General features: G+C 38.0%; 2 protein-coding genes across 2 annotated transcripts; both read right to left on the bottom strand.

The window, feature by feature from the left end:
• Positions 1 to 5999: 5999 nt before the first annotated feature.
• LOC121632988 (Na(+)/H(+) exchange regulatory cofactor NHE-RF2) lies at positions 6000 to 35422 on the bottom strand. The gene is made up of 6 exons (XM_041974834.1): positions 34730 to 35422; positions 32757 to 33053; positions 14677 to 14952; positions 8557 to 8710; positions 8241 to 8359; positions 6000 to 8131 (listed from the first exon to the last, which is right to left on the bottom strand). The coding sequence occupies exons 1-6, from the start codon at positions 34934 to 34936 to the stop codon at positions 7967 to 7969; spliced, it is 1218 nt and encodes a 405-aa protein (XP_041830768.1). The 5' UTR covers positions 34937 to 35422; the 3' UTR covers positions 6000 to 7966.
• Positions 35423 to 41242: 5820 nt separating this feature from the next.
• On the bottom strand, positions 41243 to 52755 carry LOC121633732 (somatostatin receptor type 5-like). Its single transcript, XM_041975935.1, has 4 exons — positions 52448 to 52755; positions 47075 to 47791; positions 46628 to 46972; positions 41243 to 45914 (listed from the first exon to the last, which is right to left on the bottom strand). The coding sequence occupies exons 2-4, from the start codon at positions 47744 to 47746 to the stop codon at positions 45840 to 45842; spliced, it is 1092 nt and encodes a 363-aa protein (XP_041831869.1). The 5' UTR covers positions 47747 to 47791; positions 52448 to 52755; the 3' UTR covers positions 41243 to 45839.
• Positions 52756 to 58458: the final 5703 nt, after the last annotated feature.

Here is a 58458-nt window from a genome sequence, read left to right as displayed (position 1 = left end):
ACACATCCCTCCAGTTCTCCCTCTGTCTTTTTTACACATCCCAACTCTAAATATACTCCTCTGGAAAAACCCCTTGAGAAGATACCGCCCTCCTCCTCTCAACATGTTAAAAATATCCCGCCAAGACCACCTTTCCAACCCCTTTCTTCAATACCCCCATTTGCTGCCCCTCTCACTTGTTCACTTCATGCACTCAACACCAGTTCATTATCTTACATTATTTCCAGCTCTCTTGTGTGATGTTTAACTCCTCAATAGATTCCTTATTTACCCCCCCTGCTATCTGATAGTAGAGCCTCCCCAGATCACAAAAAGGCTGTTTGCTATTTCTGCTGACATAGAAAACTACTCATCCTGCTGTCTGCGCATCCTTTCAGACAGCTGAACAGACATCCAGCTTACCCGGCAGTTAAACTCACAGTCAGCCAGATGCATTTATTATGTTGGTGGTGAAACCTGATAAAGAGATGAATTTCCAGGAAAACAAAAACAGAGAGGAAAATGAGTTGGGTTTGCTCAAAGAAAATAAAAAGAAACATTCAAAGCTGCTTTATGCTTCACATTACATGGACATCTACACATGATTCATGTTTCTTATTAAAAACACGTAAATCAAATCTCAAAGGCAATTGTTTCATGACTAGGGGAACACTATGAAGTAAGTAAATAAGTCACATAAACATGCTGTTGTGCATATATTTAAACTTAAATAAACGTTTCAAATATTAAAATAATAGTTTATTGTAAATGTAACACACAAAAGAAAAGTTGTGTTTGATTGATTATTTCCCCCCTGTAATAATACCAGTTGGAGCTGCTTTATACACTGATGGAAACTCTGATTAGTCATCTTTACAATGAGGTATAACTTATAATGTTCTGGCTTCTACTGAATGAGCAACACAGCTCAATGTGTGAGTTGTGCCTTCTAAAAATATGTCAAAATCTCCTGCAATATTCTCCTGTTGGTATTCACTCTTGTCTGAAATAAATTTACTTACTTTTAGTAACTTTGCTTTACTTTACTCCTTTACATTTAACACTGTGCCCTATCTGGTTTAAGTGTTTAACAAAACTTAATAAGGAATTACAAAGGAGACAGTTCTGCAGACCAAGCAAGCTTACCTTCAGATTGTTACCTTACAAAACCATACTGTTGTCATACATGTAAAAAAGTCATAACACATTCAAAATATAAGGCTTGCTGAAATAAGGAAAAGCCTCCTTTGAAATAAACATGTTTGTTTTTAATGCATAGCTCAAAGATTACAAGAAACCTATGTTGCTTTTTAGCCTTGTCTGTAGTTTACAGAGAAAAAAAAATCTACTTCTCAGTTCATTGTTTTGTTTAGATTTCTGTCACACCATTTATCACACCAGTGCAAAGATAGAATTATAGTGCTCACAAGACCTTTATTCACAAAATTAAACAGACACCATTAAGAGACACTGAGGCATTAAAAGAGGAAGAAGAAACAGAAAAGGTAAAAATGACTAAGAATGTGCTAAAAATGTAAATCACTATTGTGCAAATTTTATTCTTTTTCTGGGTGAGCACTTGACAAACAAAGGCTTCCTACATTTATAAGGCTATGCATTTTGTTTGTGATGGTCAGCTAGGGAGGAAGCCTATCTGGAGCCACAGGGTGTTTCTGTTCCTCTCTTCAACGGCTGACATCATTTACAGTGACACACTGCACAGTGACTTCCTTCGTCTCATTAATCACTTGTGTGCTAACAGGCGCACACACTCCTCAATTCCTGTACCCTTTACAGCTCTGCACCACATTCCACCCTCCCTCGTTAGCTTCTCAGCCCCCAGCTTCAGCCTCTAATGCCTTTTACCAGCTGGCCTGCCCACTTAGCAGTCACCTCTGACCCGCCCCTCGTCCTGGCCATAAAACCTAAAAAAAAAAGCTTCCTACACCTGCTGCTCACCTGCTAAATGGAGAAACATACTACAGATAGAGAGGCTTGATTTTTTTAAACAAGATTAGAACAAGAAAATTGTTTGTTTTAACTAGAGCTTTGTTTAGAGATGAATACATGTACTTTGACTTTCCATCCTAAAAACAACCCATAGCCGTTAGTGGATAGATGATATTTCTAGTGTGTTATCGCTGCTCAGATAAACCTGACAAGAAGTATCATGAACAGGAGGCTCTGATTGGCTGCCTTGAGGTGAACTTCAGCCATTAGAGGTATAGAAACAGTGAAAAGTAGGGGAAAGTTGCAGATTTTGCAAGAGTTTATACAACCACATGATTTCATACTGCACATTATATGTAGGCCTATTCATAATTTGCCTCAGGGATTTATAAATGACTTTTATTCAATAGACTTTAATTACTAATAAAATGACAATTATTTACTGCATCAATGTCAAATTTTTGGCAACATATCTTGGACTGAAAATGAACCGAACTGAATCAAAAGTGCAAAAAGAAGAAAAAACTAATGATAGATGAAGCAATCAGCTTTATGAGGCGAAGACAGCTTGCAGCATGTTAACTTTTATGATACTGTAAAACACATGTGCACACGTGCTTACATGGAGAATCAGCATCTATATGGTGGTATATTTTCTGCCTCTTAGCGGGGGCTAACACTAGTCAAAACACACATTTTCTGTGGGATGAGCCATGGTCTGTAGCTGCATTTAAATCACAGTCTACACAAACATAAACCTGCAGACTCCTTTGTGTAAATAAAATTAGTCATCTCCACCGTGGTCTCTATTCCACTGAAACAACAGGCAACCAGCTGCGGGAATACAAGCTGGTCACAAGTGTCTCAGAGGATGGACATAAGAATAATCATCTCGTCCTTTCCTCAGATTGAGAGTGTTATGTGACCACTTGTAGTCTGATGAGTCAGCTTGCTAGGTTGTTAACCCAAAAAAGATTTCAAAACTTTATACTGGCAGGCATACAATGCAAAGTTTCTTATGCAAAACCAGGTGAAGGCGTCACACAATAAATGAGTGGTTTAGCGAGTTAAGCCAAGGTGTGAACAAACTGGGTGTGCATGTGTGTATGTGTGTGTGTGTGTGTGTGTGTGTGTGTGTGTGTGTGTGTGTTTCCTCTAGCCCCACCCATGTAAAAGGTGCTCCTGGGAGAGCGTATGTGCCCAGACTCGTGCCCTCTGGCTCCTTGGCTTCCCTTTATTTTATGAGTTCACTCTTCTTTCCCATCTCTTTGTCTTTTCTCTATTTCTTCATCTTGACTTGTCGCTTCTGTTGTTTTTGTTTCCTTCTTGTTTTTATTCTGGATTTAAACTAAATATTGAACTCATTTTAGTCTCTGTTCTTTTTTCCGCCTTCTCGCTAACCGCCTGTCCTTATTTGGCTTCTCTTTTAGAGAGTGGGAGAGCGAGTATGAATGTGACTGGTTGTGTTTCCTCCTGACTGTGACTCACTGCTTGTCTGACTCACAAGCGCTAACAAAAACACAGTTACCATGGGGACGCACCCCTCCACCCCAATCTCCCCCCCTGTCAGTCTCTGGTTTCTTACTCTCCTTGCAGGCATCCCAGGCAGCCCTGGCACTGGGAAATGGGTGCTACTTTTAAGTGCAATAGTGGCGCTGAGCTGTGTTTGGGATATTGAGCAGCATCAAAGGACAAAGAAATGATCAAGAGGTGAAAAACAAAATGGAAGTAAAACCGGAAAACCACAGGTGAAAACAGATGAAATGCAATGAAAACATAAATTGAAGTCCAGAAGGTTTTAGAAGAACATAAAACCTAGGGTACAAGACAAGCAATCATCTATCATCAGTAGGAAGTAGAAATGCATGCATTGGCTGAGACAGGGTAAACAGAAAGTGCCCACCTGTGGCTCTATTCTCTGCTTCTGTTCTCTTGCTTTTACTGCTCTGAAATTGCAGACTGCTTTGAACTGTGTCTATCCTTTGATGTGTTGGCGTCACTACTCGGCCCTGCCACAACCTCCAGGGAGCATGATAATGTGGCCACGTGTGAGTTTGCATTTTGACAAAACTCAGGCAGGGCACTGGATGTACACACACAGCCTCACGCTAAGGTTTGCTCCACTTCCCAGATGCCTAATTCTGGTGGAATGCTTCCTAGTGAGCTGCCAGTTTACTTTCTCTTTTTTATGTTTGCATATTTATCCTTGAATTAAATGAAAGCACTAAAATGTAATTAAAATCTTCAATCTGAATGAGCTACTGATTATGGACATATTTGAAAAAGTAATTATTAAAAGTTAAACTTCATAGTGTTTTTCTAAATATTATTCTTCTTATTTTAGTGATTATCTTTTGTAACTCCAGACGATTACAAAAAAGTATATGTGCTTTACAGAACATTAAGTAAATGTCTTTTAACATCAAGTTTTTCACCTCGTTAACATGTCAAAGAGATGTTTATATGTGTTACAGAACACATACCATGAACACAATTATTCACCAATGCTATGGCCAAAGATTTCTGGTCTGAGTCTGCAAGCACACTTCTAGATCAGATGTATATTCCACATAGAACATTGGATGAACCCATCCTGACTACTAAGGATGGGTTGTGTTGTGTGAAACTGATGATGATATTACAAATTGCAGCAAACTAGGAAAGAGGCTGAAGCAGTGGCTAACATTCAGAGCTGCCAGAGCAGTGAAAACACAAATGCACTAAACAGCAGATGATTCATGCAAATAGAAGAATCAGAGTGGTAAATTACCACTGTAATGCACTGTTTCCCAGACAGTTAGGAAAGCAAGCAGTTGTCAGACTACCCCACCCTAGCGGCTGATGCTTGTGTATACGAATTCCCTAATTGAGCCGACATATAAACAGTTGCCCTTTAGGCACAGGCCCTCTGCTAGAGACTCTGGAAGTCTCAGTGTTGTCCCTAGGTCTGTTATCTTATGAACAGAGATGTCTAGTGATTTTCCTGGGATCTATTGGAGCCAAGTATAGAGACCCAATTGCAAAGTCCCACTGGCACATCTGTTGCTTTCATTTTTGTCTACTTTTTGTCCACTTCCTTTGGTCCAGTTTCTCTTTTCTCAACCCTTGTTATTTTGCACGCTTCTCACCTTGTTTCTTATTGATTTTGTTCAACAACTTGTTACTACTTCTTTTTTTCTGCAGTTTATAGACCACCAAAATCTCTGATTGGTCAGCTGTCATTTGTTCTTCAGCTTAAATATGGAAGTCTGAAAGATTTAATTTGAATATTTAGATGATATAAATGTACAGTATATACTTAATGCTTGTATCAAGCACAAGTATAGAAAAAAAACAAAAAAAAAAAAACAAAAAAACTTCTGTAAACTTCTGTCTGGTAAGTATCTTCCTGAATGAGAACCACTGGATTTAAGTTCCCTGAAGCCAAAAATGAAATATTCCTCAAACAATGAGTCTCCAAACTAATAGAAATCTGTTATATGTATAATATATAACACAAAACAGACATATTTGGTCATTAAGGTGGACTTTGGCTTTTAAACTTTAAGCATTTTTTGGAAATGAAACATTCAAATGATCACATGAGCAGAAAAATAAAAGTTAAAACAACATATCATTTTCTGGCCCAGTGTCTAAGACTAAACACACATTTTCTAGAAAACATTAAATTAAATCATCTCAATGCTGACAATGGGGACCCACATAAAAGAACAGACAACTCATCTCCCTCCAACCCACTCCATACACTCTCATATGCATACAGAGACACTTCTGACCCCTGTTTAACCTTTGTGTGTCCTGAAAGCTCACAGCAGCTGGCTGGTAGAGAATTCTGAGAACAGGCTGAAACTGAAACTGTACGCCAACAGAATCCTCAACAAGAGGGGGCTGAAGGGGAAAGAGAGGAAACAGGAGCAAAGGAGGGATACTGTAACAAAAAGACCAATAAAGAGAAGGAAAGGAGGGCTAAGTAAGTCATAACAAAGCGCTGCAGTCCATTTGTGAGAGAACCGTGATGGAAAAACAGAAAACACGGGAACCAGCGAAAGTGTGAAAGATGAAGACAAAACTGCAATTGTCACACTTTATTGAAAAATGCAACCTGCAACATATACTATTTGATTTTACTGTATATACATCAGCAACAGTGACAGAGATTGCTTTGCTGTGACTGTGGGAGCATGCAGAGCGAACTCTGCTGCACAGACTGATGTTCACATATGAATGAAGGGTGGAAAACTGAGTGTGTGAATGAGTACAAAAAAAACAAAAAAAGACTACACATAACTCTGATCCACTTACTGTAATGCACTACATTAACATTGCTTGGATTACTGCATGTATACCTTCCTCAACACACAAACTTGTGTGAGCATGTGTATGACAGCTGTTCCTGTGTGCATAATAATCCCCAGTAATCTCCATGGCTCCCACAGTCTCTTTCACAAGATCCTCCAGAGCATCTCTGACCTCACTGTGAGCTTCTCCGACACTCTCTTCACCCCAAAACCTGCCGAAAACTCTGCTCACATTTTAGCCGATTCAATACCTAAACCCCCTTTGGGCTTTTGCCCTCCAATATCCTTTAAGCACAGATCCCGGCCTTTGTTTATTGAAAAGAACGGTTCAACATTATAGTATAAGCAAACTTTCTTCAGGAGTTACACTACCTTCTTCCAAGACAGCTTTACCACTGATGAAACTCATTTATCCTTTTTTTTTTCTCTTCTCATTCCACAAAGAAAGACTGTGCATTTCCTCGACTATCATATTCTGAGAAATTCCCTTAAAATCCTCATATTTCTTTCTATAAAAGAGAGAGAATACTTAATACTGACTTATTAACATAGGGTACTTGGCCTGCAATTACATTTTCCATCCACATGTTTTTACGCAGTCATAACAAACTTTCACTTTTGACAACTTGCGTTTAAATCAAACATTTTAAATAGCGACCACATAAAGCTTAATTCACATCCCTTTTAAATCACAGCCTCTGTTTGAGCCTTTCCTGATCTACCACTGGGAATATACTGAAACTTCAATGTGCCTTGGGTTTCTTGGACGTTATGAGTTGATGAATGACCTTTGGATCAACTTTTAATTTGTTTAACTAGCAGAAAGCCTCTCTATTTGTGATGTAGCTATGCCCCCTGCTGTACACAACATGCCTGCAAATGCATCCACCGACAGACTTGACTTCCTTTCATATGCCTGCACTCCTTTAATGTTAACAGTGCCTCCCTTTATTATCCATGTGGGAATTAGATTTTCTTTTTAACTAGTAGTGTTAAATAAGTGAGACATTCTTTTTGAGCATAAGCGGTGATCTGAGGTGGTTCAGCTTCTGCATATGGGCTTACACTGATGATGAGTTCATTAATTAATGGGAAGATACAAATACATGTAGGACACACAAGACAAAAGCATCCTTTGCCAAAAAAAGGAATGCATTGGATGAAGGTGGAAGATTTTGACCCTTTCACAGTGATCTTCTGCCAGCTTTGGGTATCTTCTGACCGATGGTTAAAAACTCCCAGAATATCCACAATCGTTGACGTCACAGTGTCCATAAACCTCTTCAAAAGGCAGTCCATCCTCATGGGATAGTCTTTATTTATAGCTGTTAATAGCTTTTAAATATAAAAATAGCTGTTGTAATGAGTCTCTAAACGAGAAGGGGGAAATGGGATTAATAAAGTAAAGAAAAAATGTTGAGGAACAGGGAAAATTTGCATTAGTCATGTCAGAAATGTCTCATCTGATAGCAGTCCATGTGTAAAGGTTTTCAAGATGATCTTTCTTCTGAGCACTGTGATTTGATCAAAATAAACACAGTTTTGCAGTTATTCAGCACTTTCATTGTGTCAATGGAAGAGTACAAGTCAAATAGGTTTTGATGTGGCTTCAAAATGTCACATTTATTCCAGTAATTTATGATTATCTGCTGTATTTGTCGTCTTGGTTCTCTGTGGCAACTTGAGGCTGCAGAGAGCTCCGTCCTTTGGTCTTTGTAATGTTGTTGAAGAGGAATGTTTTAGAAATTACTGAACAGCTCGTATTTCTTCATCCAGTCCATCTGTGGCGCTTTCTTCTTTTCCTTGGCATGGACCTTTATCTTTTCCTCTGCTGCCGTAGCGCTCAGTGTCAGGCCCATCAGAGCGAACGGGTCCAAGAGCCGGCCGCCTTCGTCATCCGCCAGCTAGACAGGAGATATTATTGGAAGTAGAAAGACAGGAAGATTAAAGCATTGAGGGTCTGGACTTTCATCTTGAGAACAAGAGAACAAACTCATGAATGCTCACGCCCACCTGCGTGCTGTTGCCCTGGCTGCTGATGTCAGAGCGTGTGGACCTGATAGACTGCGTGGTGGAGCTGCCATTGATCTGAGGGCTGGGGGAACCATTGGATATGGATGGACCGTCATAATCTGTGAAAACAAGCAATTCACATGGAGGGGAGCACAAAATAATTTATGCCCTTTAGTTTGTCTTACACACGTTTTGGGTTTACAGCATTTTTTTACAGGTCCTATCAATAAATATTGCCAGAAAATATTCTAGAAAACTATGGAACTTTACAAAAAAATGTTACCAGTTATTTTGATTATGCATTGTGCAGTCCCACCTTTGACGTGGCTGAATGTGGGGACCACTCCCATCCTTTTGAAGTGTTCATCTGTATCTGGATCCACCACCAATAGCCAGGTTTCAGCTCCCCCTTTCTTTATGAAGGCCACTACCTCTGCATGCCGCATGCCCTCTATGTTCACACCATTCACCTAAAGGGTAAAGGGAAAAGTATTTTTTATTTTAATGTAAAAAAAAAAAATGGACATGTTTTTTCTAACCAACAAACTGGGCAGTACTTAAAGGATTGTCCTATGGTTTCATGTGCCTTTAGGATACAATATCTAATGCAATTCACAATCCTCCCTCTCATCTATAAAACATAAAAGAATCAGACCCCAAAATATATCAGTTAACCCTTTGTTCTCCTGCTAGACCTCTAAGGTTCTTTAAATGTGTTTTTGAGTCAGACTTGACTGTTCTGGGTTCTAGTTTGCATTGTTTAGCTATGTTTCTAGCTTTTTAATGTTGTAACCTTATCCTTGGGAATGCATTATCTATTCAGTATGAAATTATAAGGAAAATGTCAAAATACAAAAAGCCTGTAACCTTGTCAATAAATATTCAAAAGACTGAATATAAGGCCAAACAAAGTAACAAAATGGACTTCACAGGTTTTCATGTCAAAGTGCCTGTGTTGCCTCATTCATCCAACAGGGGGAGCCATGCAACCACAAACTACTCAGCTCCACATACTTATCAAGGTCCTGCAACAGTTTACACAATTTTTACTGAAACTCCTGCTTTAGATAACAGATTTTTGCAGCATCATGTGATGAGACTGTGTGTGCAGCTGTTTTTTCTGCCTTAAGTCACAATGTGAAATGCTCACAGTCACAAAATTACAACCTCCCCTTCACCTTTGCATTTAACAGCTGGTTGGGCACAATTAGTTATTGTCTGGTCTTATCTAAAAGCTTCTTTTCAACAACTGTGTCTAGACCTTGACTTCTCGGCAGGTAGCGTTGCACCACGCCAAGTTAGCTTTGGTACACAATCAATAATTGATGGCTGTCCTGGGCTCTGGCTATAGTGCAGGTTTCAGGTGTCAGTGTGCAGAGAGGGAATTTGTTTAAAATTCACTGCTTATGATAAGATAGAGTGCAGTGAGTAGAGAAGAGAAGACGAGAAAATGGGTAAATAAAAAAAAGTTTGCTTTTACGCTCGCTTTTGAAGAACAGTGGGGGAAGTGTAAAAAATGAGGCTGTAGGCAAATAGGTTTATAAAAACAGACTTTTTGGAGTTCTTTAGGAAAAAAGGGAAGGGGGAATAAAGGGAAACAAGAGAGAGGAGGGAAGACAACACTCTAGAGTAAATGATATGGAGGAATGTCAACAGATGGAAAATGTGAACTGCTCATCTCCTCCTCAGTGTATCTGTTTTATCCCGTGGACTTATGACAGATAGATCATAAGTCAGCAAGGAACAGACAGACATTTTATTACAAGGAGAACAAACATCTTTGTATGTGGCCAAACAACAGGTGTTGTGTCATGTTTCACAGGCTTCATTAACAGTACAGCCCACACAAGACAATACACTCTTCTCTGCCCACTGGGTTAATTAATACAAGGTGTAGGAAACATGCAAAAGCTTGTTTCTCATGGGACTAGTCCACAGGGAACATATTGATGCCATACTGATATATGGGTGTGCACCCAATACGTTCCAGGCACATGAAAATACCATCTTATATTTTATGTAACCAAAACAAGTCATTTTAAAAGCACATCTGTGAATATGACACATGAAATGTGATTGACTTTAACTCTCCAGTCTCCAGTGTTTCTTATGTGAAGACAAAGTCTCTCAAAGTTGTGGCTTTGAGATAATTTGGCTAACGTGAGCTAGCTAACAAATGAGAGCAAGAGCGGAGTGTGACAGGCTGTCACTAAGCACACAATTCAACTTCTCTACAGTGTTTTCGTAGCTTGAATGAATAAATTCATAAGCTGATTTTTAACTGATGACTTGTAGGAAATGTTATGTTCAGTGCCCAGGACAGCTTATTTTCTTTCCAGTGGAGAGAGTAAGTGATGGGAACATTTGCAAATTAAGTGTATAAAGGTATCTTGCAGCTAATTCACCATCGGACACCTTTTCAGCTGACATTATACCTTCTGAAATAACTTAAAAATTTTCCTAAATTCCTTCACCAAATCCCTATTGATCTTTAAAAGCTGAATCAGAAGCATCCAAATGAATGAATGAAAAATACTTTCACAACTGCAGAGTAATCAGAGTATTTTTGCAGATGACATAACTAAGAGGTACTACAATTTGCTGCCACTTTACAGCACTTTCTAGAATAGGATGCTAATAGTACACTGATGTAGCAAAGTGTATTTATCATGTTCTGATGATTTAACATGCTAGTATGCTAACATATGGTCATTTATACAGAAGAAGTAGCCTTTGATGTATGTCCTTTAAGCTAACAACTGGACAAATTAAGACCAAGCTTATTAAGCTAAAAGTCATTACACAAAAACCTTGTACTTAAAATCACATAAAATGTTAGTTCAAGTTAATATAAACATGAAAATATACATCAAGGACAAAAAGTAAAAACACTTGTAAAGTGAAACATGAAATATTTTCCTCTGAAATGTGGTAGAGTGCAAAATGAAAGTCACACACAATTGAAGACCCTCAAATTTGTCTTTTAGTAGAGTACTTGAGTTTACGTACATAGCTGCATTTTAACATAGCTGATGACATTAGTCCTGGGTTTAAGCTCAGTGCACATTTCATGCTTCAGTGTATGCTCTGTTGAATACACCTACAGCAGAGACTGATGAGGCGTTCACTGTTGTCAGGGCTTTTGCCAAACATTGACAGAAAGCTGAGCTCTCATTATGGCCTTTACAACACGTGCTGTTGATACCTCCAGTGTAATGGGGCGTAGGGAGAGAAAAAGATGACGAGAGACAGACAGAGACAGCTCTGTCATGGTTGTTCACCTCTCTAACATGCTGCTGACAGATAACACAAGCGATATCTTGATGCATGGTCAGAGATGACTGTGATTAGCATTTCTACATACACACACACACACACACACACACACAAACACAGTATCTAAGCAAACCAAATATGGGTTCAGAATTCTTTGGTACCCACACCAATTTTATAGAGACTGTGCAGATATTGGTCTATTACCTGCTGGTACAGAGTTGATACATAGCGTACATGGGCAAATTTGCGCTTTCTGTAGATGCCTTTGTGTAAGAAATTCATCACAAAAATTTACTCCAGTACATCCTCTGTCTCCTCTGTTGTCCATAATCAGCCCCTAACTTTTGAAGCCCTTGAGCAAGATGAGGAACTAAAAAGTAGATGATTTTTTTTTTATTTTTGTTTAACCCCTCTCTGTGCTGGAGACAGGAGATCATTTTTTTTTCTTTGGAGGTGAAACATTTAAAAAGTCACCTGTTGAATGCTCCACATTGCCTGTGACTGACTTGCATGCACTATAATGTGAATACAGAATATACAGACACAATGTGGTTTCATCTTCTGGTGACTTTAAAAAGTTGCTCTATTTTATGTTAAAAATCATGCTTACTCAATGTTTATCTGAATTTTCTCTGACATTGTTTCAAGTACATGTAATTATGTGTCCCTCTCTTTATGTCTTTATGAGGAAACATGTCAGGGAGATGGTGGACAATTTCTGTCATCAGAGACCTGCAACAGGATGTTCCCACAGATTCTCACTATCTAATGTTCCAGTGAAGCCTCAGAGCATTAATATATACTCCATAGCCAAATATGTCACTGAAACTGATTACCTCCTAAATGACTAGCTTAACTCTTTATATCTTTAAGCTTCTTGGGGTCGCATGGAGCCTGTTCCCTCAGCCATTTCTCAGTATCGACAGCTCTATCGATTGTCAGTCAGGAGAATAGAGGGATAGCCCTCAAATTCACCTTGAAGAAACACCATGAGGATCCAGAAAAAGTGAACTCCAAGATAGTAAGAAGAGAGAATACTTCACCCCCATCATGCTCATGTCATCTACCAGGACCTTCATGAATAATTCCAAACAAAGACAGGAAACTTTTGACCACACAACAGCAGCAAAAGTAAGACATGATGAATGATGATATCATTTTTTTGTTTGCTATTCTTTGACTATTAGCTCACAGAGTTTTTGTAATCCTCAGAATCTCTGCTTTCATATTTGTTTATTCTTATTTGTTTATTGTGATTTACACATATAAATTATTCATTAAAGGAAAAAATAACAATAAAAGAAACATGTTAAAGAGACATGTTAAAGTGTGCTGGAAGGGTCAAGAAGCACAAAGAGCTTATTAGCAACTCTCCCCATAATAAACTTATATTTAACTAGATTTGACAACTAACACCCCCTCCCCACCCCCAAAACCCATCCACTCCAACACAAACATAATACAGACACATATGAGCATATCTTCTCATACACACAAGTATGTACAATACTACATTAAACATATCATAATAATATAAAAGTGACTAGAACATCTGTAGGGCTGTTTTGAGCTTGATCTTAAACATATTTAAAGAGGTAATGTCATTCCACAGCATCGCACCTTGACAAACAAAAGATAATTAAGACCGTGTTTGTTTGGTTTGCTTGAAGTGAAGGAATTATCAGAAGCTCTAAAGTTTCACGTTTTTGTTACATGCCTATATAATTGCTTGGGGATGCAAATGCTTGGCAGAGTCTTTTAACTGAGTTTCTCCTCGTGATTTTGGTATGCTATATGTTAATATTGGCACTTTTTAGTCTGTGCAAATATCTTCTGCATGTGTCTCATGCTGCCCCATGTAGTGTGCAGAATAATCAGCAAGTTGCTTTTCAGTTGGGACTCTAGATGATCTTTAATGAAATGTTAAATGAGACCCTATCAGTGCTCCGTTTTCCTGTTCTGTAGTCTGGCCTGATGTCCATCCAGTGAGGCCAAAAGTCTTGGGAATGAAGGATAACTAATGTGTGTTAACTACTTATAATGAGGACAGTATTTCATTTTAACTAGGGAAAACTTTACTGAAGACCCATAAACATAAACATATAAATATTTTCCACCCTCTGGAGATCTGAATAAAAGTATACTCAACCTCTTTATCCCTCCATTTTTACATTTTCCACACTTTTTCTCTCATCTATCATAATCCATTTTTCTTTGTATAACAGTGTAGATACATTCATATATACAAATACGCACTCCTCCCTCTCTTCTCTCACCATCTGTCTCTCTTGTCAGCCTTGCAATCTCCCCTGAGACAGGCCTCCTTCAGCCTCCAGGTCATGTTATCTTCAGAACCACACAAGTGAGATGCCTGCCATATTAATTACAGATGTGATCATTTAGACAGGGTCACATCTGTATTGAGTAAATGGGGGAGACTACATAAAATGTTGTAAAAATGCAAAATTTTTGTATCAATAGCTTTAAACTGCAAATAAGCAACTATTTAAAAACCAATTAACTTTAAAAAACACAGATTTATTTTGTATTTTTGAGTTATTCTCTTATAAGATGGATGTTTTTCTAACTGATCAGCATGATTAAACCCCGTAGGTCCTATGCAAATACTGCTTTCATTTATAAGAAGTGTGTAGCCAACTGCATAAAAAATGGTGTATGGTAGCATGCAAACAACAAACTTTTCATTTGGAAGTGATGGAGTAGTAGATTGCCTGAAAATTATGGAACATGTGTGAAGGCAAGAGTGCAAGCACATAAACCTGCAGTGCAAGGACATACATAAAAGACACCATGCAGAACTTGGCAAGATGAGGGTCCACAAGAGGCTTCTTGTGGAATTTTTCTCATGGCCTGTCAGTCACACTCCTCTCTAACAAGCACCAGATTAAGCCAGGAGCAGATTCACCTCATCATCATTCTTATCTCTGGACTAGCATGTCAACTAAATGCATATGTGCACAAAACACTTTCTTAAAATGGTTTGTTCTTTTCAACACTGCTATGAATCCATTTAATCGAAATCAGGTGTGCTGGAGCAGGAAAACATCTGAAAACCTGCTGGATAGTGGCCCTCCAGGGCAGGACCAGGATTGGACATCCCTGCCTTATCTTAAAGCACATGTTTAGGCCTTTTTCCTACCTCAACAAGTCTGTCTTGAGGTTGGAGTCCAGCGCAATCTGCTGGCGATCTTGGGTCCAGGGAACGGATGTACTGGCCGGGGCGTGAACGATCGCTGTGGAGGTTGAAGCCGTAACCCGTCTCAGCCCGGACAAGGTGGCACAGGCGTGGAACGAGCTCAGATGGGTCAACCTGGGGCCGGGGCTGAGACTGGGACTGGGACTGGGACTGGAACTGGGACTGGGACTGGGACTGGGCCTGGGCCTGAGTGTGAGCTTCTGCCTGTGCAAGTTCCTCCTGGAAAAGAATGAAAGAAGTATGTAGTTTTATTTATGTGTCAACATAATGGTCTTGTTTACAAAAAGAGAAGGATGGTGTAAAACTTTACATAATCTGTTTAATACTCATTACTGATTTTATAATGTCAAAAAGCTGTGATGGTAAAACTGTGGTGCTCTAAATATGATTAAATCTTCAATTGTCTACAGCTTAACTGTATTTTAATGTAGGAAGAAACATCTGGATTCACATTTAACCACCACTGTACAGACTTTTGAGCCAAACAGCTGAAGTTGGCCCTATCTCTATAGCTTAGCCTGTCTTTATTGAGAAAGGAAATTCAAATGTTATTGACCTGGGACTTTACATGATAAGTGTGTGTTACAATGTCTATATAGTCCTTTTTATTAATAAAGTCCTTATAAACATGTAATATAAAGTATTTATTAAAGTTAGAGTGCAGTACATCAAAATCTGAACACAGATTTATTATTGTATAATAGGTTTAAATACATTCCAGCCATCAAATCGTAAAAAAATAAATGAATGAATAATGAATTAATGAAAAATGAATTAATAAAAAAGAGATAAATAAACTGCATGTGTTTTTTCTTAGTTGGCGTTTGGTTAATTTACTTTACCAAGTGAACGGAGATGAGCAGGTCACTTTAATTAGTTATACTAACATTTTTGTGCTATTACATGCAAAACATTATGTACTGATTACCCACGTTTTCCTCCTTATCTCTTAATTTAGTCATAATGGAGATGCCTGTTTATTTATTTATGAAAGAGTATGTTATTAGGAAGTGAAATTGTCCATCAGCAGAATATTTTCATCGGTCTGGGTATAGGAATTTATAGAACCTGTATAATTTTGCCTTGGGCTCTACAGTGAGATCACACTGATTTTCCACCTACACACCCAGGAAGAGATGTACTGTGAGAGGGATGATAGTTGGGGGCCAGCTTTGTAACCTTAGATGATTTCAGTGCTGAGGCAACAGACAGGTAGAGTGGGTGTTAGTTGACCTGCAAGAGTCCACATGAATTGGACAGCATACATGTTGTGTGCACAGAATAAATCTTGAATCATATTCTATAAGTATTATTTCAGCTTGGGTCTGCAAAAACTATTCATGGTTTAAGGTAATTATACATTGTTTTAACAGCGCAGACAAGCTAGAAAACATGGAAGCCTCAATCCAGATCAAATAATCCCTCATGATTTCCTGCACATCCTCTTTTTCCTAGCTGTAGAGGGAGGGATTGGGTTGGGCAGCAGGGGTGAATTTTCCAAGGGAGAGAAAAATAGATTTTAAATCAGATGAATTAGTATTCTGGGATCTGGATGAAAAAAGAAGATAAGAAGGAGAGGTGGAAAAGAGAAAGCCTGAATGGAGAGAGTGTGTGGGAGGATTAGAAAATCAGATGCACTGAGAGGGTTGAGAATGAGAGTTGACGAAAAGAGACGATCACGTAGAGGCCAGATAAATTCAACAGACAGATATACAGATAAATAGAGATGCAAAGACTTATCGAAATGACAGACGTTTCCAGTAAGAGACGCTGGTGAGGAAAAGCATTTGCAGTGGAACTCCGCTAACATAAACACTGAAAGCAACACAGCTGGGAGTCATTATGTGGGGGAGACGCAAGTGTCTGCCAGTCTAACCTCTGACTGCCTCTAAATGATGGTCCACACCACACTAATCACCCCCTGGGGCCTGTGCCATCTCTTTAAACTGTGTGCTTGACATAGTGTGCATTTAATATACTTTGTATTTTGTTTTTCTGATGCTGCTTTAATCTCATCAAACTGTATTGTGTAGGCCTGCTGCAGGCCTGACTGTCAGAGACAAACTGCAAGATGACACTGTATCTGTTGATGATGGACAAGTGTAAAAAACAAAGATGCTGATTTGACAGACCATTGCAGATAAATGTAAACCAAAGAGGCTTCAAGGGCCTGTAGTTACTACACAAACTGAAATGCGACCATCATGTTTATTTTGAACTATGGGCGTTGAAAACTTCATGATTTTGAGGGAAATATTTTGTAGAAAGAGAAAAAATAGATGTAGTGTTTTCCCCTTTTGTCAGCAAACTTGCTTGTCATCAGGAAAGCTTTGGGTTATCAGCAGAGGACATTTTCTTTCTAAAACAAAGCCCCACATGGGAGGGGATGCAGCAGGAACCGCTGGAAAAACACGGACACATGTAAATAACCGCAACACAGCTCATAACAACTCATGGAAAATTTAGCTGTGAATCAGCCCATTTTTCTGTTAGGAAACTATATGCAGTATTTCACACCCACTGCAAAACATTGATGTTTCATTTCCAACAATACACACATACATGTGCTGACCCAGGGGTCCTGACTGTGGAACACTGTGAGGATGTGCTGTCAAAGAAACCAGTGCCATCCTGTGAATTTCATTAGTGTCCTGCTACAATCAGCTTTTGTTTCAGTAACTCACAGAGAACGTGGGGGAGAATACCATATATACAGGACGTGTTTTACTCTCTGTGGTTTGTTCATTCTGATTATATTAAAAATCAAACTGTCTTTTTTAGTTAAAACTATTACATAACTACTATTAATTCAAGCCTATCAGCACTGACATAAAACACATTCATGAACAAACTTCCAAATGTGATATTTCACACCATGTTCAACATGCTTATGAAAAGGTGGGTGCTTTTCTACATAGCTATCACTCACTGTTGGTTAGGGTTAGGAATCTATTTATTTATTTACAAAGCTAGGAATTACATAAGTGGGGGTTGCACTGTGGTGTGGCTGTTAGTACCGCGGCCTCACAGCAAGAAGGTCACTGGTTCGAGCCTCAGTAGGGGGGGATGTTCGAACAGTGGCCTTTCTGTGTGAAGTTCACATGTGCGTGGGTTCTCTACAGGTACTCCGGCTTCCTCCCACCATCCAAAGACATGCATGTTAGATTAATTGGTCACTCTAAAATCTCCCTAGGAGTAAGTGTGTGCGTGACTGGTTTCTCTCTCTGTGTTGGCCCTGCGATGGACTGGTTACCTGTCCAGGGTGTACCCTGCCTCTCACCTGTTAAATGCTGGGTTAGGCTCCAGTTTCCCTGCAACCTTTAATTGGACAAAGCAGTATAGATAATGGAATGGATTTAAATATTTAAGCAATGCTACATACATTTTGACCCACGAATCTGCTTCTAACTTGCTTTGAAGGCACACTGACATTTATTATGCACACTGCTATGCGCAGTACCACTGCTATGCAGATGACACTCTTTCCTTCCCACCTGACGACACAACTGTCTCTGTGAATATCAGCATGCCTTGCTGATATCTCCGCATGGATGAAGGATCGCCACCTTCAGCTAAATCTGTCCAAGACCGAACTTATTGTCTGTCCAGCCAATCCTTCCTTACCACCACAGATAAGCATGCAGCTTGACTTTATCACAATTGTGTCTACGTCTTCTACCAGGAATCTTGGTGTCATGGTAGACAGACAGCTGACCTTTAAGGACCATGTTGCCTCAGTTGCCCGGTCTTGCCGATTTGCTCTCTACAACATCAGGAGGCTCAGACCCTACCCTACCTGACTGAACATATGGCACAGCTCTTGATCCAGGCTCTGGTCATTTCATGTGTTGACTACTGCAACTCCTTACTGGCTGGCCTGCCTGCTTGCTCAATTAAACCTCTGCAGATGATCCAGAATGCAGCAGCACACCTGGTCTTCAACCAGCCCAAAAGAGCACATGTCACTCTGCTGCTAATTGCTCTTCACTGGCTTCCAGTTGCAGCACGCATCAAATTCAAAGCTCTGCTTCTGGCTTACAAAACAATAACCCAAATGGCTCCTGTCTACTTTCACTCCTTAATCCAGAGCTACATTCCCTCTCTACAGTTACACTCTGCCAGTGAAAGACAACTAGTGCTCCGACCACAACGTGGTGCAAAATCAGTAGCTAGACTTTTTTCCTCTGTTATTCCCTGATGGTGGAACAATCTACCAAACTGTCCGATCTGAAGAGTCCTTATCCACTTTTAAAAGCAAGTTAAAGACTCAGCTGTTTAAGGAGCATTTCCACACTGCCAAATGACTGTAGAATAGAATAGAATAAAATAGAACATTTCTGGAGCCATCATTGCTTTACATGCCAGCAACTGGATATCAACACACTAGAAGTTTTGAATGCACACCATGGCTGATTCAGCAAAGTAATACAGGAGGACACTGTTGGAAGATGTGTAGAAAAGAAAGAATGAAAGTGAAAGAGCAAGAGATGAGACAAAAGTCAACATCAAATGGACTTTTACTGGCAGGAGAGAGCTCAGAAAAGAGACTGGATGCCAGATGCATGCCAAATTAGCCTTCATTAGGACGCGCAAAGTGTGAAAATCTGCCAGTTTTGTAGTGCCGCTTTCATGAATACATGGTTACAATTTTGCATCATATGAACTTCATACTTCTTTACAGAAAACAACAGGTAAAAATTTAAGGTTTTTAAATTTCTATTTCTTCAGTGTGATACTGTTTTGGACATGTGGACAGCTGTACCTTTTACAGGCTGAAACGTGACATAGTGTCACACGTGAAAACAAAGTTGTACAGAACTGACTAGTTTAAAAATGACAGTCAATAACAGCTGTTCTTTAAACATTAAATGAGGTATAGTGTCCATCCATACTTTTTAAAGAAAAGAGAGCTGTGCTACTGTATATGCTACAGCTTTGTCTTTTTTATCTTAATGACCCTGAATAAAATATTTTATCATAAATATGGTGGGATGGCAGTTTAAGTTTAAGTTTAAGTTTTTGTATGAAATGTGGACTGAAGTTATTTCCCTTATCAAATAAAAGATGTCGTATAAGATACATAACAACATGGGTTTGTGGCTGTTCCCATTCCCATTGGACCGGTTTGAGGTTTATGCACACATGCCAGCTTTCATGTTTACTTTGTATGTAGGCCTATATTTCCCTCATGAAAGTCACTGCTGGCAGTAGCATTGATAGGTGATGAAACTAGATCGCAGCTTGTTGAATAATTGAGTGGTGGCCTACTGCGATGGATAGATCATGACCGCTGTTAACCCTTTCACAGCCAAGGATCACTGGCTCACTGTAGGTTCACAATGCCATGAAGTATGTTTGGGCATGCATGAGTGTATGTGCTATTATACCTCCCCTTGATTTGCAACAACGAAGCTTTAAATCCAGTGTGTGCACGCATGTATGGCACAGAACAAAATTATTGTGGTGCTTCTCATTGCAGATTAAGTTAAGCTAATAAACCTAATAAATCAGTCAAGTTTCCTTTTAGCTTCTTTTAGTACCCTGAGTCAGAAGAATTTGGTTTGCTAAAACCAGATGTGGCAACGTCTGAAACAAGACTTAGTGTCTTCAATGCAAGCAAAACAAAAACTTATGATGTATAACATGAAAAAAATAGGATGAAACTGATCATGGACAGCAGGCTAAGCAAACAAGAAAGCAGTCTGTCAAACCACTTCCAGGCAAGAGTCAAGTCTAAACTTCAGTTCTCATTTTTTCATTTTTGTAACTTTCCATAATTAAAAGAATTATTGAAGACCTTAAACTATTCCAATATTCAAAGCTAGGAACAGACAGCTTGTTTTGTTTCTTCCATTAATGAAATCTGTATCATACACATTTCTTCTGAACCAAACTGTGTAATGTTTTCAGGCTTTTGAAGATTAGTTTTTGAGTTTTGAGGCTCAAACATGTCTTTTATTACATATTTCAGGGTTACAATAAAACATCACAACTAAAACTCTCTAAAGCAAGCACAGCCCATGAGTATCTTCATCTAAAGACAACATTTATCTGTGATACCAAAATCTGATAAAAGATGGGGGACCTGACTGGAAATTATGATGATGATGATGTTGCATGACACATACTGCAAACAAACAACGGTGCATGGGTCCTACTGACGACATGGTGGACGGTTGCCATGGAGACAGTAGTGGAACCAGAGGAGCCAGTCCCATCTGTCAGGCTGCTTATAAGTAGAAGAGTATCTCAAACATGTTAGATAACTTTTCAAAGTTGGCAAACTGTAACAGACAGACATACATAAATGCATCATTCATGGATTTTATGCAGATTTAAATCTTTTTACTGACACATGGGTTTGTATCTGCCAGACAGCAAAACCCAAATTTAACAGACTTAGCGAAACACATAAGTGGATCACTTAAAAGGTCTTTTACAAATTAAGAAAATTCCTGTGTCTTAGACTTTCTGACCATGACAGCTCTACCCTCAAACTGTGTGTGTGTTTCTGCCTTACATGCAGCTGCTTCAAGTGTTGCTCAATGAGTGGGAAAAAAGAGCAGATCTGGCCAGTTCCCAGTGTGTGAAAAAGACAAGAGCGGGAAGGGAATGAGAGCAAAAGGAATTGACAGGCAGCTGGAGTGAAGCAGAGCAGGGTTTAGAGCTTTGCAACATAAAAATGGAGAAAAGTGGGATGGAAAATAAGTGACCAGAAAAGAGGAGGCCTCAGCTAGATAAAAAGAAACCAGGCAAAGGGAGCAGGGGGATGCTGCACAGGATGTGAAAGAGTGGAAGAAAGACCAGGCGAAAGAGAACTGAGTGAACATGAGAACATGAAAACCATCCAGAGATCTTGATAAGCAACAGTTTTTCCCACTGGTGTGCTGCATTGCGTAACAGCTCTGCGATGCGAAGGCTAGCTATGTGAGTGTTTGGTTTGTGTGCTGCTCTATCAGGACAGACCCACTAAGATCTGTTTACAAAGTCTCTTGCTCTGCTGCAGTATGTGTCTTTGAGCGTGCATGTATATGTGCAATACATGTGGTACCTGCTGTTTTAGTGTTTCCTGAGATCATAACTCAACAAGAAAACAGAGACAGAGAGGAATGTTAAGAAATGTGTAGAAATGTGAGTGGACACATGTACAACAACAAAATACAGAAAGAGAAACTGAGAGCTAAGAAGAGTTGAAAACTGATGCATATTAGTATAAAAACCTCCTGGCCCAGGATCAAGTTTTCCTCTATAGTTTATCATAGTTACTTCTTTGACTCAAGACAAGAATTTAGGGTTTTTGGATAATGCAGGTTCATAAATTTATGCCTTTGCCTTTTGTTTGTAACACAAACTGTGTGTTGTTCAGCAGTGGTAATTATTTCAGAACAGTCAGAAGAATAATAATGCTGCAAGTGATTTATAGCGTCTTTTCTGGTTGCTGGGCAACTTGTTCTGGCCAAAGAATTCTTACCCTCGAAAGTGATGAAACAAAATTTTCTCTTGTTTGAATTATGATAAACAGGATTGCTGTTAGGCAGAGCCATGCCAGTAGTTTTCCTATATGTTCAGGCTTTTTGCTAAGGTATGCTAACTGGCTGCATGTTCGAGTACTACAACTGCTGTGCAAACATGATAACATATGACATAATCCAGGTCAAGGCTTTCTGTTCTGTCTGCTGGTCATTGTTTGAAACAACAACAAAAAAAATAGTAGTCGCTATTGCATATTTTAAAGATGTGACAGAGGATTCACGCTCTAAGTTTGTCAATAGTAAATCAAATTGACACTTTCTGTCCTGGATGCCTGCTTCATGTAGGTGTTAATGGCTGTGGCATTAGAGCACATGGGGTTGAATTTAGCGAGAGGAGTGACAGAAATGTGAATGGGGTAGAACTTGTAGCTAAAAAGAACAGCACATTCGAGATGAGAGATACCAACAAGAGAGATGAGACACTACATACACAGGTACTCTGCAAAACATGCAGAATATTTTGCTAACCAGCAGGAGAAACACGGTGAATCTCCACTGCCAACCACAGTACAACCACAAGGAGCTATACGAAAAGTTCCTCAAATCCTGAGTTAGCTAAAATAACACTACTAATGTTAAGTCAACAAAAGAAATAAAGTTTAACAGACGTCCATACATGAGAGTTTTGTGAGTTGAACTTTCTATGTGAAAAAACACAAAGCAGCATCAAATGTTATTTATCACAAAGCATATTATCATTTCAACTTTCAACAAAATGACAATAAATATTTTAGTGTTTCTAATATTGTGCTGCCTTAGAAACCACAGCGCTTTTGGTTTTGTCCCATTCCTACAGACTCTGTACATTCAGATGCAGATATCTGATGACAGAGACAAATGTCCAGTACAGTGAAGTGATGCGATCTGATTCAGATTTTAGCTCAAAATAAACAGATGTTAGAGGTCAGGAATGTGAAAGGATGACCTCTAACATCCTCTAACTTACTGTCAGAAGTTACTGCAAGAACAACTGAAGACAGTGTCACTGCTGAATATTATGGTCAAAAAGGCCACTGATTTGATGCAATAACTTTCAAGATTACATTGCCGCAATAAATACATTTTCTCTCATACTTTTTCATTGAAAATTTTTGCTTATTCCAGAAATTTCTATGAGTTTGAAGTCAAATAAAGCAAGAAAACTAAAGCTGCAGAGTTGGTGAATGAGCATTAAATACATTCATCAGCCTGCAGTTGCAGTGGGACACTGAAACAAAACTTCATCATGACCCACTTGTAAAAACTGACCTAAATACAGTATCTAATGAAGTGGTTATGGACAGTGATATTTATTGTCATTTATCACCTGCTGAGGACGCATGCAGCTGCAATCAGCTTCTAACTGCAAACATACTGTGTAGGGTGTCATAGCTTAAGGCTCGACAGTCATTGAGTACAGATAAGAGCATGATGGGTGTGAAGATGGATGTATTTCACAGTTTCTTTTCCACATGTGTCCTGCAGGGCACAGCTTCTATTACAACAAGATGTATGAAGTTGTTTGGAGTTTTGCTGACTGGTTTCTGCATTGACGCAGACCATCCAAGCATATTCTCAGTATCATTTTCCAGAAAGCACCTCAGTGATTTCAGTCATTTCATCATTTCACTTTGTCTCTGTTTCATTTTCATGCTTGGAGCACATTTTGTGGTCAGTGAAACTATGCAAACAAAATGAGAAAAGATGCCACCAAATTTTATTCATCTGCTTCTCAGAATCTCTCTTAACTTTATCCTTCTTTAATTTCCTTTTTAAAATGTCACCAATCCATCAACAAACTCTATCTTACTCTTATTTTTTCTTCCCACCTCATATTTAAAACCTGTATTTTTCAGCACTTTCAGCAATGAGGTGGCTGCACACTGCATCTCTTCCTATTCGCATTTTAATGTCAATCTAAAATGTGTGGGCTGCTGGCAATGCTGCCATTTTCACTGTGGTAGTGTGTTGGTGTGAGTCTGTCTTTTTCTTTATTGCTTATGTTAGATTATTTTAATCTAAGTTAGTAAAATAAATCTTTGATCTAGTTTCCCTGTTAAAGTTATGCCAGTTCTCACCTTGTCACTGACTATTTTTCACAAGTAATGTGAAGATGGTTGATGATGGTAATGTGTTTGTGGGCGTGTGTGTCCACACCCCTGTTATCAGTGTGTGGCAGATTCCCCTCCTTCTTTTGAGGTGGTGGTGAATTTGTATATGTGTTTCTCAGTGTTCAGTATGAGACAGATGTTTTTGTGTATGTGAGAATAGCTCAAAGTGATAAAAGAGAGTTGATTTATTAGTCTCTGTAAATGTTAGCAACAGTTTTCTTTGCTTTTCTTAGTCTGGAGCTGAATGTACCTTTAGGCAACAGCTAAATACATTAGAATTTTAAAGCATGAGTCTAAAAACAACTGATAATTTTCTCTTTTCTAACATCTTAGAAACAACAATCAAAATGACAAAAAAAAAGGCCATGTGCTAACAGATAATGCAAATAGTGCCATGCACATATAAAAGTGATGCTCAGGTTTAAACCAAAATAAAATGCAAGGAAACACTGAACAATCCTGACCAAATATCAGTATTTGACAACTTTGCAGGGAAAATGTGTAGACAGATAACAAAGCCACTCCTTTGTCAAACATCTGGAGAATTCCCGGTTGATCCATAACAATGTAAAACTATTCAACTGTATCTGCTTGAGGCTCACAGGTGGAGCAAACAACACTTGGAATTAAAGAGACGTGTGAGTAGTGCAAAAGAGCCAGAGGGACACCAGATATAATCTGCTGGGTGTGTTTTTTAAGTACAAATTAACTGTGGATCATTGCGTGGGAAAAGTATGCTGGCTTGCAGCTGTAAATGCAGCATTTAAAACTGAAGGGACTGAAAATGATGAGTGATCAGAGGTAGGAATGAATCGGTGAAATAGCACTGGTGTGAAAACAAGGATGAGTTGGCCTCTGCTTGCCACATCATCATCACAACACAGAAGTGCAGAAGTTCTCCACTGCCTTCAAGCATTTCTTGATCAGCTGTGGTGCCTTATGACAGAGAAGGATGTCTTGCAAGCTGCTTTTTAAGCCCTGTGTGTTAGTTTTTCTTTCTCCACCTCATATATTTGCTGGCAGAGCTTTTGTGTGGGCAGCACATTGATCAGTCCTCACCCGGACTGCAACCGACCCACACTCCACTGATATTCCAACATCCAATGAGAGAATTATAAGAAGTCAGATTGAGAAAACTGAAAAGCAGAACAGAATTAAGTTAATTAAACCAACATTTTATTTTATAAGAAACCCCCTACTTTGGAGCAGAGTTAGGATTTTAGAGGCTAATCCCAGATGACTAAAGGATGGCAGGAGATGACAGGCCTGCTTTCTTAACTCTGACCCAGTAAAGGCTTCAAACTAGTGCATTCTATAAATAATTATGAGAATTTGGGTCAAACATCTTGATTTCTTCAGATATGATAGATATGCACACTTATGGGTTGGATGATTATCATAAATATATGAGAATATAGCAGATTCTCAGGCCTTTTAGCAGAGAGGGTTACGTCAGAGGTCAGCAGGAATGATGTTTAGTTTAGAGCCATGACATTAAATTATCACATGCTCTCTGGATTTACTCTTTGTTTACTCTCTCACGGGACTGGAACCAGTTTTTTTTTTTTTTTTTTTTTTGCAGGACCATTGTTACTGAAAGCATGTTGTAGATGTGATGTAACTCAAGGTTTTAGTTTTATATAGCTTAGTATTGGCTAATGTAGCCTCAAGCAGAGAAAAGGTCATTCCTGCCTCTTCCTATCTTCTTCCACAACCAACAGGCCAAGCATCCCTAAAGCCACTTCCACAATTATCTCACTAGCCACAACTTTCATGGTTGAAATCACCAACAGCATCACTACTTATAATTTAATACCAGTTAATAATGTGCCCCAGACCCAATTATTGTCACCTTTTTACATATAATTGGATGCAAAACTTTCTGCAATGTCAGTAAACATTTCACATGCATTCTAAAATACCTTTGTGGTCATCTCTCTTGATGCTTCCAGGCATCGGATACCAGAGGCAGCAAGTATTACCACAGCATGACAGAACCTCTTTTTTCCTTACAGGCCTTACTGTCTACTTTCATCTTTAAACACCTGACTCTGTTCCCAAAGAGCTCTGTTTACAGAACATGATCCTGAGAAAGACTTTTGAAGACACAACTCCCTTGTTTGTTACTTTGATAAATAAATTGTAAATGATCTTTTATGCTGAAAACATCTTAAAATAAAAGACTATATATATATATATATATATATATATATATATATATATATATATATATATATATATATATATATATATACTGAAATTGAGCACAGAAAGGCATGTCTTACTTTTTTATTTTGAGAAAATAATCTGAATGGATCCATAACATCCACTTTTTGGTCTGATTTTACTGTATTTAAATCTAATTTTAGATTTTTTTTCAATGACTTCTGATTGGAAAAAGTTTTGGTATATATTCTAATGATTTTCAGGACTATGGGATTTATTTTCAGGGGAAAATAAAGAGAGCATAAACTTTTGCAATTTTTGCTGTAAAAGATGATTTTTTAATGTCTGCAGAGACACAGTCAGGTCAACATCCTGTGGGTTAACAAGTGTAGTCTTTGAATATATTATCAGCTCTGCAGGGGGAGATAATACATAAACGCACAGCTGTGTTCTCTCTCACATACCCACCCACACACTTTGAACACAATACACTCAGTTGTTGATGTCTTTCAGACATTATGTACCTCACTTAATCCCCTCGTGTTTCTGTCCATTAATTACCTAAACACACACACAAACACACATGCAACATCATTCCCCAGTCATGACCCTTCCAAATCCTTTATGGTTTTCCTCCAGGAATTTGGTTTACTTTCTGTCTTTCTCATACGGACACACACTCTGAATCAGGACCCCTGATGTAACAACATTGGTATTCAAAGCTGGGGGTGGGGGTAGAGGGTTTTGTACACCAGGTCCAGATGTTTGTAAAAAGACTGCACACCCACCTTACCAACGTGGAGTCACTGCAAAACAAAATGCTTGTAAATTGTATGTCTCATCTAATATATGTGTAGAGCTTTATTATGGGAAATATTTACTTCACATGAACAGAAAAGGCTTTATAAGGGGTCATGCTAGACTAAATAAAGGATCAGCCAGTAGGTGAGCTCCTCTATGACAGAAGGAAGGACATTGTTTCCACATACACAACCACAAATATCTTGTTTTGCCCAAGCAACAAGACCCCTGGAAGTGCAGACCACTTCTAAATTTCTCCTGTGTTCAGTCCTGCTACATTGGAGCTGACAAGCAACATCTTTTCCCTATTATCCCAGGCAAAATGAGAAACCAACACAGGGAACAGGATGAGGGTGACATGTGACTCCCACAATGTTGGAACACAGCCGTCATTTTGTTTTCTACTGTTATTGTAAGCTAATGACCAGAGATAATTGTTTTTAACAGTCAGGATCAAAGACCAAAAGGGCATTTAAAGATAAAATGTAGCAAACAAGTAATGGGAGCACTTTTCCTAAATATAGACAGCATCATAACATAGTCAAAAAGATGGAGGAAAACGGACTCCAGAAGGAAAAACATTTACTACACATCTGGATTAATTTTCAGTTAAATGCTAAATAATAAGGCAAAAAATAAACAAAACCCAAACAAACAAACAAACAAACAAATGAACAACATATATTACCACTGCTGTATCTCTTGCTTTACTTATTTTTTTTTTTGGATATGTCTGTTGCTGTGGTTCTCAAAGATTGAATGTTTCTATTTGTGTTTATTCAATTCTGACCCCCTGACCTCAAGCCCTGACCCTGAAACACTGACCATTATTTTCTCACACAGATCTCTTTCACTCACAACAGCTACCATTTTCTAAAAAAAAAAAAAAAAAAAGAAAAAAAAAAAAGAAATCCGGCTAAGCGTGTACATGTTTAATTATTTCTCTGGAAGGTCTTTAGGAGAAAACTACTCCTCCTCCGTGTTTGGCTTCTTTTGTCTCTGTGGCTCTGCAGCTTAAAATTACCTGTGATGCATATGTGCTGGTAACTGAACACAAAAATGCACATTATTCTTCATCTTTGTGTAAGCATATGGATACTGTATATGATTAAAACATGCAGTTTGTTGATTCCTCGTACATCCATTTAACTTCCTGAGAGTTCAATCACTCAACTAATTAGGACCCGAGGCAATCATGGCTGTAAGTTAAATGTTGCATTGTATCTTAACCGGTTAAATTAATGCACCTTTATAAAACACCCCCACCAGCACACATTGCTGCTCTGTAACTATTTTAACAGATGTGTTGAAGTGCATACTCCATTAGGGGCAGATGATCTCTACATGGCTTAACATGATGTACAGATACTTACATTTTGTTTTATGGAACAGAAATGTTGTTAACATGTATGCTAGCAGCAGGTTCTATAATCTCTACTACTTCATGCTGCTCCATGTCTGAAGCATGCATGAAAAACACCCAAGCTCTTGGAAATAAAATGAATACAGATACAACTAATCTTATCAAAGATGATCGCATCTCTCTGGCACACAGATCCGATACCAACTGTCACCATAGCGATGACTTTCTGTGTTCCCTCCGAGCAAGCCTGGTGTTAAAGCAGCCAGGAGAGCTGCAGCAATGGAAAGAACAACAACAAAAGACTGCAATACATCTGTGTGTGTGGGGATGGTCTAACCACCAACAGAGAGAGAAAATTCAGGCTGGAAAAAGGTAGGAGAGGGGAAGCAAAACCCACTCCAAAATGCAGCTTTCTGCATAAATGAGGGAGGAACATGTCTACATCTATGTAGCTGCAGAATAATGAAAACATCTTATATGTTTCTGTTTTTCATTCATTTTTTCAATTACTTCAAATCAGCACTCAATATTATATGGCTCTTGTAGTTTCTCATTTCAAACATAAGTCTGTGGAGAAATAATTTCATATGCTGAACAGTTATATAGAGATAAAGAACCATACTACACCTAAATGGAAACTGCAAGAGGAAAATGTGGACATTCAAAAAACATATTTTGTATGAGCGTGTCAAAGCCGAACAGCCAGAAAATATGTGTGTTGCAGAAATATTCCATTTATATTAGTCTCCTCACATGAAGACGGAAAGCGGTGTCACTAACTAAAGCTCCAAGTTAAGTTACGCCAGGGGAAGGCAAGTTCGGTCATAGAGAGCAGTCCTGGAGGTTTCAGATGTGTCCCTGAATCAAGTTAAATGGATCCAACAGCTTATCGAGTTCTGCTGTGTCTCATTCATTTGAATCAGGTGCGTTGAAGCAGGGACACATCTGTGGCTGTCTAAGATCAAACTTGCCTACCCCTGAGTTATACAATAAACATCACAAGGAAGATGAAGAGATATAAATTCTGAAAGCAATGAAATCATGCAAACATACTGATATTCTGTACTGATTATAGAGGTATGCGGGCTTGCATGCATGTGTGTGTGCTTCAGTATTTGTGAGCTAAAAAAGGCTCAGGTGAGAAAGTGACACCCAACACTTTATCCGAAGCGTCAGTGTTAATGACACACCCTCGTTGCACACCTCAGTGCATCTGTGTGTGTGTGTGCAAAGCAGTGAAAGATCCAGCTGGTGCACTGACAACTCAGGTGTGTGTTGAGGAAAGACAATGCAACTCAGCCCTTACTCATAATGTTCCTGTCCTTCAGACAACTCTTCTGTTTTCCTGAAACACATACAGACTCACGCATCAGTTACTGTTTGTATGTAAGACTGCAGGCAGTAAGTTGTTTGAGAGGCTGAAGAAAAGAAAGTATGTGCCTCATTTTAATACATTTCTTTGGAATAATAGCAATACTGGTTAAGTTAATATCTATTTATAGGGCCCATTACAGTTCACCTGAAGAAGTGTCAAAAGAAATAAGCGAGGTTCTCAATGACAGTGATATTTCTATTTGACGTCAATCCTGAAGACCTTCGGCTGGCCTAATAACAACAAAAAAAAGCCAATACACTTGCCATGCTTACATAAGGTTGAGAAATTCACCATTGTAGTAATTGTGTTCAACTGTGATGATCTATTAAAAGCTGAAGGTTGGTTTGGAGGACTCATCTGTTATCCTGATGGAAAGCTTTGGCGGGGAAAAGCAGAAAAAACATTCAAGAGTTTGTCTGCCTTTTTTAATATTGATGGTAGAAATGCAGCAAGAGAGTAATAAAGTGTAAACTGTCTATATGCAGACACGCATGCATAAGCAGCAAGCTGGTAAGACTTTGTCTGCTCCCCCACAAATCAAGAGGAAAGTAAACAGAGAGAGGAATGCAACCAAATGAAAATCTTGGGGATGAGAGGCTATAAAACAGAGGAAAAATGCAGTCACTGTACTGTTACCTGGAGAACACATGCACTAACACTCAGTAAACAAAGATGTTTATTAGGGCAAATGTTATACAGTTGCAGAAAAGTTTCTGTCTATAAATGTTTTGCATGTTAGAGATTTTATAGAGTCCCTGTGATTGGTTGCAGCAAAAATTTCTGCTGCTGCAACATTAAAACAAAAAAACTTTCGTCAGTTTTACTGACAATTTTTATTTTTTTGGCATTTTAGTCAATTGACATATTTTGGACTATAAAATATTTTAATCACAATCTTTATATTCCCACTCCTGCATTAATTTTCTAGTTTTGGCACTGTATAACCTCCTTCCGTCATCCTCACTCCTCAATATCTAATAATTCAGGTTACGAGGGATGTAAAAAGTAGGTTTAAAATCATTATGTAATAAGTTATTTGAGGTTTTCAACCCGAGCTTCTTTAATTCTTCTTCTTTTTTGCTTACGCTGTAAATTATTGAAAAAATTTGAATGACCAAAACCATTAATACCTTAATTTAGCTAAAAACAGCCCACCGTGAATTGAAATAGAAATAAAAATCGGCATGCTGTGCAGACCAGTTCTCAGTAGTTGGATGAATCGTGTAAAATCCTCAACAGCATGCAGCTTTTGACAACATGCAATCAACAATGGCATAATCACATCTAACCCACTTTCATTGATGCACTGGCAGATGCACAGGCAGTGTTGAGCATCTATTTCCCAAAACATTCCTCTAAAGGACTCCACTACACTGCAAAACTTTGCTTTTCCCACCGTGCTGTTCCACTGAGGGCGGTGGGGGCCCACTTCCTGAAACTCTTGGTAACAACTCTTCAAGGTTAGTACTAACTGCCTTTAGTCTCAAGTTCCCTATGTCCACATTCTGTCTGCTCTGTCTTTCGTTCCCTTATTCCTCTTTCCCTACCTTCTTCAAAAATATGAGAAGAAATGTGCTGCTCTCAGCAGTTTAGCTTGCCTTTGGCTCAGAATGAGGAAAATTAAAGTGAGCAAACCAAGACTTCTACTGTTAAATACAGACAGACAAAGAATCCATATAAGAAGTATTTACTCAAAGCTTTGTGCCAGCCAAATAGATGACTGACATTATAGGCTTTATCAATGCGCTGTGTGCAAATCTGTCATTGAAAATGAGACTGCAATGGGAAAGAGTGATGCTCTGGTTGAAATGGGAGGCAGCTGATGTTTAGTCACATTTGCTACACAAATAAAGTCATTTAAATGGCGCTTGAAAGGGAAATTATTTTGGCTCATCTTACTGAGTTTTTTCCATCCTTTCATTTAACTCATTAAAACAGAGAGAGAGAGTAATTTGCCGAACCAAACTGGACCAACTGGGCTCCACCAAGTACTGCAAACTTTCCCCACAGGAAACAAAACCAGAACTGAGCAAAGACACACACTCACGCAAACACACACACATACACATTTGAAGTGCAACTGATTGGCCGTGTCACTGCTCCTGTAGAAATAGTGCACGAGTGCTGCTTGCACATTGGCAGGGCAATCCTAAGTGAAAACACATGTTGTGTGAATGCAGAAAGCAGAAGCAGGGCAGCCTCGTCTCTCTGATAGGGAGCATGTGAAACCGAATCCAATCAGATTTTTGCATTTCTACAGAAAGCAACCGGAAACACATCCTGTTGTCATGTCATTGTGGAATGCTAAAAAGAAAAGAAAAAAAAAGGAAAGAGAAAACAAAACTATCAAATGCTTATTGACCCTTATGAAGCCATTTATGAATGTAAGATGAATGAATACAAACTGAAGATGGTATGTAACAGTCCTTTAAGGAATAAACGGGCATCATAAATCAAACAGCCAAAAAATCAAACAGGAATGCTTCTAGTTGCATCAGCACACACACACCTTCAGACACAACAACCTGCATGACATCTACTAATCTGATCTTTATCTCGCTTAACAGCTAGAAAACATGGGGTGAAAACATGTCTGAGCTAAGAGAATCTTTTAAGAGATAGTGTCTCTACCTGTGGTTCTTAAATATTTTACTTTTAGATGACGATTATTTCTTTTAATTGCACATAAAGTTTACCTTCTTTGCAGCCTTTGATGGAGACCTCCTGGTGGGCTTCTGTACCTGGCTGCTCTGTGCGATGGGCTGCTTGGACACTGAACCATTCTCCCTCTTCTTGGCAGGGGAGGAGGGGGTCGAGGATGGTGCAGGAGAAGGGGAGGCTGGAGGAGAGGAGGAGGAGGTAGGAGCCCCGGTCCCAAGAATGGCCATCTCCTCTGTGGCTGTGAGGCGCAGACTGCGCAGACTTTCATGTGTCTCATGGTCGACCACCAGCAACCTGGTTTCTTGTTCCACTGCTTTGATCCGCTGTACCACCTGAGAGATGAGAGATTCAGCTTTAAAAGGGCACAGATGTCAAAAACTCAATAAACTCACTCTACAAATTGGCTGTTAAAATATCTATTTTATAAGGGACTAGTCAGCATTGCAGCATTTTTAAACAAATAATTCTCTTAGAGCTGCGGACTGAGGAGGGGTAGACACAAACACTGACCAAATATCAGGTTTCATGATCAGCTCCTTAAATGTAGACTTTAGTTGTTTGTCTTAATGTTGAAGAATTTAAAAATTCTTTTGTTAGGTGTTGTGGTCTAAGATGTTAACCACGACTTTAGACAAACACAAAAGCAAAACGCAAACAGAGTCGTAAGTGCAAACAAATAATTTCACATGCATGACATTTAAAAAAGTCAAAAAAAGAAACACAACCACAATAACATGTCAGAGGACACATAAAAAAATCACAAAACACAAGAATAAAACAAAAAGCAATGCTGCAGAAAATACAACACAACGGATGAGGGTCAAATGCGTGAATGAGTTTTGTTTGCAAAACTCATTCTACAAAATCACAAAAAAAAAAAACAAAAAAAAAAACAAAAAGATGTCAAATGTTGTTTTCTGATAAACAGATGCATGTATTTTATATCTTGCTGGAATGCTGTTTATTTTGAGTGTTTTTCTTTTTGCTGTTTTGTCTAATGTGTTTTTTTTCCATGCACGCCAGTACCACTAACACTCCGAACTGTCTAACAAAACACCACATTTGAGGGAATGGCATCAATTACGCAGTCCTGGAATACAATGTGTGTATGGAGGAACTAAATAAAACCTGACTGAATCAATTCTTATACTTATTCATACACATGCAAATAACTGTGTTCAAGCATCTTTCAAATCATGGGAAGCAGAGAAGTTTAGAAGAGGTCTGCAACATTTGAGATGTAAACAAGCATCATTATCTACAAACGCATATTGTGATCTTCCCTTGTGAATGAAAATGGGCATCATATTTGTTCACAGAGCTTAAAACACTTATCAACAGCTTTCTATTTAATCGTTACTGTAATGAGGTTACAGGTTGAACTTTAAAAAGAAGTGGTTAATGTGGGCTTTCATGGAAAAATAATGATCAGAACCTGCTGTGACCACCAGCCAGGGCTCAGAGTGACATGACCCAGTGCTGACTGGGCTGAGAGCCCTGAAGTAAATTACAGTGGCAGCATATTTTCAAATTTATTATTTTTTCTTGGCAGACTTGAGTTGTGGGCTGAACATTGAGCACAGACTGGATTTACTTGCTTCTTAAAGAAAAGTGAATATGGGAGGTTTTTGTTTCTAGTAACCTGACAGTCTGTTTAAAGTCCTTTAAAGTCAATGCATTCTTTCTTTTCAGACAAAGGGGGTTAGTCAAATGCAAATGATCACGTGACTCGAGAGCGCCACAGTCAATAAAACAAACAAGGTTTTAGGGGAGTATTTTTCTATGCACGCATGGAGAAAACACCATCAAACACTGCAAAACATGAAGTTTCATAGCAGTAACTTGCAGCCTGTTTGATCAGGCCAGTATAGGAGACCCTCACTGTTGCTGTCCCGTGCCACATGCACATCAGCCTGTGTGACCTGTTGATGCACCCGTCCCAGCAGCTACATACTCGTGGTATAACAGAAGTTCAAATCATAAATGATATAAAAGCAAATCTACTTGCCTGGTGATGCGTCTCTCTCTCCACGTTTACTCCATTCACTGCAACTACTCGGTCCCCGGCCAGCAAGCCAGCTGCTTCTGCAGGGGAGTCGGGCTCCACTTTGCGGATGAACTGCCCGCTTTTGCCTTTCTCGCCATGCAAGTGAAATCCATACCCGTTCTCCCCTTTTGTCATGATACAAAGCCGCGGTTTCCGCTCGTGAGCCATTTCCTCCGGTCGTCTGAAACCTCCTGCAGAGTTCAGTTAAAAGTATGATGCAAATTTAAAGACGGGAGTTCAGGGGAGCGGGTGCAGGGCAAAACGTCCAGTGCCCCAAACCATTTCTGCCCCATGCGCAAACGGTAATTCCTTCTGATCAGAGCGACACACACACACACACGCACACACAAAATCCAAACACTCTTAAAAATAACCAAAATAATGACTAAAACAAAAAAAAGCAGTAAAGTTAAAACGTAAGGACAAGATGCAACCAGTCCAGCAGATCGTGTGTCTTGTGTCCTGGCTAGGGCGCGCTGCTGGCGACTCCAAAATTGATCCGTGGCAGCGCGCACAGACTTTAGAGCCTCTACCAGAACGTCATTAATATCACTGCAGACACCATGAAAGCGACCGGGATCACCAATCGCTCATCTCCCTCTGTCGACATTGATCTATAACAACTGGCCGAAGAACATTCGTTCAGTTGGACCACTGCCGTTGCGCAGAGTTAGCGCCTTGTGCGCAACAGCACCACCTTTCTTCAGTTTGTTTAATCGTGATCTTAAATTCAGGGCAGTGAGTGAAAATGCATGCAACATTGCCCCTCGGTGGCAGAAAACGGTGTGAATGATGTTACAACTTATGAGGTGAGTAATTTGCCAGTGCTGAGCACGATTAAGGCAGCTACTCGATAAAAAAAAAAAAAAAAACTGTCCGTGTTGTGGTTATAGTGGTGTTGTGTACTGATTCTCATGTATCAGTGTTTAATCATGACATTCATTTAAACAAATTTTACATGTAAGCTGAGAGATAGTGTCTAAATTGAGCTAATTTACCAAGAAGTATCCCATCAGCTGTTGGGCGCATACTTTCAGCATCAATTGGAAAAGCAAGTACGATCAGAAATGTGATATTTATAGCATGTGCACATGATAGTGCACATAATCACTTAGAATAACACTTGTAAGATGACCCAACTTAGAGCTATTTTATACAGGAAAAATCAAACCAAGCACAAGCTCAACTGAATAGCTGTTACTTTGCCACTTTTTTATTTTTTACATTTTAATCAAACAGTTATAGCCTCACTGTCAACAAATCTTTATAAAAAAACAAAACAAAAACAAACAAAACAAATAAACAAAACAACAACAACAACAACAAAAAAACAAAAAACAAAAAACAACAACCTGAATTTAAATAAATGGAAGTGGAAATAAGTGGAAATGGTTTTTTCAAAACAGGGATCCCCAACTTCGATCCTCATGGTCCACTGAGCTGCAGACTTGCAAAATCTCAATGCTTCAACACACCTGACTCAAATTAATGGCTCATTAGCAGACTCGTGCAGAGCTTGTCAGAGTTCCATTTAATTAGAATCAGGCGTGTTGCTGCTGGGAGACATCTAATGCCTGCAGGATAGTGGGCCTTGATTTTAAATCATGTGCTGTGCAGTTCAGTAAAATGTTCACTAGAGGGCAGTAGTGGACATATATTTCTGATGAATAGCTTGAGTTAAATGATGACAGCAATGTTGGTAAACAAATAAATACATAAATGACTAAATAAAAAAATAAAAAAACTTATTGTAACATTTTTATGTAACCCCATTAGATGTAAACTTATCAAAGTCAAAGTCAGCTTTATTGTCAATCCACTATATGTCATAATGTGTTGTACACCTGTTTTAAGCATGTTTTTGCAGCCTATAATGAGAATAAATGTTAATGATATACGAATTCTATTATTATTATCATACATCTGATAGTTACAAAATGTAGTTTAATACTTCCAGTGAAAATTAAAGCCTGATTGTCATGATGCAAACACTACCTTGATTGAACTATTATATTTTGGCTTCGGATTTATTTTACTTTATTTTAATTTTACAGTCAATTTAAACTAGATAATTGTTTTAGTATGTTCTATTCGTTTTCTTTCTTCATTTGAAGTGAACAACTAAGTTTATGTCAACGCTACATCTGCACCAGGTCTGAGTGCTCCAGAGCAGAAAACATTTAGATGAAATCAATTTAACATACTAGTACAATCTGAATAACAGCCAAATTTGATTGAACTGGCTGTTGTCCACTGTCCAAAGTTGAGGAATAAATTAGGTTTTTGTAAAACCATTGTCCTCAATGGACAACATACATCCAGTTAACTCCAGTTAGAGCTCTCAACCCGAGCAATGAAGAACAGATGGCCAGTCTAATTTTCATTTATGTAACCATGCCACAGTGGTTACACACATCTACGCATCTTCCTGTCCACACCAGTGGCCCCACAGACTCTGAGTATCATTTCCCCTATTAGCTCCTGTGGGAGCACACTAAAATAAATCAGTGCTTGACTGCTCTGGAGGCCTCTCTCGCTCACTGTTTTGTCAGCTGTACACCTACTCGCTGATGGATCATCTGATCTTGATGACCGTTCCATTCAATACACCGATTTCCTGTCAATCAGGACAGGAGGGATTGTTTTGTTTTCTCGGAGGCACTAAAGAGAATTTAATTTTAGCAGAGATCATGAGAGATGCTGTTTCATGTTGGTGTTAGCATATTGTTAGGAATAAACAAATCACTGTTGACTTTTGGCTGTGAAAAGGTGACAAATCATCTTGAGTTTTATGTAACTAGTGAATCCTCAGATGGACTATCAGCAAAGATTGGTGGATAAAAGAAAATACTAAGGGCACTTTTGATTACAGAGTGAAAATTTTGAGAGCAACTCTAAAACAACTTGATGTGTAATATGTAAATAAACCAAATTCTATTTGAATGAAAATGCCATGAAATGTTTAAACAGACATATGTCTCATCTCATTTTTGAAGCTGAAAGTCAGGTTAACCTCCCTGTTGCTTCACTCTTAACAACACTAGGAAGAATATTTGCTGTAGTTTTGCTCAATTTTTCCACTTTTCTTCAAGATAAAAGACTAATGCAAGCAGATAATATTTTCAAAATATTCCCACTCATTGGAGGTTGTAATTAAGATGTGAGGTTTTGGTCCTTTAATTAGTCAAAACCATTTGAAGATGTCTCTGGGAGAACAGGTAGAAATGTTTGTGAATGTGTGCAGAGAGGCAGCAGGGGTATGCAAGCTGTGCTGGTTCTGCAGGCTTTTCTCTGAAGGACAGGTAATAAATAGTTTTTTTCCATCCTATTTCAACATCTTACTCTAAAACACAGATGCACATCCACAGTCAATATTAAAGAAAAGTGGTGAGGAATTCAGTTTAAATAGGTCAGTTTGTGCCATCAGGGCTGATTTCCTGGGGTTACAAAAACCACGATTAGTCTTTGATGCAGCTGTCACTGCTTCACCTAAATGGCTTCACAAGTAAACAAACTTACAAGACTTTAAAGTTTAAGCTCAAACTTTTATATGCTTTAGAAAGAACTCTCAAGCTGATCAGTTAAGCTCATCCATACTATTGAATTTGACCTAGACTATTTAAAACGTTTGAATATTTACTTAACAGAAGCTTTTCAGCTTCTGGATCTGTTTGTGTTTATGAATAGTATTTAGTAGAAGTTTATACTATGTGTGAGCAGTCTCTCTGTTTTAATCACTACTGACATGCTGAAGCACTCCCTGCTGCTCATCTCCTCGCACTCTGGTGTATTGACTTTTACAGAGAGCTGCCTAAATATCAAATGAGTGTAGGTGAGGAAGAAAACCTGTGTGAAGAAAATGCCACTTTGTTTATGCAAATCCCCAGCGTGTATGATGCAATGATAGCTTCTGATCAATTTACAGCCTTGCATTTTTCTCTATCACTGAACATTAACTTCTTATGTCGTCTTGGTCCAAATTTCCCAAGTTGTAGAGGCCCAGCCACGTCCCTACTATTATATTAAGCGTGGAACATTGGACTTTTTTTCTATTGTTGAAGAGAAACTTGTGATTTTGATTACAAAACTTTTGCAAATGACAGGAGACAGAACTCCATTTCAGACTCCAGAAAATACTGATAATATTGCATTACGAACACATCTTATCTTTGTTATAGACTAACACAAGGCAAAGCACATATATTCTTGGAGCTACTATCTGTGATACATTCTGAAAATGGACAGAGCCTTTCCCCCCTGGCTGAGAGAGGAACAGATACTGTGGGGTGGAGAAGGGCACAGCTCTCAGTTTTAATTAACCACAAAGAACGAGTCACTCCTCTTTCGCCTTTTCATGATCTCCTACATGCCAAACTAAATCAGGCAGGGTTGGACCATCTTCTTTTAAATCAGCAACAGCTTTATTTGACAGTAAAATAGTCAATCAAGAGTACTTTGAAAATTCATGAGAAAAGTTTTAGGAAAAAAATCTGTATTAAAAAAAACAAGGGGAATGGGGGATAACTGTGGTCATATTGAAAGACATGAGAAGTAAAACATATTTACAAAAACATGAGCCAAAAATATCTTTATTTATTCATTCTTAAATCTTCATGTAGCTCTAGCTTAGTCAGTGCTAAGTAACTTGAATACTGAGGTATATTTATTAAAGTTTACTTTCCAATGTGAAAGTCTTGATTGAGTTTATTGTATAGTTCCTAAATACACTCACTAAGACCTAAATATGATATGGTTTTCCTATATTATCTTAAAACTAATCTAGTGCTACCATATAACTAGATTAGCAGTGCTACGTAGCTTCATGCTAACATCAGGTTTACAGCTTTTCGTAACTCTTCTAGAAATGTGCAGCCAAATGTAATGTTTTTAAAGGATGGCTAATTTAAATTTAACTTTAAACTGGTGCAGTGGCAGTAGTGATCCATGTGGAAAGATGTTTCTGTCCTCCTACAGTGACCGATCAATCACCTGAAGTGGAAAAGTCAGAGACCCCCTGGCCACCCTTCTAGCTCCGCCCTGTCCATAAATGGACCAAAAGGTGTTAATTTGTGGTTCCTAGCAAAACGGTATATTCCTATTGAATTTCCTATTGCTTCCAGTTGATATTTTATATGTTAAAAAGTTAGCATGCACACGCTAAGCTAACATGGTGAGCACTGTAAACATTAGACTTGCTGATACCATCATGTTAACACTGTCACCAGGTCAGAATGATGAAAGCTGCACAGCTTTAGTTTTGAGATTTTTACTGACTTCAGTAGTTGATCTCAGCGTTCCTCATTTTCTTTGCATCACCTGTAAAATATGTATATATGGGCTCCTTTTTGCCAGTCTTGTTTACGAGAACTAACAAAAGTCATTATTAATATTGTGACACAAAATATACATTTTATGTTAATGGCCCACAGTATAGCTTAAACAATAAAACAATAAAAAGCAGAGTATTACATAAGAGGTTGTTCTAATGTGCTTAATCTGTTAGTTAGAAATTCAGGAAAAAAAAACCTGTGCACATACCTTACAGCTGTGCATAGCAACCATTAATAACAGTAACAACATTTACAATAATTAACTTTGTGCTGCTTTTGTCTACTCATTATACACAGCTCTGAAACTATAAAAACATGTGACAAAGAGGCTTCGGCATAGCCACAGGCATGAGGTGGGGAAATAATTATACAAGTCTATTACAGAAATAAGAAACACCATTTTAGTGAATGTTTTAAAAAAAAGTTGTGTGTGGCATGTTCAGATCAGTGGTATCCAAACCCTATATACAAGTTTAATGTTTAACAAGTTGTTTTTTTTAATAAATAAAAAAATGTAGTGAATAAATCAAGTAAAGACTGACTTGTGAAGTATCAAAAATAGTATTTTAGATGATGACAAAGTAAGCCTCTTTTAAATAAAGTGCATGTCATCAAAAATGCGTTCTCAGAGAGCCATACACCAAACTGAGAGGGAAAGTTAAACATTAGATGATGTGTGTGGGTTTCATACAGTGAAATTCCAGTGAAGTTCATGAGTCTGTGACCTGCTGATGTCCTTTGAACTGACTACAATGAAGATGGTGGTGTCAATTTATAGATCAGCTGTTAACTACATGTCTAGTCATAATTTATCAGTAAATGACCAATTAAAAAAGAAACATACACACTAAAGTTTTATTACAAGATAAGCAATTGAATATGGTTATCCATGTTGCTTTGATGTCACATTAAAAACATAAAATGTAGTAACATTGAAATAACAAAATAACATTGAAAATGATTATCCATACAATGATATCTTCAAAGCACAAAACACAATTTGTTGCATCACATATTGATTTTTTATTATTGTGAGACTACTATCACCATGGCAGTGAGGATGGTATGGAAAAAATGTCAGAATGGATTCAGCACACACACACACATATATATATATATATACTCACATGAATGCAGTACATATAATAATTTAACAAGAAGCATTTTTTAGTACGTTTTTTTTTTTTTTTGCCTAAACCTAACCAAATCCTAATTGTAGTTATTTCAGAAAAAACAGTTATTAAAACCTATTTTCCCATCCTGTTTCTACTACTGTACACAAATATAATTTAAAATGGGTAATTAGACCAAAATGAAAATAGTATCAGTTTATTTACATCTCATATAGAGGTGTAGAAACACTCCATTGGTTGGAGAGTTATTAGATGGATTTAATTCCTACTGACATCAAACAAGGAAAATTCAGAGCAGGTATGTGTGTGTGTGCATGAATTACTTTGATTAGGCCACTGAGTAACAAACATTCTGTGTATTTTCCTTTCTGTGTACTTTTCTTTTCCTTTCACTGTTGACTTTTCGCAGAATTAACTAAGACTGGTTTAACTTGTTCTTTCTGTTTGATAATGACACTGTTTTCTTTCTTTTGACATTGAGGTCAATGATACAAAAGCAGCATGACCATAAACAGCCAAGGCAACCAGAAGCTGCAGACTGCAGAGTGTGTTGTTACCCACATGACCTGCCATGAAAGCAGGTTGTCAGTAAACTAACTTGGAATAAGGGCATAACAGATAAGCATAATAAAAGTACACTGTAAAGAAATGGCAGAGGAATGTGTCTGAAAAATTGTGAAAAAATATAAAAGCAGTAAATAAAAAAAGTATTTAATAAAAAATATAAAAGTATTTAGGTGGATTTTACTGCATACAGAGTTGCTATTTAGTTTCATTGCATAAAGTGGAATTATTGAGATTCACTGTTATTTTTTTATATGAAGATAAAATCTTACCATAGCAGTACATGTTGCATAATGTTTTAAATAAGCAAATTATAAGAAATCAGTATCCATATTTTTGTAATGAATTTCATATTAATATGTCACAGCTGCATATCTTCATATTACACATCTTATCTGTTTTATGATAAAGCTGCAGCTGTAAGGAATGCCTTTCTTTTTGCTGGGTATATTTCTGAACAATAAAGGAGTTTAAAGTGAAGCTTTTAAGCAGTTGGCCTATATATTTAAAGGTTTTATTTTAACACAAACTTTTGTATAATCATTACATAAGTCCAAACAAGACATTTTAGATCCTAAAACTAAGCAAACAGGTGCAGTGCATGAACATCAATTAGTTCTAAAGCCCATACCAAAACCACCATCCGATGGGACACCAACGCCAACCTCTTGGATGTTCTACATTTTATATTTGACACGGCCACTTGAAGCAGTCAACCTCAGGGCTGCTTGTGTTTCTTCTCAGTGTTTCTAAGACATTAAACATGCACCAATCTGCAAACATGGTATGTACTTAATGGGATATGTGTAATTCTTTTACATCACTCAAAATTCATACCATGCTTGTTTTATATCTTCCACTACAACTTTTAATACATTTTATCTAAATGGTAGATTTTTGGCTATAATTAAAAAAAAAAGGTTTATGCTACTTGTAAATGTACTCTTTCTTTTCTTTCGAAAAATAAAAATCCTTTATGAATAACAGGGAATTACTTTAAAACATGAGACAAACTTTAATAACATTGTTTCAAATCACAGTGTGTAAAAATGTTTTGATTTGCACTCACAGCTCTCAAAGGAATGTATTATCAGCTTAACAGCACTTTAGCTGCTAATTAACTTACTAGATGAGTTAACCTTCGTTTGTTGCATGCAAACCATAATTACTGTTTTGTGTGTTTTCACACTATGTGGCTAATTAAAAGGTATGAATAAAGACAATAGGTGCGTTTTTGAATGTGTATGTTAAAGGAATAATCCAAATCCATCCTTTGAAGAACTGGTTCAAATATAAAAAGAAAAGACAAAAGAAAAACAAAAAAAAAACCAACCAAACAAACAAACAAACAAAAAAACAAAACAAAAAAAACTGCGAAAGCATGGCAAGCTCAGTCTTCAGAAAAAAAACAGACTAAGAAGACTACATAATATGGAAGCTGAAAGGTGCCGTCCTTGCATGATTTCTTAACACAGTTTTCTCACAGGATAACTTATCTCGTTATTTATCTTGTTGTCTTGAGTTAATGGATTATTCAAATGCAGTCTCGGAAGGGGACTATAGCTGTTCCTAGTCCATCCCAGAACCAACCCAGACAGACAAACATTTAATCAGACTCACACTCACTCCTAGCGAGAATATAGAGATTCGAACAAACATGCCTTTGGACTGTAGAAGGAAGCCGGAAGAGAACCACATAGTTGGAGAACATGCTAATTCCACAAATGTTCTTCCCAGAAATGACTTCTTGTTTATATATAAGAATTATAAAAAAAACAAACAAACAAACAAACAAACAAACAACAACAACATTATATACATAAATAAATTATAGTAGTTTTGTGGTCTACTGGGAGTAGTGTTGGTTTCTAGTTTAACTGCTGTAGGAATCATGGATTCCTGCAGTCTGTCTCTGAAGGGGCTCTGTGGGGCTGTCAGTGCTTGGGTGTGGGACGGTGGGGAGGGGAGGCTGTCCTTCTACCTGGATGAGAGCTTAGTCATTATCTTCTTCTTTCCCACCACCTCAGTTAGTGGGGCATCCCAGTTCAGAGCTGTTCTGTACTGGGATGCCTCAGTACAGTCAAACCACCGTCAAGAAATATCCATCACTGATCAATACATTTGATTTTACTCCTATCAAGTCTGACAAAGGCTGAAATTGTAACGTGTCTGAATATTAAGTTTTACCAGCAATCATTCACAGAATTACACATGTACACCAAAACAAACTTTGTTTTCTCGAGACGAGATAAAATATGCTGTTATCACAAGAAAGCGGTCCACTTCATCTTGAGATAATAAGAAAATTAACTTATCTCGAGAAAATGATTTAAGGAGAATATTAATCGAGCACAGCGATCAATCGGCTTCTGTATCATCACCCTGAGCAAAACATTAACAGTCAGCTTGCAGGAAACCTTACATCTCTTCATTTGACACAAGCTTCTGGTTCTTTTGGTTGTTTTTTATATCTTTGTTGCAATAAAACATTTTTTTCAAATATATACAAAAAAAAAAAAAAAAGAATAAATTTGTTCATTCTGAGAGATAATTACATTCAAGTGCAAAGCTGCCATCGCTGTGTTTGGACTGTAAATTATAAAGTGCACAGCCCTGAAAAAAACCTGCCATTATATTGATAAGTTACAGTGGCAATAAACATTATTGGGTACATGTCTACATAAAATCTTTGTTTTCTTCAGGCACTAGCTTTACACCGAAGTAGCCATGATAAATTCAGGATGAATATACATGCAAGAACTATTTGCTTATTAATAATTATTAATTGTAGTTTCACTGGACCTTACTGGTTAGTTTTTAAAACAAGCTCAAACTATAGATGCTGTTAATATGATGGGCTCAAATTACAAGTATAATGATATAGCAGTCTCGGTGAAAAAACTACACCATCTCATCGATCAAAGGTAGAGATGTAAAACTAAACAACTGCAGAACAACGCTTGGCTGAGCTATTTAAAGGCATTTTCACATGTTGCAAACAGTCAAAACGACAACAAAAAATATACAGCCTCCCCAGATTAAAAAAAAAAAAAAAAAGAAAAAAGTTTGGCCCAAGTACATCTGCAGTTTGGTTTGGTCCACATTTAGCCTTGACTTACGGTGCAGGTTCCTTATGAGTGTGGAAGTCAAAACTCAGCCAGATGAATGGCTCACAAAGAAATAGCTGTAATCTATGTCCAGGCCAACTCCACATACTTCTTCCCCACGCAACACTTGCCATAACCCATGTCCAAGCCAAAAACTGACATCTGGACCACAACTGGACCACACAACACTTGCCAGTATGGTAACCGAGCCGTGAGTGCCAAAAGTAGCCCAGATTAGCCCCAAATGTGCTTGCTATTGAGGTCATTACAGTAACCAAGAGAATGGTTATCTTTCCAGTTGTGGCAATACAAACTAAACACTTATAAGTACAATGACCATGTTTGACATAAATAATAGATATTTTAAATTGTATGAATAAAAAAGTTGATTTCTGATAAAGTCTTAGGAGGAAAGAAAGAGTGTTACATACTGTAACTGTGTCAGTTCCACTTTTTATCGTTTACGGGCCAGATTCAGTCACATTTTGCACATGAGTTTCTTAGTGCAGTGAACATGTACACCTTAGTGAATTTGTCCTTATAACACAACAGCATTGGCAGTAAGTTAAAATGACAGAGTCTCTTGTTGAAAGACCAAACCTGAAAGAAATTATAATGAATTATACTAAGGTTTAGTCTCACAATTATATTACACCATCACATAAACTAAAGTTTCTTCCACCACAATAAATCTGGTGAAAAGTACACATATATATATAAAAAAAAGAAAAATGCAGATATTAGCAATGAATGCTATTTGTGACTGCTTTTCAAAGATACACAGCTCTTCTGGTCCTCTGCTGAAATGCCCAAGAGAACCAGGATTGAAGCACAATGACAGGAAATTCCCAGTCAATAAAAACCCCAGGGGGTAACTTGTCCAAGTTCCATATGGTAGTATGTTAGCACATGTTGTTTCAGCTCAAAACCTCAGCAATTACAGGCCATTCATCACAGTTTTTGGGGTGAAAGGTTCTCTGTCAGGGTTAGTAATAACTTCCATCTCGACGATCTGCAGAAACAATTCCAAACACAAAAGAGATTAGAGTTTAATTAAACATAAAATCAGAAGTAAACTTTGACTTAAACCTGATTCTCTCAAATTTAACAGTATTATTGTGTTGTCATTATTGTTTACATGGATATGTCCCATAATTTGGCCATATCTGGCATATGGCATTAAATTCAGAATGTTCATGTATTTTTTGGTTTTAACATTTGATGTCTTAAAGGTATTCTTCATAAAGCATGGTAAAGAGCCACTTTTCGACCTTAAAACTTTGCGTTACGGACTCGTTTGGCAATGTGACATCTATTATGCGCACTTTCTTAAGCCATACACTGAAAAACTGCACTATGCAACTTTTTCATCTGGGATGCTGCGTGACGCTGCAGCTGAGTTTCGCTGTGCACACGCGTCACACGCTAGCAAGCAGATGCAAACAAACCGGCTGTTTTGAACGCACAGCGTGGCTGATTTAGCAAAGAAATGCTAGAGAGCGAGGAAACAAAGGAGAACCAGAGACAGAGCAAGAGATAAGACAAAGACTCTTTTTTAATGTCTGGACAGAGCTCAAAGTACAGGTAGGATGCAAGATGGATGCTGACTTAGCCATCGTTGGGGGGCATGTCATTAATAAAATTGCCAAAGTTAAGTAGTGCATCTTTAATACTATTGTTATAATATGTGTGATCCCTAAGTAAGAAAATTTGATGATGGTTTACCTTGGAAGACTTCTGTCTTGTTGTTGGAGTGTCTGCAGTGAAAACACTGTTTGGTTTGTGGAAACAAAGCACTTTCTCGAAGCTTTGCTTTAAATTGTCAGAGAGCAAACCATATAGGAATGGGTTGGCGCAGGAGTTGACGTGGGTGAGGATCACCAGTGAAAAGTAGATTGCAGCAGTGGTCTTGGTCTCAGGGATGACATAACTCAGGTTGACAATGTTGGTCGTATAAAAGGGCAGCCAACAAAGTACAAACACCGACACGATGATTAACACCATGCGTGTCACTTTACGCTCTGACTTGCGGCGTTTAGTCAGGCCTGCACGAACACCTGCTGACTTCATCTGGAAGAGAAGACATTGAACAAGATTTTGAGAATTTCACACAATGCAGAATGTAATTACCCACCAATTTAAGCCAAAGACCAGACTTATCCATTCAATTACCTTGATGACAATGAGCAGGTAGCAGAGGGAGATGACAACCAGAGGGCCAAAGAAACCCAGGATAGAGGTGTAAAGGATGAAGGTAATAGTCCAATACTTAATTGGTTCAGGCCAGCTTATGTTGCAGGTGTTGAAATTCTCCTGTACCTTTGAGAAGATGGTGAGCGGCAACACCATCAGAAATGACACGACCCACACCAGGCCGCTAAAGATCTTGGCCACTTGTGGCTTCCGCCATTTGGCACTTCGAATGGGATAAGCCACAGCAAAGAAGCGATCGATGCTCATCAGTGTCAGGCAAAATGTGGAGGCAAATTGGCTCATGCCATCAGAAGTCATACACACTTTGCAGAGGAAATTTCCATAAGGCCAATAAGAGAGTGTGTTGTTTGTCCCTATGAAGGGGATTCCTAGGATGTAGAGTTCATCCGCCACAGCTAAATTGAGGATATAAATGTTAGTTACAGACTTCATCTTATTGTAGCGTGCCAATACATAGATGGCTATTGTGTTACTTAAAAATCCCACAATGAAGACAATGGTGTAGATAACTGCAGTAACTTCATTGAAGGGCATAGGAGGGAGTGTGTCTGAGATATTGCTGGTGGTGAAGGACTGGGAGAACGATGTGCTGGTATTCTCAGGCATTAATGTGCAGTTGAAGTCATTCATCTTGGAGTGAATGCTGAAGTTCCGTGAGCTTACGGTAGAGTTTATCTGAAGAAAGAAAAGACAGACATGCGCATGCAGTTATTATACATGATGCTTAACTCCAACTAATACTTCAGTTAACCAGGATTAGACATTAATCTGTGCTACTTAAGAGGGCACATTTAAGTCACTTTCCTAATCTCTGAGACTGCGGAGTCCTAGATTAAGCTAAGTAAACCTGGTGATAGTAAAAACCTGGAATGCCCTCTGAACAATTGATTTAAAAAAGTTATTCAATAAATAATTATGAAAATAAGCTATTTGAACAAGTTGTACAACACAATGTAAATATTTAAAAACCCTAAAACTGCAACTGAGACAAAAAATTTTGGAAATTTGCCATGAATACAAAGCAAATCATAACAGAACCACAACTTCATGTAAGTCACTAATATCTGTTGTTTATACATCTAACGATGCTGATATTTTTTAACAAAGGAAAAGAATTTAAACAGGTAACAAGATGCAGCCCAAAGTCGATGTGATGCCTCCATTCCTGCAGCAGCATCTCCATCACCTCTCAACTCAAAAAAAAAAATGGTCATCCATGAAAAAGTGAGCCAAAAAAATTTTCCCAGTAAAGAAAATGCAAATATCTAAAAGGAACATGAAATGAAAATAAATTCTGAGTCTGAAGTTTTGAACAGAGAGCTATGATGCAGAAAAGAAAGACATGGGACAACTGTGATGCACCTTCATGACAGAATACTAAAGTATAAATCTGTTTTTATTGAAATATTCATGAGTGTGTTTCAATGACTACAAAAGTTTTTTACAACGAGGCTCGTTTAACTCTTCAGTCGCACAGTTTTTATTTTGTACATAGTGTTTAAGCATTCTCGGAATCCCATGCTTTGAAGAGGAAGTTCCCATTGAACTGTCAGGGCATGTGGCCAACATTTTTTAAAAAAAGAAAAAGAATTCAAGTTTTAATGGCAACTTGGCCTATTTAACTACTGTCATCCTCTTATAAAGTACAACTTGCCATTAAAAGAAATGGCATGTTGGCCTCATGCCCTGACAGTTCAATGGAAACTTCCTCTTCACTCCTGGAAAGCACTTGCTTACAGAGCACCCATATGTTCTCCAGTGTGTATGGTGCAAAGGTTGAGAGATTTTCTGAGGCAGGAATTCTGAGAATGTTCAGATACCAAAACCACCATGGACCGGTTCAGAGACAGGGCTAGTTCCAGACTAAAGTTCATGCTGGAGCTGACTTAACTCAGTCACTTGCAAAGACTTGGCTTAAATAAGTCCCAGTTTTAGATTTTCTGGACTAAACTAAACCTGTTACAAGTGGGATGATTAGACTAAGGTGGTTCTTAAATTAATCCTTAAAAGGGGGGGGGGGGTTAACTTCTGCTTATGTATTTTTGCTGGGGGAGTATGAACTATCTGGATTATTATGACCAACATGCACTACAAAGGCCTGCCACAAGACTGCTTGCAAACAAGAGGAATCCACTGATTTATTTAGTTAAATAACTTTTCAAGAGCACTTTATATATATATATATATATATATATCTTTTGTATAAAGAAAATGCTTCAGAGCTAGTATCTGCTTGAGGAATGATGAACTTGCACTCAAAGATGTTTTTGGAATGCAGTATTTCAGGTAGATAAGCAGCATTCAGATGTGGAAGATGTCATTGGTATTTCACTGCTTTCTATTTGATTGTGTTTATGTACAAAATAAAAAAGTGTGACTGAAGAGTTAAACAAGGCTTGTTTCAAATGCTTTTTGTAGTCATTGAAACACATTCATGAATATTGCAATAAAAACAGGTTTTCAGATTTTCAATTGTTTTTTTTTTAATTTAAGCCACTAGGCTACCACTCCCCACAATTCTTCCAAAAGGCCTATGTATAATTTAATGGAAGTGATGTCAGAGTATAAATAGTGATGTACATGAAGTAGTTGAGCATTATCATTTGTGTTGTATTCATGGCAAATTTCCAACTGTTGCAGTTTACGTGGTTTTTAAATGTTTACGTAGTTTAGCACAACTTGTTCAAATAACATCTTTTCCTTTTTATTGAATGCCTTCTTTTTGTCTCTGCCATTGTTCAGATGGTGTTTTTGACTCCATTCTGGGTTTTTAATTATCACCAGGTTTGCTTAGCTTAATCCAGGACTCAGACTAACTAAAACAACCTTGAACCGAGATTAGGAAAGTGACTGAAATGTGCCGGCTTAACTAGTACAGTTCTTTTTTACTCTACGCCCTCTGTAAAACTGGCCGTATTTATATCTCAACAGGCAGCATTCAGTGCATTTTCATGTCTGGTAAAACCCAAATAAATGCCTAACTTTAAGTACACCTTGTTTAAAAGGCAACTTTTTTTCTCCACTAGTTGGGCTAACCATAGATGTATATAGGTGTTTTTTTTTCACATTTTAAAACCTGTTTTACATTTTGACAAACAATCATGGTTGTGAATCGATCCTAATTCAACAGAAGTTGAATCTAAAGTGCAATCAGCTGGTCAGCTGGTTTCAACAAGTTAAGACCCAAACTGATTCAGCTTCTCATTATTTAACTCTTTATGTCCCATCACCTCTTATAGGAGCTGTGAAAATGACAAACATAATCACCTAAAAAAATTAAATAATAAAACAAGATAATGATGTTTATTTCCAACTAATTTAGACCCAAATGTTCACGATACAAGAATAAAAGTGTATTTTAGTGCAAACATTAATGTTTAGTAATGATTTGGTTGCTGAAGGCGATCAGTGGCATCTGTGTCCATTGAATCATTGTTAGCATAGCGTCATCCTCTATCAAATTTGGGGGAAAAAAACAGGCGAGGAAAGAAATTTCACATTTCTCATTTATTTTATTGCAATTTACTCAGAATCAAATCAAATTTTGACATTGGGAATACATTGTCTTATTTCCCTAAAGAGACATTCAGAACATGCATGTGAACTGTAATAATGTGGAGCAGTTCTTCATTTACTGGTCTGCTTTTTAGCTGCTTTTTCTGAAAATATGATCAGGGCTTAAGGGATTTGAAACAACCAACATATCCTGTGCTCATGGAAAAGATGTTTCAGAAGGGTCAAATTATTGGTCTGCATTATGCAAACAAAGCAAGGAGGAAACCTTCTGCAACTGGGCTGAGAACTATCCAGCATGGTAGTAAACTCTGGGAGGGTAAAGGTTAAGCTTTGTCTTTGAGGAAAAAATGTGTCAGAAAAAAAAAGCTGAAATATTGTGATTGGAGATTACTTATATATTTGGTGAATCCAATTATTTTTTTAACTTACTGCAATGTGTAAACGTGAAAGTACATTTCATGGTATTGGGACCTGCAGCTGCATATCCTTCAGACAGCTGCTTATTAGTGAGTATCTGAAAAGAAAAGCTTGAGCTTACCAGGGAGCATTGGACTCTGGAGCAAAGGAAGAAAGTCATTTGCTTTAAGTTCAGATTTATCCTGTTGCACCCATCATTCCCAGTGTCAAGCCTGTAGGGCCGCTTTATAATCTGGGGTTACTCCACTTGCAGGTTCAGTAATGTTATGTGCCTAAATAATGTGGTCAGCTGACTGGATAATCAGGTCTTTCCATCATTATGTTTAACTGTTTAAACAAGTGTTTAAAGAATATTTTACACATTGGTCCAAGTCTTTCATTTTCAGTACAAACCAACAATTAATATAACTCTGTAGGAAAAGCAATGTGAAGGTGAATATGTGTGGAAAGGTGGTCCAAAAAAATATCGCCTTGCCTTTATTCACATAATTAACAGCAATGAGCAGTGACCTACACTCATTTAATTAATTGATGTTCATGCAGCTTTTTAGTGACTCACCTGGACCTTTATATATGACCCTTTTGGCAACCTGTCAGCCCTCCACCCTACTACATGTGATTCTCTTAATGCGGGTTTAGCTAATGGATGGATAATTGTCTGTTGTCAGCCGTTGCAACCTGAGGCTGTGAAAATGTGTTGCAAAAATAAATGCTCTGGCGTGCAGACTCACTGAACCGCGCTCCAAAACACGGGAGTGACACTCAGCCCGCAGCACGTTGTTGAGAAGACAAACAGTTGAAGCCCCTTGTCATTGTCAGACTGCACACACAGGGATTGACATTTTGCCCACTAAATAATAATAAATATAACAGATTAGAGCCCACAGCCACAAGAGCCATTTTAAAATGTTCACATGCCTGCCTGATTCCATTCTTATGAATTATCACGATTAAACTTTAAGATTCGTGAACATTTTCCATATTATCACACTAGGTCATGGGAAACCATTCAAGGAAATACTTTCTGAGTTATAGGGAGCTCCCTTGGTGATATAAGTGGGGATAAATCTGCATGACCACAAGCGAGAATTCCGTGGGAATGAAATATAAACGCGCTGAGACAAGAACTTATCAACAAAACTGTGGTTAACATGATGCAGGGTCTGTTTGCTGTCCCCTATCACAATACCCACAGGTCATTATACTTTTTAATAAAGCAGGGATACATTTGATTTTATGTCATTTCATTAAATTCATGGATGAATTCTAATTATATGTATCCATTTATCGTGATCAAGCCAATTCATTTAATTTGACAGTTTAATATTTAGCCATCTGTTGAAAAGGCAGGCATTGAGACAGGAGAATAATAATATATATTTTCATTTTCTCTCATACCGTCGCGTTTGTAGAGAGGACTTTGAACTGGCTCGTGCGCTCCCGTGCGCCTCTCCACTATCCAGCAAAGTGATGCGCGTCTCCTGTACTCAGCTCTGGAAACGTCCACTTTTGCTGCTTTTGTCGTCCACTCCCTGAAACAGCCACCACCTCAATCTCGATGTTTCATTCTGGGTCATTTTCCTGATGTCGGGGAGCAGAGATTTCCATACTGATGTGAAAATTAATTTTAGTAATTTTCTTTAAGTGAATTAGTAAAGAAAATCCAACGCACAGCAAAACGTCCTCTTGCGCTGATGAAAAGTCCATCAGAGTCATGCAGTGCCGCGACGCATCATTTATGCACAGAGCGTCACCCAGCCTTTTGGATGTTAAAGTCCCACCCATAGGTGGCTGCAATCCACCTTACAGGCAAAACCAGCTTTTTAAAAGTATGCGCCGGTGTCTTTCAAATCCTGCCTCACACAAAATAATGAAGATACATTTTTATAATACTGTGTGTGACACAGAGAGAGGAGATGCGGTTATGCCTGAATAAAACCATAGAGAAAATATTACTTTAATGTTCCCCTTGAGCACCTGAGACAAAAAGGGAAATAAGAGAGAGTTGTGAAAATGTGGAGGGAGGATGAGCTTGTGTGTTGAGGGGGGGATATTTGATGGTAATTGTCTGGGAAAGCTTAAGCCATTAGTTTTATGTTGCTGCCATCCAGGTCAATGCAGCGTTAACAACAGGCTGCTGCACACTCAGTGCGCCCACACAAACAGGAAATCTCCCATTCATCTCTCTCATTGGTGTCATGACTGCATTTTCCATCAGTCTGAAAATGTGGAAGAAGTAATAGTTGGAAGTTGAGGATGTCTTGTGATTTATTAGCACTGTTACATCAGTACAAGTCACATCAAGTGGGTGGTTTTATGGTGCTTATGTTTATTTAAGTATCATTGCTGAGCACAGGGGTTTGCCCTGATGGCACTGTGGTGGTACTCATAAAGCACAGTGGGATAACCAACCAGGATATGATTTTACTCATGTAGAAAATAAATCTAAATTTCATAGTGAAATCTGACAAGATGGAAATGTGGAAAAGGACCAAACCCTTTATTTACTCCAAACTTAACTATCTTCACCTTAATTATTGCTACAGAAAGTGAAGAAATGCTCCATTCTGTGCACCAAAACTATCTTGTGGGCAGCTGTTCAGTGTCATCTGCCTGGTCCTGTGGCTTTATTAACTAAATAGACCCACTAGTGGAATCTTTTATCTCTGGATCTGTATGGGCTTCACTTTTTCTCTCTCTGGATTTTCATGCACTCTCCAGGTTAACACAATTTTAGCTGTTTAAATGACTTGAATGTACTAATAGAACCTCATATATTTGAAGATCAAACTTCCTGTTAAATCCCTCAGACTCACGTCCACAGCAGATGTCTGTCCTCTCTGTCCCTGTCCTGTCTCAGTCAGGTGACAGAAGTGATAATTATTAAGGCTTTTTTTCTTTTTCATTGATGATAACAGCTACAGACCCAACAATAACAGAGCTCAACATTATTAAATGACATTAATCAGGGCTAGCAAGTGTTTTATTTGTGAAGGGAGCATCTCCTTTATCAATGATAACCAAGTTTTTGCTGTAAACTATCGGAAGTTAGTGACTACTACGCTCTTTCAAAATTAAAAAAACAAAACAAACAAAAAAAATTCAGGTATATCCATTTCAATCTCAGACTCACAGTGTGTCGTGTAACTGCTAATGCAGTCTGAGTGACGATGGTAAACGGGCTGTATTTTGGCTGCCAGGACTTCAAATAGGAAACTTCCGGACATTGCTAAATACAGCTCAAACTATCACTAACACCAAAATCATTAAAGCCAATAATAAAATCAACATATTTATGTTTTTTAGGGGCTTAAGAACATTTTAGGGTGGCTCTAGACCCCCTAAAATGACCTAACGAAGCCCATGGCTGCAGGCATTACGTTAAATGTACCTTATCTAAAACATCTGAACTGGACATTAAGAACAGCCACATTAATATAATAGGCCCAATGTTGGTGTGTCAAAGGTATAACTGGATAAACAAATTTGATGCATCACAACCTACTGTGATTATTGGGAAGTGCTGATGCATGTGTAACAAGGTTTTCTAAATATTTTGGAGCTTCATTGCAGATAGAAATCACTAGAGCTGGAATAAACATATACAATGATCAATAATGAGTTAATAAGAGATATGTGATTTTAGCTCTATTTTATGTAGTAAATAAACTATTATCTGTAGTGATATGTCTTCAAGTAAGTCTGAAATCCCTCTTGTTTTGTACCATTTTCTGTTTATGTGTTTACATTTATGTGAGTGATGTAATATCTACAGAGATCACTCATCATGAGAGTATCTATATTTGTGTACTGAGGCCGGTATTGCTATGAAACGACACATGTTCATGTGTTCGTGCACTGTGGCAATCAAGGCCCCATGCAAATATAAATGTAAAATGAATATATTTATATTGTTTTCTACTATAAAGTGTTTTTAAATATTTAAATCTGAAGTTGATTTCTTATGAACTAATTTTTTCTTTGTTGTTGTGGTTGTTATTTTTGTCCATAGGGACATTTGTGTCTGAAATAAATATACTACATACTGTAGTGTGTGATGACATTGTCTTTTGAGACAGACGAGAGAGAACACATACAGGTTAATAGTTTCTGTTCTCGGATACTTGACTTAGATAATGCAGCTGGCTAGTTTTAAATGACATTATGACAAGACACAAAAATTTTCTCCTCACAAAACTGTAATATTCTTTGTCCTTGCTCTCTGTCTCTTCTTGTGCTCAGATGAGTCACTGTGGCTTAAAGCAGTTGGCATGTCTCCTGCATTTCTATATTCAGCTTTCTCTTTCTGTCTGCACCGGGATCATATCAGAGTGGTGTCAGTCACTGACTTTGTCTATCTGACAACAAAAAGCTGGCAGCTATCAATCTCTATCAATGTTTACAAAGTCCAACTGATGCATGTGCGCAATAAAGCAGCCCCAGATGTGGTTAAATTAATGTAAAAAGGATTAGAGGTCTTTGTGATTGTGTGTGTGGAGAGGGTAGATATTATTAAGACGTGTGGCTGACACAGTGCCTTAAAGCAGATGATAAGGAAAAATAAAACCAATGATTGACAGGATATACAATTAGTCATGTGTCTCCTTGTTTACCTGAGTGTTTCCCTTCACTGTTTCCTCTGCACTTCACAAGATAAATGACAGTGAAGATGAGATGGCTGTGTGGACAAACCGTGATGACCCACAGCTCCCATCAGTGAATCAAGCTGTGAAAATTTGTATCTATAAACTCCGGCATCATGGAAAGAATATACAATGTGCTTAACCCTTCTCCATTCTCAGTTTAAAAAGAGATACAAATACATACATACAAACTTAGCACAACATGTAAGGAAATTAGTGTTTTGTTGATTTGTATGTACCCTTTAATAATACTTTAATAATAACAATTGGCATTGCTTTATGAATTGTTTAAAAGCTGTTGGCTGTTGTGGCTGCTTATGAATCTTCTACATGCTACTGAGGCCATTGACATTGTAAAAATGTGTTTATATGTGTTGTTTTTCCTTATTACTGTGGGACAGTGCAATCATCCACTTCACCAAGCAACTTAGAACAAGAGTGAATACCAGCAGGAGAATGTTGCAGGGGATTCTGGCACTTTTTGGGGGGGGGCTCTGCTGACATGTTTACCCTTGTTTATCATTCCAAAGAACCACGATCCCAGTTATACTTTATTGTAAACAGGACTATTCAGCCTTTCAAACAATGTTAAACAAAATAAGGATAGGTGTTATTAAAAGGGAGAAAAAAATAAAACAAATTCAAATCCCCTTTTCTTTTTTGTGCTAAGTTAATATTTCATTATGTTTTTAATTTCCTTGGAGAATTTATAATAATTGTTTATGTTGTTTGCTTTTTTTAATGGTTAGATTGTTTTCCACATGGCAAATATATCAGTCATCCAAGTGGTAGGTTTCCATACACAAATCTCTAAGAAGATACAGTATAATGACTCAAAGTGTGCCCTTCCAAATGCTAGAGCAGGATATTAATAAAGGGTTAAAATCATATCATAACAATCACATATTTGGTCTCACTTGGTTGGAAAGAAATCCATGTTGAACCAGTCAGCAAGGGTAATTATTTGCTTAAAGCTGTTTGCTTTCTGCTTCAACTGGCAATTAAATGTGAGAAGAAATAGTAAAGTGCGAACAACAGGAAAGTTGACCAGATTCTTTTGTTTTTCTTGTGCCTGAAGCAGTTAACAAAGCCATTCATCCCCCCACAGACTCCAGATGGTGAGGTGGCCTAAGAGACAAGGAAACAGCATCTGGGTACCAACTTGCAGCCTGTCAGACATCATGCTGCAGGCTGACAAAGATAACTTACCCTTTTGCATTTAAAAAGAATTGTGTGCGTGTTGGACGTAGAAGTTCTTGAAAGAGTCAGTTTTGTAAAAAAGAATCAGCTGTTTGGCTGAACTACCTACAGGGCTCAAGGGTTTGGCTTATCATTGCTGAAACCAGCTCAACAATTTCTGCATGGTTAAAAGGCGGGTGAATGAGTAATTTGAGTTTTGTAATTAAGCTTTTCTGCACGTAAGGGACATATTTTTAAACTATGAAGAGGTGTAGTTTTATTAAGGATTTGGTCCTGATGATAAATAGACATCAAAACATTTTCCATGATAATAAGACAATGAAAGTGTCTAAAAAGCTCTTAAACATAAAAAAATAATTCTTAGAAGCTTTAATGATCTTTGTCTAGTTTCAGAGATTAAATAGAGTAATAAAACATGTTTTAAAATTTGCCCTGCACTTTCACCTGAGGGGCATATCAGCAGAAATAATTCGGAAAGACTGAAATGTTACACTTTATAATCAAAATAAACCAATCTGACAATAATAATTACAGCTTGTCAGAACAATACTCTAGCAGTTAATTGGATTTTCTAAAAAAAGACAAATAATTATCGTTTATGCCACATTTGGCTTTTACAGGAGAGACAGTGTCAGCCTGTATTTAAACCCCCTGCATGTTGAAATGGAGGATATGCACACAGTGGAATGAGGTCAGAATAACCTCTGCAAAAGAGAGAAGTGTTCATGTTAAAAAAAAATCCTCAATGTTCTCAAAAGAAGACGAAGAAGAAAAAAGTCCGCTTGATTCTCTGAGTCATGTTCAGTTTCATGCAGGGACAACTGAGGAGGTAAAATGTACTTTTCCCAACTATATATTAGGAGTAAAGTGTCCTTTTAAGTTTCTTTTCACTGAAATGGATGAGCTAATGTATGGTGCTGCTGGTATTCAGACACTGTTAAATAAATGTAACCCAAATCAGGTCTGGCTCCTGTGGTTTCCCCGTTTTTAGCCATATATAGACTATTTACTAAAATGTGTTAAGTGACAGACGAACACGAGAAGAACAGCAACATTTCCACGCTTCAGTCACTCCATTTAACCCAACTTCACTCACACAGATTGGTCGGCCAGGAGACACAATAGCTGCAGGATTATGCTTGAGATTCTGACGTCTTTTTAAATGTCCAGTTGGTTAAAAGAGAAAAGTAGTAATTGAGGTCAAACTTTATGACTTTTCAGTCAGTAGAGAGAAAAAAAGACAGATAACATTTCTGACTAACACATGTCCATATGCTGCAGCTGCTTCTTGATTATAAAGGGATTTGCTGTTTCACTTTTCCCACACATCCTTCCAAAGTCTGGACTTTTTCTGCTCTACATCTTGGGTCTCTCTCTCTCTCTCTCTCTCTCTCTCTCTCTCTCTCTCTCTCTCTCTCTCTCTCTCTCTCTCTCTCTCACACACACACACACACACACACACACACACATACTCTCCTGCTGAGTCTTTTTTTTTCTGGCTGCTGTTTTTCTGTATATCTTTCCAGTTGTTTCTGTTCTCAGTGCTGTTTATTTGGGGTGTAAATC

This window comes from Melanotaenia boesemani, chromosome 2, assembly GCF_017639745.1.
Source record: "Melanotaenia boesemani isolate fMelBoe1 chromosome 2, fMelBoe1.pri, whole genome shotgun sequence".
NCBI classification, from domain to species: Eukaryota; Metazoa; Chordata; class Actinopteri; order Atheriniformes; family Melanotaeniidae; genus Melanotaenia; species Melanotaenia boesemani.
This window is presented reverse-complemented; position numbering and strand designations above follow the sequence as displayed.

Excerpts from the sequence above, each read along its gene's own strand:
- LOC121632988 (XM_041974834.1), bottom strand. The coding sequence starts at position 34,936 with ATGGCTCACGAGCGGAAACCGCGGCTTTGTATCATGACAAAAGGGGAG. Across the intron at positions 33,054-34,729 it reads AGAGAGAGACGCATCACCAG|GTGGTACAGCGGATCAAAGC; the intron begins GCAAGTAGATTT and ends CTCATCTCTCAG. Across the intron at positions 8,360-8,556 it reads CACATTCAGCCACGTCAAAG|ATTATGACGGTCCATCCATA; the intron begins GTGGGACTGCAC and ends TTGTTTTCACAG.
- LOC121633732 (XM_041975935.1), bottom strand. The coding sequence starts at position 47,746 with ATGAATGACTTCAACTGCACATTAATGCCTGAGAATACCAGCACATCG. Across the intron at positions 46,973-47,074 it reads ACCTGCTCATTGTCATCAAG|ATGAAGTCAGCAGGTGTTCG; the intron begins GTAATTGAATGG and ends CTTCTCTTCCAG. Across the intron at positions 45,915-46,627 it reads CAAGACAGAAGTCTTCCAAG|ATCGTCGAGATGGAAGTTAT; the intron begins GTAAACCATCAT and ends TTGTTTCTGCAG.